We start from the raw sequence: 72,089 nt of genomic DNA on the forward strand, positions 1-72,089 counted from the left end.
CATTGTAGCAAAGTGTCATTTCTTTAGTGTTGTCACATAAAAAGATATAATAAAATTCTTACAAAAATGTGAGGGGCGTTCTCACTTTTGTGGGATACTGTATATATATATATATATATATATATTTTTTTTTTTTTCTTTTTTTAATCCTGTATAATAATAATATTGTATATATAGACACACACAGATATATATACAGTATATATATATATATATATATATATATATAGTGTGTGTATATATGTGTATATATATATATATACATATATATATATACACATATATACACACACTATGTGCTTTTATGTGTAATTTTGAAAACTCTCTTAATTTCTGTGCAAATGGATGTAAACCACAGTACTACACAGAGCTGTGTTTTAACCATATACAAGCAAAGGCTTGATGTCCCAGGGGAACAGCCTGTATTTGCTTTGCGGTGGAACAAGCAGGCATCCTGACTCCATTTATTCACATTGTTCAAGTGCTTATGAAAGCTTCTGAACAAGCTGATCTGTAAATGATTGAAATGACAATTCTCTGGAGCTCTCGGTACAAATTACTATTTCAGGCTCAATGCTTCATAAACACAGAATCCTAAGAACACTACCAGCCAAAAAAAAAAGCAATGTTGTTTTTATTCCTAATAGTGGTGCATGATTTTAAGGACTCTGTGCTGTCTTTCAAGATTGATACATAATAAATATATGCATTACGTGGTATATTCAGATTTTAAGCAGTTGTCAGGATTTTTGGGCTATAACAAAACTGTATAAACATAAAAATACACATTTAATAGTTTTACCAGAAAAACAGTATGTTTTCTTTATATTGAATCATCAGTGCCAAATGTGATGATAGTGACCCAAACTATGTGGAGAGAATGGAGGCGTAGTATTGAACACAGTGGAGATCATGTTTTTGCCTCTAGCTCTGAGGAAGGGAGTGCATGCATCAAAACATGTAAGCTTGCCAATCAAGTGATGCATTGGACCAGGTGACACTTCACCAACACTAGGTCTGGTTGTGGTGCGGTACAATGCTTGCTTTCTTTGGATTTGGCTCTTGTATCTAATAATAAATCCTTTGGTAATACACCAAGCGTTTGTGTCCTTCTGTTTGTTTTTTTCTTCAGTTATCTGCTAATATTCCCCTATCTGAGGAAGACTGCATCAGTGAAGCGTTCCAGTTGAAAATTTACTATTACCGCTTACCACCTCCAGTGGACCTCAATTTAAAATATTCATAAACACTTCCAAACCCAATAGGAAACTCCACCACACATTTGCCTCGTTTCCACTGAGCGAAATGGTTCGGGTTGGTACAGTTTGGAAGAGTTAGAATGGTCCGGCCTTTTCAGGTGAGCGTTTCCACTGCAAGTTGGACCGCCAGGGGCCATGTGGCGTTTACACCAAATGCCTTTTGACGTAAGCATTGAGGTTTTCCTGTCCGCCAATCAGTGGAATGTATAATGTGACGCCAGTAGCTCCGCCCTAACCGTACCGTTCCATTTCCTATGGCCCTACATCTAAATGAAGGAGGACCAGGAATGGTGTGGTTTGGTTTGGTTGTATCGGCCATTTTCATAATAGAAAAAAAAAAGACAGCGTACCATACCGAACCGAACCAAACCGATCCACTCAGTGGAAACGAGGCATAAGTGTGTCCATGTGTCTTCCTTTAGTCTTGGCCTCCCTCTTTCTATTGTGAATACAAAATATAAAATATAAAATATAAAAAATAACTAGTGCTTTCTGTGTATTGGGAGATGATAGATGACCAAATCTATTCAATTCACATTTTATTATCAAACGTTGGCAGCCCACAACTTCTAATAAATAATATTTGGATGTGTCCTAGCTGCTTACCTCCTCAAATGGAACCCGATATACTGTATAAGGTCTAATACATTTTTGGAGTTCAATCCATGTCCCCTGCAATTCTTTTCCCCTTCTTTTCCTCTTTAACTCAACTCAACTCTTTTCCTTCTCAACTTGACATCCATTTGTCCAGCCACATGCAGATAGAAATGGGACCCATTAGTGCATACCACTCAAAATACTTTATTAACAATTTAAAAAATCCCCTCACATTAAAAAAGCACAAACCAGTGCTATCTTATGCGCATTTACAGAACTTCACATTAAGGCCAAAACTTCTTATAGACACTCAGGATAGGTCATTCTTTCAGCTCCTTCCAGCGTAGCCCTGCCTCTATATGCATTACGCCCAAAGGGCTTCCTCAGTAGGTTAATCATATCCATGGACAGTAAAAGCTGTTGTGCTTCGAAGCTTCATATGCTGTCCTGAATCAAAGAGCAGGTAAACACCACTTAAGTATTACTTCACTGCCACAAAAGAACAAAATAGAGAAGTGGCCCCTTCAGATTGTCACCCCTATCCCCCATTTGTTTTTTAAATAAATTGCATTCTTAATTGAGGGCTATGATGATTGTTAAGTACATGTCTCTTTGTGGCTGCTTTGTTGGTTCTTTCTATTTTGTGTTTAAGGTGACCATCTACCTGCTGTTGCTATGAAGATTTACCTCCCTTGCTCAGCACTGGATTGGTGACAAATATTTTGATTGGAAACACTTAGCCAATGAGTGTAACCATTCACTTGTATATGCTCTCCTGTCACTGGGAGAACCCAGAATTTACATCAGATCTCTCAGCTGGACTCACCTCTGGATTATCTTCTGCCTTCCTTTTGGATCTTTTGACCTGCTCCCCCATCAGCCCTCACATTTGTTATTTTCCATTATCACGCCCCACCTTTAATGTGGGGTAGTATTGCCCACTTTGTGGGTGGACAATGGTTGGTTAGCGGTTACTTAAAAAAAGGTTGGGTGGTAATGGCGCTCAAAGGTAGTGCTATGGGGGGTAACAGCTGCAAATGGGGGTAAGTGTCAGAGATTGTATTCGGGGTGTGTAACCAAAATCCAGTTGGGCATCATACAATGAGCAATAAATAGTAAATCATAGGCACAAGGGGGGGATGGAGAGTCCGTGTGCAAGTCCCTGGAAAGGAAAATAATAAATTAACCTGAAATCCAATGGGGGATGAGCAGATCCAGGGTGAATTCAAGGATGGATGGATGGATGAGCACTCAGGGCTGCTGACCGGAGGAGTGAAGCCAACTCTAGTAGAAAAGTAAAGGGAGGGGAAAGCGCCTCTTGAGTGTGATAAAAGTTTTATTACAATAAATTACAGTACCAACTTACATTAAAGTAACTGGATTTGCATGTCCAGCGCGTCCTGCTCTGGGGGCAGATGTGGGTATGCGCAGCATCCAGGTGGTGTCCGGCAGCTCTGGAGGACTCGAGAGGTCCCCCTCTGTAGTCTTCCGGGGCGCGGTGGACAGGATGGAGAAGCCGGTGCGGCGGCCGGCGGGAGCGTCTGACGTCACTGTGGTAGGAGAGGGCAGTGTGGGCAGTCTGGGCTCACAACGCGTTTAGCGCATGCTCAGTCAGGACACAAGCTGAAGTCAGCAACTGGAGATCAGGATACAATGGAATCATGAGTGAAGCCATGTCCAGCACAGAGCAGCAAAACATAAAAGAAACATAAAACAAAAAAGCCAGGTCTCTACAGCTGATGCCTTCACCACAGTGTGTTGTTGTTTCAATAGAGAGACTGACTCCAATGCCAGTTGGACATGCACACTTGTTCACACTAATGTGTATTAGAGTGAGCGTGTACATTTTTTGCTCACATGTAACTGAAACCCAGTGTTCTGCAGCACATTTTGTCCTATGTGCACATGCAGATCCTGGACAGGGCCATGCACTCAATCCTCCTGACAGGTTCTTCAACAAACATTCTTTTCAGATGCCTATGCCCAACAAATATTTTCTAAAAGTGACAATCAGTTCACTTAAAATCTCTAAGGATATTCTGGTTACACAAAGGCTGGTTGATCTTTCACTAGTGTGTATTGGTGTCAACTTATAAAGGCAAAATTTTAAAGTGGTTGTAAATACTGAGGCTGGGTCCACACTAATGCGAATTGGAGGAGGGTTTTCCCGCATCCAATTCACATGACAGGAAATGGAGCCGGTTCACACAGCTTTGTGTTGGCCGTGGTCCGATTTGCACAAGGTTCCTGTGCATCTCTGGCTCCCTTTCAGGTCCGAAATCAGGCAAAAATTTGGACCTGATTCACCTCTGAAACAGAGAACGGGGACGCACCAGACCCTTTGCTGTTAGCCGCTCCGCAGCATGTGTGAACCCAGCTTCAAGGTTTTTTGTTTTCATGCATTCTATGCATGAAGGTAAAACACCTTCTGTGTGCAGCATCCCCCCAGACCCCCCCCCCCCACCCCACCCTGATATTTAATCACAGACAGTAAGGAGGGAGCAGGGCCGAGCCGTGCTCTGTGTGTCTTCTGAACACACAGAGGCAGCTCAGGAGTAAGCACCAAGGGTGTTCCCCCAAAGCAAGCAGCTTGCTATGGGTCACTCGTAAAGGGGGAGGTCCCAGGAGTGCTGGCGGGGGACCTAAGAAGAGGAGGATTGGGGCAGCTCAGTGCAAAACCATTGCACAGAGCAGGTAAGTATAACATGTTTATTTAAAAAGACGAAAACATGAGCATTTAATATCACTTTAAGGACAGATGGGGGTTGATTTTCTAAAACTGGAGAGTGCATAATTTAGTGCAGTTGTGCATTGTAGCCAATCAGCTTCTAATTTCAGCTTGTTGAATGCTTTCAAAAGGAACATTTGTTAATATTGTAATTACTTTGAGACAGTCAAAATGTCATCTCTCTATAGTTTTCTGTTTTGCAAATGAGACAATGCCTAATGAATGTTGTATATAGATAGCCCCATAGATTGACACTACTGACAGATATTGTTATGCTCATGGCAGCATCAGTTGCATGACCAATCTTTGAAATGAACACTCTGTTGACAGATATCCACTTATGGTTGAATTTCTTTGCTTTCTTTAGGAAATTAATTTTGTATTCAATTTCATTATAGCCTCTTATAATAATTCCACAGAAACTAACACCTTATATTTTCCACATGTGTTCCCTGTATCATTCATATTTGTAGGTATAATATATGAAAGGAGTATCTGATTGCATTTTTTTTTGTTTTTAAAAATAAAAAAACATGTCATACTTTCCGGCTTTGTGTAGTTGGTTTTGCACAGAGTGGCCCGGATCCTCCTCTTCTCGGGTCCCTCCTCAGCTTTTCTTGCCCGTCCCTCCTGGGGCATTCGAATTATAGAAAATCAATAAAAAACATGTAAATACTCGCGCTATGTGTATGTTATTCCAAAATATTTGCAGCTGCTTTCCACCCACCTAAAAAATACAATTATAATAATACAGCGCTTGCAAATCAAAACATATAATCATACAACATAATGTGCTCGATGCTCCAAAAACCCCAAAAAGTGCTGAAGTGCTTCATGTAAACATGCTGTGAAGTGTGCCACACTCCCCGCTCATTTCCCCGCTTACCAGAGAGAACAGACCCACAGCTTTTCAGTCTGGGGGTCAACCAAGGTTGTATCTGGTGTTGTGGATATCAGGCCTATGGACGCCTAAATCAGGTTTCACCAATATTACTCTTGGGGCAGCTTTAGTGTCCTCAAGGCTTAATAAAAAAAAATGGTACTCATAGTACTGTTAAATTATATTTATTTTCACAAATGCAAAACAACTTAAAAAATTGTAGATAAAAACGGACATATAACAAGCATGAGACTCTTCCGGGGTCGCTGCTGCTTGGCGTGCATTCCATGGAGGACAGAAGTGACGTCGTTGGTTAGCGAATTGTCCTTGATGATGCCCTGGAGGGGTGAAACCTGTTGACGTATTTCTGGTTCCGCTAACCAACAATGTAACTTCCGTCCTCCGTGGAACACATGGTGAGCACAGACACAGAGTCATGACCCGGCCCTGCCCTCTCTCTCTCCTGATTGGCTGACTGACTTTAATTGACAGCAGTGAGAGCCAATGGCGCTGCACTGTTGTCTCAGCCAATGAGGAGGGGAGTCCCGGGCAGCTGAGACACTTCTACAACATTGCTGAATAGAGAAGGGCTCAGGTAAGTATTAGGGGGGCTACATCACACAGGAGGATTTTTTATCTTAATGCATCCTTCTGCCTTTACAATCCCTTTAATTTCATAAAGTATTTATCTTTCTTTGCTCATACTTTGTTTTTTTCATCTACCAAAACAGTGTTTTACATTAAATTCAATCTTCAATTCAATTTGCCTTTTTTCCTTCTATTTTTTTCATATCATTGCCTGAAACTAAAAAGGAAGGACAGAAATGGAATAATGTTGGAATTAAATTGAAAACACAAAAAAAGGGCAAAGGCTAAAAACATAACAAAAACAATCATGTGGACTTGCACTAAATAGGACTTCATTGTTCTGCAGTTTTCATCCTGATTTGGAAAGAAATTATTAAAGCATAACTCCACTTTTGTTAAGAAAAAAACATTCCCCTCTGGGTGATCTCTTTACATTGCAAGGATTTTAACAAACATTGTTGCAGATTCCTATCTTTTGTTATTCTGAAGAAATCATGTTTGTTCCTCTGTGCCGAGTAAGACTAATGGGAGTGGTTTTATAATTATCAACCAGCTGTAGCAGCTGCAGGGCACTAATGAGAAAAGCTGCTGGGTCTGCATCCCTTTAGACTTGCTCCTATTGGGAGTATCTCATCAAAAATGAAATCTTTGTTGCATGGGATGCCTGAAATCTGACTTGTATCCTAGTGCCGACTTCTGGGAAAATTGGTGAGCCAATCACACAAGCACTCTTGAACGACTGTGTGATGCCTCAATTCCCCTCCTGCATGCAATCTCTTTAAACTACAGTTTGCTCAATTCTCCTTCAATGGACTCCAAGTTGCCTTATATTTCAAAGTGAGAATGAGACCTTTGGATTCCCCTCTTGCCAGAACAAACTAACAGAATCATCCTCTTCACATACAAAACCGTATTATACCCCACTAAGATAAGACTACATAAAATGTTCCCACAGCATTCAGAATTATTTTGGAGATGTGGTGAGACCATGGGGGACTTACTCCCCTTCTGTTCCTGCAAAAAACTTCATACATTCTGGTCTGAAGTATGCCAGTATGCTCAGAAATTCACAGATCATGGGATCCCATTAGATCTTGCCTTATTTTTGTTGTACTATTATATCTTATCTAGTTTCTCTTATCACTTGTCAGTATTGCCACTTCTAGTTAACACAGCACAAAGTGGCATACTGGACTTTTGGAAACAATGGCAGATTCCTTCCATTGCCAAGTGGTTGGTGAAAATCAACTATATTTATGAGAGGGAAGATCGCTACTGAAAACAGCTCTTGTGAAAAATTCTGGACTAAATGATTCTATTGGCATGAATTTCTTTATACCTCTGAATATCAAAACCTGTTAAAGGCCTCTTAATATTTTCTGCTTCAGGTGGATTTTGATTTGGGCGCCTTGACTCTGAGTCATCTTGGCTTGGAGAGTAGTGGCTTAATTTCTTTATTTTCTCTTTCTCCCCTTCTTCTTGTTCTTCTTCCTTTTTTCAATTTTCCCCTCTACTAATTTCATAGTCTTCTTTGCTACCTGCTAGTCATGTTGACTTTATAATCCTCCTTATGCCCTTATCTTCTCCAATTATTTACTCAGTAACCTAAGTGATATTACCGGAAGTGTCTGTCAGTTTATTTGGATTACTGGTTTTTCTGGATGTTGTAATATCTTATCATGGAGGTTATTATACAGGTGATATCCTGTTGTTTATCAGCTCTACTTTTTGGTTATGGGACCCTATAGACTCCAGTTATTACCTGGTTTATGTATATCTAAATAAAGACAAAATAAATTAACCACTTTACCACTAGAGCATTTTGCTGTCTTACGTCTGAGCCACTTTTTGCGATTCAGCGCTGTGTGAATTTAACTGACAATTGCGCGGTCGTGCGACGCCATACCCAAACGAAATTTACATCCTTTTTTTCCCACAAACAGAGCTTTCTTTTGGTGGTATTTGATCACCTGTGCGATTTTTACTTTTTGCGCTATAAACAAAAAAGAGCATAAATTTTGAAAAAACAACAATATTTTTCACATTTTTTTATATGAAATTCCCCCCAAAAAAATGTAAAAATCAAAATTTTTTTAAATTTTTGGCCAATTTGTTTTCTGCTACATATGTTTGGTAAAAAAATTCACAATAAGCGTATTTTGATTGGTTTGCGCAAAAGTTATTGCGTTTACTAACAAAGGGAAAGATTTCTGTCATTTTTGGTGTTTTTTTTTTTAACGGGTAATGGCGGCAATCTGCGATTTTTTTTGCGGGACTGTGACATTGCGGCAGACAGATCGGACCCTTGACTGACATTTTTGACACTTTTGGGGGTACCAGTGACATTACTGCAGTAATCAGTGCTATATATATGCACTGTTACTGTAAAAATGACACTGGCAGGGAAGGGGTTAATTTTATTGGAGAGGGAGGGGTTAATGTATGCCTGGTGCTTACTGACGTGTGGGGGGGGAGGTGACTGTGTGAGCCAGGGACAGATTGGAGTGTTCAGCTATGCTGAACACTCCGATCTGTCACTCCCTGTCACTTGGGAGATCCGCCCGCTTGTGTTTACACAGGCGGGCGGATCTCCACACTAGATCCCCGACGATCGGGGCAGAGCAGCGGCGATCGCCGCTGCTCCTCCCCTGGCCCGACTCCCGCTGTGACTGAATACAGCAGGAGCGAGCCTCTGGCGGCACGCGAGCGCCGCCCACAAGGGGGAGTGTCTGACGACGTAGGTCTACGTCGTCAGACGATAACGAGCCACTTTGCCGCAGTAGTACTACGGTACTCAGTGGCAAAGTGGTTAAATAAAGAATTTGTAAAAAAAAATAAAATAAAAGGGCATGTTTATACCTACCAAAAGCACAAGGCACAGCCAAGGGTGTAGTTTTTTTTATTAATTTATATCCTTACAACAAAACAAGAAAAAATGGGTAAATTTACCATCAACCGCACACAGAAAGAAAAGCTGGTATACTTAGGGAGAGCATCAATGTTACACAGGTCTCACCACTTTCAGATCCTAACAGTGGGCATCGCAGCAGTAAAAGAACAGCAAGGAAATTACAGACTGCTAATCTTTTGCTGAAGTAAGAAGCATTGTCATAACATTTTTTAATAGAAATAGTTTACCAATGTTTGCTACACATTTACGCCACATTTGCACGGGGGGTTGTTTGCTGTCATTCACCACAGTTATAAACCACATTTACTACTCACTGTAAGATTGGATCACATTCACACAGTCTAGTTTTCCCATTTTCTAATTAAAAACATAGTTTTCAGTAAAATTCACCATACCAATGATGCAGTCAGTGTTACCTTTGGAATGCCTTATCTTCATTGTGATTTTCATCACTTGAGAAGCATTGCTTTAATCAGACCCCACATCCTTACATGTCCATTTACCCACTACATACAATCATTATACCTTAGATGACCTGCAAAGGAGGAATTTAGGCCTAAAGTACTCATTTACATTCGCCTCCTGGAGCTGCAGCAGATTTTTGTTTTAAATTAAATAAATACATCCCCCAGTAATAATCCAGTTTACCAAGAAGACATTTTCTTAGAAATAATATTGATTACAACTTTTATAATTCAACTGCATCTCATCACAAATGTTGACCCTTTTTAAAAGGTTTTCTGTGCTGAATAAGTTCTAGAGATAACAGTATTATTTTTATTTCTCAACAGCACAAATTAGGATTACAATTTTTATGTGTCATTAAGAATCCCAACTTTGTTATATGTCTTCTACACTGAATGATCAGGTCACTGCAAACTCAAACCTATCAGTGATCTTCTATCAGTTACTGTCACAAAACTGTCATTTTTCTTTAGGTACCATGGAAATTATATACATAACATGGGACAGAGAGCCAGTGTATTTGAGAATACCAAACAGGTCACAAACAACTAGCATTATTACTTTAGAGCTTTCTGTCTCATGTAGATGAGTCACATGGCATCATGCATTTCACACCACGCATGCACCATACAAGATTAAACTAATATTTAAAAAAAAAACAACTTTTTTTTAAAATCTCTCAGTTAGGAATAGGATCTCCCTAAAGACACGGGTGACATTGCCTTTCAGGGGACATCTGTGCAGCTGGGGCTATGTCACCTTTGACTTCAGGGAAACCAGGAAGTGGACTCAAAAAATGCATGTAAAAGCAAAAAAAATAAAACATGGTTTTAAAGAAAGGGAAAGGTTAGATGATTTCCAGCATGTGGAAGTGTATGCTATTGTAAATGTTTCAAAGAGAGGAAAGGTCCACTGTAAGTTGTAATATGCCGTTTCAGGTGCACAAGGTATAATTATAAAAAATTATAGTGCTATCATCAGTTATGGTACTGTTCAAAGCAAGTGAAACAAACAAGGATGAATAAAACAAATAAAAATGCATAAAAAAAAAAACATCCTGAGTGATAAATACAAAAATGTAATGCAAAATATGTAAAGGAATAAGAAGACACGTAAGGAGAAAGAGTCTTGATTTTACATGTTTACGGTCTTGAGCAGATGTCTCCAAACTTTCTAAAGAAAGGGCCAGTTTACTGTCCTTCAGATTTTAGGGGGAGGACTGGGTCCAGTGGGAGTAAACAGTGCCTGATCTTTGGTATTAAGGGGAGAAATAGTTAGTTGGCAGAAATACTGCCCCATTTTTGTTGTCAGTGGAAGGAAATATGCCTCATCGTTGGTGTCAATGGAAGGAATAGTGCCCCATTGTTGGTGGCAGTGGCAGGAATTATGCCCTATTGTTGGTGTTAGTGGCAGAAATAATGCCTCAAGGGCCGAATAAAGGCAAACAAAGGGCTGCATCCTGCCCCAGTGTAGTCTAGAGGATTATACCTATACGGATACACAGAGCTCTAAACTCGATTTTCCCCTTTTTTATTTTTAACCACTTGCCGCCCGCCCGCCGTCAAATGACGGCGGGACGGTGCGGCCATTGTTCTGGGAAGACGTCATATGACGTGATCCCATTCAGCAGGGCAGGCGCGCGATCGTGTGCGCGCCGCCCTGCACTGCCGGTGTCGGCGTGTCCCCGGGACACCCCCCGTCACCGGCAGGGGGGAAACAGCCAATGGGCATGGCTGTTTCCCACGTGATCGGCTGTGTTCCAATGACACAGCCGATCACAATACAGGAGCCCGGAAGATGACCGCACATGCACGATCGGGAGCGCGCAGCGCGGTCATGTCGGTGGCGCTTTGTTCCGCAGGAACACAGCTAGTCACCGGCAGTAGTAAACAGTCACTGACAGTGACTGTTTACTAAGGGATCGGCTGTGAATCCATTCACAGCCGATTACAAAATGTAAACAAAGAGCAGTAACTCACTGTTACTAGCTCTTCTCCCCTCACACAGTTTCCAGTGTGAGGAGAGCAGAGCTAGAAACAGTGAGTTACTGCTCTGTACACATGTCACAAAGTAAAATCACACAAATAAATGTCCCCACACAGTCCTCAGCCCCCCCCAATTGCACCTGTCACCCAACAGTCACCTCATCAGTGCCCAGAAATTGACACCCATAAGGCTACGTTCACATGTGAGCGTAGCGATTGCGGGCAGAATCACTGCGATTCTGCCCGCGATCCGGAAATCATTGCAAATTGCGGGACGCCTGTGCGTTGCCCGTAATTTGCAATAGCACCCAAACGCTGTGCGATGCCGTGATTTCCGCCTGCCGAATCGCGGTAACATCGCGCGCAAACATTGCATGACGCCCAAAAAAGAGCTTCTTTGGGGCATCATGCATTGTTTGCGTGATGTTACCTCGATTCAGCAGGCGGAAATCACTGCAACATCGCACAGCGTTTGGGGTGCTATTGCAAATCACTGGCAACGCACAGGCGTCCCACGATTTGCAATGATTTCTGGATCGCGGGCAGAATCGCAGTGCCCGCTACGCTCACATGTGGACATAGCCTAAAGTTCACCGGTCACCAGAGACTGCCATCAGTACCGCCGTGCACCATCGCCCGTCACCTGTCACCCATCAGTGACCATCGCCCGTCACCTGTCACCCCATCAATCACCGTCACCTGTCACCCCATCAGTCATCGTCATCTGTCACCCTATCAATCATCGTCACTTGTCACCCCATCAGTGATCGTCACTTGTCACCCCATCAATCATCGTCACTTGTCACCCCGTCAGTGATTGTCAGCTGTCACCCCATCAATCATCGTCACTTGTCACCTCATCAATCATCGTCATCTGTCACCTCATCAATCATCGTCACCTGTCACCCCATCAGTCATTGTCACCTGTCACCCCACCAGTCATCGTCACCTGTCACCCCATCAGTCATTGTCACCTGTCACCCCATCAGTCATCGTCACCTGTCACCCCATCAGTCATCGTCACCTGTCACCCCATCAGTCATCGTCACCTGTTTGCCATATACATGCAACCACTTACCGACCGCCTAATGACTATATGTGTCGGCCATTAAAAGCTAAATACTGGGGTTATGGCAGCAGATAGTTGCCATAACCCCGGTATTTTTTTAAACGGCGGGCAGCCGGCTTTCAGATAAGGGTGGTCCCAGTGGCAGATTTGCCGTGGAATTACCCTTACGGTGCAGGGGAAGAGGTGCTCCCCCCCCTCCCGCCGCGTCCCAGACGTTTTCCCAGCTTACCGGACCCGCCGGCAGCAGGGAAAACTATCCGGTCCCGGATCCTCAGAGACAGGAAGTCGAGTGAGGGTAAGATGGCCCTCACTCGACTCTATGGTCTTGGAGGACCGGAGCTACGTCAAAAGTCGTTGCCTAGCAACCGGTTTAAAGGGCCGTTTTTTTTTTTTCCTTTTTCAACAATTTTTTTTTTCCTTTTTAGTGTATTTGTGAGGTGTGAGGTCTTTTTGACCCCAGATCTCACAATAAAGAGGACCTGTCATGCCTATTTCTATTACAAGGGATGTTTACATTCCTTGTAATAGGAATAAAAATGATCAAAACATGTTTTTTTTTTTAAACTGTGTAAAAATAAATAAATAATAAATAAAATAAATAGGAAAAAAAAAAAGCGCCCTGTCCCCGTTAGCTCACGCACAGAAGCAAACGCATACGCAAGTCCCGCCACATATGTAAACGGTGTTCAAACCATACATGTGAGGTATCTCCACGATCGTTAGAGCGAGAGCAATAATTTGAGCCCTAGACCTCCTCTGTAACTCTAAGCTGGTAACCTGCAGAAATTTTAAAAATGTTGCCTATGGGGATTTTTAAGTACCAATGTTTGGCGCCAGTCTGTGATCATGCGCAATTTTGAAGCATGACATGTTGGGTATATAATTACTCGGCGTAACATTATCTTTCACATTATGGAAAAAAATTGGGCTAAATTTACTGTTTTCTTATTTTTTAGTTCAAAGAAGTGAATTTTTTTTCAAAAAAATTGCATTTGGAAGACTGCTGCGCAAATATGGTGTGATAAAAAATATTGCAACGATCTCCATTTTATTTTCTAGGGTCTCTGCCACAAAAAAATATATAATGTTTGGGGGTTCTAAGTAGTTTTCTAGCAAAAAAAATGATTTTAGCTTGTAAACACCAAGTGTCAAAAATAGGCCCAGTCTTAAAGTGGATAAATGGACAACTTTGTGAAAAGTGCTACTTGGATGTTAGGCCTCTGTATGTGGCTAGGCTGTGTAAAAGTGTTACACATGTGGTATCGTCATACTCAGGAGGAATAGCAGAATGTATTTTGGGGTGCAATTTTTGCTATGTACATGCTATGTGTTAGAAATATTGCATAAATGGACAGCTTTGTGTAAAAAAAATGCGTTTTCATTTTCTTTCCACATTTTCCAAAAACTTGTGGAAAAAAATGACATATTCAAAAGACTCATTATGCCTCAAAAATTATACGTTGGGCTGTTTGCTTTCCAAAATGGGGTCATTTTATGGGGGTTTCCATTGTCCTGGTGCTCCAGGGCCTTCAAAAGTGCGATAGGTTGTCAGGAAATTATATGTGTAATTTGTGCTCCTAGAATGCCGGACGGTGCTACTTGGATGTTAGGCCTCTGTATGTGGCCAGGCTGTGAAAAAGTCTCACACATGTGGTATCGCAATACTCAGGAGGAGTAGTAGAATGTGCTTTGGGGTGTAGTAGCAAGTATACATATGCTGTGTGAGAGAAATAACCTGTTAATACGTCAATTTGTAAAAAAAAAAAAAAAAAATCTTCATTTGCAAAGAGTTGTGGGAAAAAATTACAACTTAAAAAAAACTCACCATGCCCCTTATTAAATACCTTGGAATGTCTACTTTCCAAAAAGGGGTCATTTGGGGGGTATTTGTACTTTCCTGACTTTTTAGTGTCTCAAGAAATGAGATAGGCCTTCAGTACATCAGATGTGGTCAAGTGTGATCAATTTTCAATGATTAGCACCATAACTTGTGGACTCTATAACTTTCACAAAGACCAAATAATATACACTTATTTGGGTTATTTTTACCAAAGATAAGTAGCAGTATACATTTTGGCCAAAATTTGTGAAGAAAAATTACTCATTTGCTAAATTTTATGACAGAAACAAGTCTTTTTTTATTTATAGCACAAAAAATAAAAAACCCAGTAGTGATTAAATACCATCAAAAGAAAGCTCTATTTGTGTGAAAAAAAGGACACAAATTTTTTATGGGTACAGTGTTGCATGACTGAGTAATTGTCATTCAAAGTGTGAGAGCGCTGAAAGCTGAAAATCAGTCTGGGCAGGAAGGGGGTGAAAGGGCACTGTAGGCAAGTGGTTAAAAGAGTAAGGAAGGAATAACACTTCTGTAAGTTCAATGCTGTTCTCTTGAATTCACTTGGGTAGATTTCCACTCACTAGGTTTCCTGGTGACCACATAGGAGTTCACCCAACTATGACGCAAATAATTAAAAGCTTGTACCACTTAGTCTAAAAATTCTATAACTGCTTTCTGAATTCCTGTTAGATAGACTTCCAACCTGTCCAGACAGGAAGATCATATAGGAAATAAGAAGAAATCTCCCCTTTGGTCTAAGAAATCTGTATAAGGTTGACCATGGTTTTAAAACTTGCCAAACTTTTTACTAAAAAACTAAAAACACGGTCATGGATGAAGTTGGTGCTTCTAAATATGCATATCTGAAGCATGATTAGAATCTGTAAATGTTTTATACATTTAGATCCCATAAATTGTCTATAATGCCAGTGCTGATTTGCAGATTTGCAGACAAATGAAACAGTAAAAGAATAGGAATGGTCCCCACATCAATTTTATAGGATGTAACAAATCACAAGTGGTGAGTCTTTGTTACAAAAAAAATTAGAAACTACTATGCTAAATACAGTTATTATACAAAATACACAAATTAATAAAATTCACTTTCACACTTTAGAAAAAAAAATAAAAAATTCACACAGAATGCAAGGGAAGTCGTTTCTCTAACTGGGGAAGATAATCATTATTGTCATTCATTTGATGTGCTTCATTGTTTCACAGGTTATGTAAACTAAATGGTGATTTCAATTAACCTTTGGAAAAGCGATAAAACCCTTTGTATTGAAAGAAATGGTTACACTACGAACCCAAAGTGTCAGGAAGCTCCAACAGAGAAGCCTGTATTCAAACTAAACACCTGGGAGCTCAAATGAGTTTTGACATATTCATTTCTGCAGGGAAGCAATCAAATTGCCCTGTTAAATAATCTTACACAGACCTAAAATTAGATATCATTAATCTCATGTTTTGCAGAGATGATCAAAATAATTTCACTTAAGCAATATGACAAATAAGCGGCACATCATCACTAATGAGCACACACAGGTGCATGAATCTAAATTGTTCTCTTCTGTACTCTACTTTGAAAGCATCCCCTTTATGGAACATTTAATTACCGATGAAAGAAATTTCTTATTAGAAACATCTGCTTGTATCTTTGCATTAAGTGTAAAGTATGACTAGGGTTTTTGGTTCTACTGGTAAGGACTCCTGTTTAGGGTAGATAAGAATATTATTTCAAGGTATACTCCAAACAGAAATTGAAAAGTGAGCCTTTCAGTGCTTACAAAGCCTCCCTGCCCAATGCTTCCATGTATTTCACCCGAGCATAGCTAGAAAGGCAGCAGGCCATTTTATTGCTTAAAGTGTTACTAAACCCAGGACCCAGCCTTGATTCACTCTATTTGTTCTCCCACAGTACACAGAACATGGAAATGCAATTATTTTAGTAAATATAAACTGCTAAAAACCTTTTCTCATCAGCAGTGTAAAGCAGTCTTGTGACTTCTATCAGTGTCTGGTAAAGTTTGTAGGAAGAGTTTTCATTCTCCTTTGACTGTCCTGTGAGGATGCAGGACCCCTTACCCTCTGTCTTGCCCCTCGGGGAGGGTCAAAGGACGGTGAGGGCACCTGGACCCTTAGGAAGAGAAAGTAGTCAGCGGGAAGACAGCGGTTGTGCGGCTTTGGGGGAATTTGAATACACAATTGCCTGATTTAGTCTTGTGCGCTATGTAAGTATGTGAGTACTTAATTTTGGGTATGTTTTAGTAAGTTAATGTCTAAACCAGGGATCCTCAAACTATGGCCCTCCAGCTGTTGCGGAACTACACATCCCATGAGGCATTGTAAAACTCTGTGAAATCAATATTAAAACAGCGCTAGCATAAAAACAAGATTAAATGTTAAAATTAAACATTAGAATAAATATATAATGTGCATAATGTGAAAAAAATCATACAGATACATAAAAGGCAATTTAAGTGAAAAAAAAGTCATTTCATGAGATGTGGTCAATAAAATCCAAAGTGATCCAGTGCAAAACAGAAGATAAAGTGCTCCAGGTGACGGTGACCCCTCCAGGTTCCCCACTCAGCAGAACAGCAGATAGAAACGGCCTGTTTCTATGGGGAACCTGGAGGGGTCACCGTCACCTGGGGCACTTTATCTTCTGTTTTGCACTGGAGCACTTTGGATTTTATTGACCACATCTCATGAAAGGACTTTTTTTTCACTTAAATTGCCTTTTATGTATCTGTATGATTTTTTTCACATTATGCACATTATATATTTATTCTAATGTTTAATTTATAACATTTAATCTTGTTTTTATGCTAGCGCTGTTTTAATATTGATTTCACATTTTATCTAAGTCTTTACTTAGTGCAACAGCAGCTGCATCACAATTCATTTATTTATTCATTCACGTTCTTATATATTTTGGTAAAGAGCACGGGTTTAAATTATTATTTTTTATTGTAAAACTCTGACATTCACAGACATGACTAGACATGAGGGGAATTGTAGTTCCTGAACAACTGGAGGGCCATAGTTTGAAGAACACTGGTCTAAACAGCATAAACACTAGTGGAGCTTTTTTCACCCATATCCCCCTTGATGCTATCCACTGATAGGGAGATTGCTATATGGAAGAGCATAGAAGCTGGGACATCTAGACCTATCTGATTGAGCCCTATAGAGGCTCACAAGTGCTGTTTGACCTAACTTAAATGTAGGGTCACATACCTTGAGGTGAGGATACACTCAAAAGGGGTGAGGGGGTGAACATTGCCTTCATTGGAGGACTTATGAATGGAGTAATTGGATCAAGGAGTTTTTCATGGAATGTGATTTGTGAAGGGTTCACGTCACATGGGAAATGTATGAACTGCACATCAGAGGACTTTATCTAAGCACTATGAACTGTTTAACACTGTGATATTATTTTGTTATCATAAGAGTTGACACGCAATTTGTTAGCACAAATTCATTATATATGTCTGGATAGGTAGGTAGACACACCACGGCACATATATTGATTTGATGGATACCTACAAATTTTGCCCCTTTTCTGATAAACCCACCAGATTTGCTATGTGTATGGCTAGCTTTACTACTCTGTGTAGGCTACTTTAAAGTTATAAGAACTGAACCTGCAGATCCATCCAGCAGCACAAGTAAGGATTAATCATAATTAAAGGGTAACTTCACTTTCTTCCGAAAAAAAAAATAGCAAATAAAAAAAAATTATAATATAGTATATCATTGGAGTTGCACTGATTTTGAAAGTAGTTCCTGCACTACTTTCTGCAAGTTCAGGTGCGACTTGCATAGACATCTGTGCATGAAGTCACTGACATGCAACTTGAAAATTGTGCAGCTTCAGTTGAAGTTGCACAAAGTCGTATTCAGTGTGACCAAAGACGAAAAGGGCTGTTACAAATTCAACTTGACAACTTTTTTAAAAATTGCTACTGTACTGACCCAAACAGTTACTGTTGAAGTAATTCTAGGCAAGGCAACATTCTAGTCTGCAAAAGGGCTTCCAAGCCAACTTGTGACAATGAAAAACATTGTATACTAATTATTAGTATAATATCCTTTTCATTGATGGTTGGTAACAAGTCATAGTGTAAATTTATATTGTCTCCGCTGCAATACCTAGTATAACAGTATGACGAGTATGCAAGCCCAATGCCAAGTATACACAACAACTGTAATAATGCTTATTATTATTGAGTCACCGGTGGCTTGTAAGAAAACATATGCAGTAATAACTTAAAGTGCAGGTATCTAGAGGTGCATGCACATACCACTGACAGCTTAAGGTTGTGGGCAGTACAATGGTTTAGTGGTTAGTACTTCTGTATTGCACCACTAGGGTTTCTTGCTTGAATCCTGGTCAAAACACTATCTGCAATTAATGTGTTTGTGTTTGTTTTCTCCCACATTCTAAAGATGTGTGAATCCTGTCTTCAGGGTGTCTTTAGCACTATTGTGCATATGAGATAGGGATCCTAGATTGTAAGCTCCCTAACCACTTCTGGACCAAAAGGATTTGCCCCTTAATGACCAGGCCATTTTTTTGTGATTCAGCACTGCATTACTTTAACGGACAATTGAACGGTCGTGCGATGCTGCACCTAAATAAAGTTGATGTCCTTTTTTTCCCCATAAATCGAGCTTTCTTTTGGTGGTATGTGATCACCTGTGTGAGTTTTATTTTTTGCACTATAAACAAAAAAAAGTGACAATTCGAAAAAAAAGCTATTTTTCACTTTCTGCTATATAACATTCCCCCTCCCAAAAAAAAAAAAAAATTAAAATCAATTTTTTTTTCATCCTTTTAGGCCTTTTTGTATTCTACTACATATTTTTGGTAAAAAAAAATTGCAATAAGTGTATTTTGATCAGTTTGCGCAAACGTTATTGAGTCACATGACACCAGGAAGGGAAAATGGCAAATTGGACCCAATTTATTCAAAGATAACGCCCATAATAGGCGGGCAAAACGCGTCAACTCACTTCCGGGCAGAGAAACATCACACGATGTCACTTCCTGAAACCACCATGGAACGCACGCCGGCAGCGTACGCGGAAGTGGGATGACTTGCTGTGACTGCTTATTTCAATGCTGATTACAATTATACTTTTGTGAGTAGTTTTTTTTTATATTTTATGAAATAAAACACCTACGGGCTTCACTATGTTTGCCTCCTTCCCCTTATTTTAAATATATGGCTGTGGAGAAAGCGGAGAGGAGCTGATACAGAGATATTTTGGAGGCTGTGCTGGATCCATCCATCCAGGGGATATTGTCTCAGTTTAAGGCTTGTCTTTATCCTAGATCTGGTGAGTGCATCACCATAGGGGTTTCTTTCCTGAGAGCACTTTGGCACCTATGTGGATTATTTTGAGCACTTTTCCAGCACCTTAGTTCCAGTCAAGGGAACCATTCATTTTGCACTGCACTTTATTCAAAAAATTTTTTGCACTATTGCAATTTTTGGACTATGGACATTATATGATTGCACTCTATTATATGCCCTTTATTATATATGAATTTTGTATTTATTGATCATACTATGCACTTTATTATATATGAATTTTGTATCTATTGATCATACTATGCACGGATTTATTTAATAATATTCACCAATATTTTTTATACCTGTTAGCGCTGCTTTTTGATTGATTTTAGTAATTCTTAGTATTTACCTAAGTGAGTAGCAGCTTCAGGACACATACACTTATTTATATCTATATATGTTCACTTAGGGCGGGTTTTAATAATTGTTAGTTTTACACGAAAAGGGACATTACTACACGGATTAGCCCCCAAACACTTGAAATAGAAGCATATAATATATAAAATCAATATGGAACAATGCCTTAATAATGGCAATGCCGAAATTGCTAACTGCTTACCAGAAGCAAGGCAGCATTAATAAATCGGGCAAAGCCATTCGCTTTATTTAAAATAAATAAAAATAAGGCTCATAAAATTAACCGGAGTATGACGTATACCGCAGCACTCCGAATCACATCTATACTAAAAGCACAATACCTCAATTCATTTACATAATCATGTAAAAACATGAAAAAAACATAATAACAAAGGAAAACACATTATTTAAAGAAAAACACATATAATAACATAAAACCCAAAACAAAAGCAAGAAGGGGAGGGAAAAACTGAAATTACCTACTGGAAATAAAACAATTTAAATCAAAATCTACATTCAATCCCCCTGGTGCTAAAATCTTTGTGCGATAAATCCAGAAAGATTCTCTGCGACTTAACTGTCACACAAAGTTGCCACCCCTCCAATGTTGTGCTGTTTTTTCCAGACCCCAGAATCTTAATCCTGTGGGATCACGATGATGGTGTTTCTTAAAATGTCTGGGAACACTATGATTATCCTTCCCCTGCCTGATCTTACTGATATGCTCTCTCACACGCACATGTAATGCTCTAAGGGTTCCCCCAACGTACTGTAACCCGCACTCAAGCATATATACTACGCCCCGTGTGGAGCAGGGAATAAAGTCTTTAATCGGGTGAACCTCTTGTGTGGCAGTAGCAATAAAATCTTTCCTCTTTTTACTATTGAACTGAGAGCTCTTGCAAGCAGCACACTTACCACAAGCATAGAACCACTTCAAAAAGGGGAATAATCTATTGTCCACTGCTGCAGGTGGGTCTACTACCCCTGGGGCCAGATGGTCCCTTAGGGTCGGGCCCTTCCATTAAATTAATTTAGGCTGTTCGGGAAGGGCCGGGCCCAGGATCCGGTCATGTTTTAGGATCAGCCAATATTTAGCAATAATGCCCTCAAATTTTCTGTATTGGATTTCCTTACTCTGAAAAGTTTGTTCCTTATGCTATGGACACTAGTACAGTATTTGTACATTGATATCATATCCCCTCTCAAGCGTCTCAAGAGAATAAGTTCAGTGCTTGTAGTCTTTCCTCATAGCTGATGCCCTCCGTTCCCCTAATTATTTTTGTTGCCCTTCTCTGGACTCTCTCCGGTTCCAGCACATGCTTTCTGAGGACCGGTGTCCAGAACTAGACAGCATATTCAAGATGTGACTGGACCAGAGTCTTGTAAATTGGGAGAATAATCTCTTTATTTCTGGAGTCAATCCCCTTTTTTATTCATGCCAGTATTCTGTTGACTTTGCTTGCAGTGGCTTGGCATTGCATGCCACTGCCAAGCCTGTTGTCCACTAGGACCCCTAGGTCCTTTTCCATCTTAGATTCCCTCAGAGGTTCCCCCCCTAGCGAGTATCTTGCGCTCATATTTCTGACACCCAAGTGCATTACCTTACATTTTTTAACATTAAACATCATCTGCCATGTAGTGGCCCACCTCATTATTTTGTTCAGGTCTGCTTGTAAGATTATCACATCCTGCATAGAAGATATTGGCCTGCTTAGCTTGGTATCGTCCTCAAATACCGAGATTGTACTGGATATCCCATACTCGAGGTTGTTTAGGAATAAGTTAAACAGGATTGGTCCCAGGACAGATACTTGGGGGACCCCACAATTTCCACACCTGCCCAATCCAAGTACTCCCCATTTATCACCACCCTCTGGACTCGCCCCTGGAGCCAGTTCTTTATCCAGATACTCACCCTATGGTCCATACCTACGTACCTTAGTTTGTACAGTAAGCGTTTGTGGGGAACTGTGTCAAATGCATTTGCAAAGTCCAGGTACACCACATCCACAGGCCGTTCTTTATCTAGATGGCAACTCACTTCATCATAGAAGGTTAATAGATTGGTCTGGCAAGAACGATTTTTCATAAATCCATGCTGATTACTACTAATAATACCGTTTTTATTACTAAAGTCTTGTATATAATCCCTTAACATCCCCTCCGAAATTTTGCAGACTACTGATGTTAGGCTAACCGGCCTATAGTTCCCCGGGATATATCTCAGTCCTTTTTTAATATTGGTACCACGTTGGCTTTTTTCCAATCAGCTGGCACCATACCCATCTGTAGCCTATCCATAAAGATCAAGAACAATGGTCTGGCTATCACCTGGCTGAGTTCTTTCAGAACCCTCAGGTGCAAGCCATCCGGTCCCGGTGATTTATTTATGTTAAGTTTTTCAAGTTTAGTTCTAAGTCTAGCTTCTGATAACCATGGGGGTGCTTCCTGAGGTGTATTATTTATTTTAACATTACAAGTTGGGTTAGTGTAGCCCCCCAATTCTTTTGTGAAAACTGAAGAGAAGAATTTGTTTAGCACTTTCGCCTTCTCTCTGTCCACTGTGGCCAGATTCCCTTCATCGTCTCTTAAGGGGTCAATGTGTTTTGGTCTCGCTTTCTTACTATTTATATACTTAAAGAATTTCTTGGGTTTTTTTTTTTACTCTCTTCCGCTATGTCTCTCATGTTCTATTTTAGCCGCCTTAATTTTGCCTTTACATTTCTTATCTCTTTGTAATGTTGGAATGCTGCCAATGGTCCCTCAGTCTTGTATTATTTGAAGGCCCTTTCTTTAGTTTTAATATGCATTTTTATGTTGGAGTTTAGCCACCCAGGGTTTATTTTTGCTCTTTTAAACGTATTCCCTTTTGGGATGCACTGGCCAATCCCTATATTTAGTAAGTTCTTGAAGCACTCCCATTTTTTCTCCGCTTTCTTTGTTCCTAGGGTTCTATCCTATTTTATATTGTCTAGCAAGGAGCACAGTTTAGGGAAGTTTTGCTCTTTTGAAATTCAGTATTCTTATATTACCCTTGTGTTTCCTACTTCTATGATTTATACTGAAACTGATTGACCTATGGTCACTGTTTCCTAAGTTGCCCTGTATTTCTATGTCCGTGATCAGGTCAGTATTGTTGGTAATCAGTAGATCTAGTAACGCATTGTTTCTTGTCGTTGCATTCACCCCTTGAAATTATCTTGCAAAACATTTAGTAACTGCCGAGCCTTAGACGAATGCGTCGTCCCTTCTGCCCAGTCTATATCTGGATAATTAGTCCCCCATTATAATGACATTTCCCATCCTTGCTGCCATTCCAAGCTGTGATAGGAGGTCTGCCCCCCCCCTCCTCCCTCTGGTTTGGGGGCCTAAAGCATATGCCCAATATTACTTTCCCCATAGTGCCTTCCTTTTGAAGTTCTACCCATAGGGATTCTACCTCCTCCTTAGCTTCATTTGTGATGTCATCCCTCATATTTACCTGGAAACTGTTCTTAAAATACAGACATACCCCTCTCCATTTTCTACCTTCTCTATTTCTGCAATATAGGAAATACCCCAGAATGGTCACCAGCCAATCATGAGAGCTGTCAAACCAAGTCTCTGAAATCCCCAAAAAATCAAAATCCTCCTCATACATTAGCAGCTCCAGCTCTCCTATCTTGTTGGCCAAGCTTCTAGTACTGGTATACAAATATCGTAATTTTGTCCGGTTGCATACTATATCCTCATTTGATGTTTTTAGGCTCCACTTGCGATTATTAACGACAAATGCACAGTTAAAAAACGCGCAATCTTAAACACACCAAAATGCCCCACTGGCTTTTTGCTTTGCTTGTCACATTTAGGGAAGCCTATTGAAATCAATGGGCTGCCTTATGCATGTCGAGGGAAAAAGGCACTAAAAAATGTGAGCTCTCACTACGCTAGGTGTGAATGGAGCCTGAACGTGAGATTGGTGTGTTTACACCCTACTCCTCCCCTCCCTGGAGATGGATTACCAGAACATTGACAGCTGAATGCCTCCCTCCAATGTACTTGTATACAGCTGGCCATACACTATGCAATCTGATTGTACAAGAAGTGTAGGAAAGTACACAATGGAATATGAGGTTTCCTGGAGGGTCACATGATGCTACAGGTAGTCAGGTTTAAGAAAGCATTTTTTAAAACTTTGAGCGTTAAGAGGGGAAAATTTTCATTGACTAGGTAAGTGCGAGATAAGAATGCAAGGGTAGGGGGGTCAGTAATGCCTTCCATGTTTCCCTCCTCGACCCTCGCCAAGCAAGGATCACATGAGAGCCCTACCCCAGGATAAGTTCTTATGGGCTAAGTTCTACAGGGTCACTTTATTACACATGGGGTATCTTTCCTTTGTGCCGCCTTCTACAATGCCCTGGGACAAGGCTGAGGTTGCCGTTGGAGAGTACCTCTACACTTAGAGATGAACGTACACCATTTACACTGCACTGCAATCGTTCTGCTGTTAACTGTTGGTACCTCAAGACAATGTACACCTTCTCTGTATTGGACATTTAGGAGGGACACCCTGAGCCTCTGCGCAGGCTCCACACATGCACTCAACTTAACTCTTGAACTTCAGTACCTCTGTACAGGATGGGGAATCTCTGCAGTGCAATCCACTCCACTCCTGTTGTTATGGAAGACAGACTGCCAACGGAAGGAGTGCCAACAACATCTTCCTCGCTGCCAGAGGCCATGCTATCTATAACAGGTACATGCTATTGACAGGCTGCTCGTTACACTTCTGTCACTCTTGGCAAATACTTATGCCTTCACACTACTTCATTCCACATGAATACCTTTGTACCCCTATGTGTTAAGACCTACTGGTTAACTGTATGTGTGCCGATTACTTTAATTCCGTAACTATAACTGCAGACTAAGTGTTTTGCCCCGGCATACCTGCTAAGATGTTGTCCAGAAATCCATAATCCTCATGCAAGTGCAAGACCTTCAGGGGCCTGTTTCAGTGCTGGTGTCTTCAAGGTGAACCCCAAGTTAAATGTTTGCACATGTGGGCAACAGTCCACAGTATCCTTCTGCTACCCTGGTTCTCATCTTCCGTCTCTATCCCTTACAGGTCTCACAACCCACAGCTGTGCTAGAACTCTTGGGACTTGCTTCTCTCCACTCTCTCTTCATACCCCCGAGCAGGACCACTGACCTAATTTATGTCACACAGGACAAGTGTGCTGGACTCAGACAGGAACCCGACAAAAAGTCCAAGAAACTGGGTAGACATTAACCCTTACCCTCCCAGCCAGGACAGCACCTAACTAACTAGTTCAACCTGCCCACAAGCACATTGGGATGGCTTGGGCAGAAAAGGCTTCTATTTAATATGAAAAGTGAAATTATATCAGAAAAGGTTACCCTTTAAAAAAAAAAAAAGAAATTAACAAAAAATGAAAACATATTTTAAAATATAATATGTAAGTATGTAACGCAATTTATGGTCATTTTAAAACATACAAAAAATTATCATAAGATCACAAGATGTTCACACATGCATGCAAATGATATAGCATACTTAGGAAGAAATTATAGCTGGCAATATTCTGAATAAATTAATACCAAATGATACCCTCTTTAAAGAACATCACCATAGCATGTTATTTAAAGCCTGGGTGATTTATGCCCTATAGTAAATATAGTCCCAGATGTCTTCTATCATTTAGTTGTATCTATATAGATGACAATTTGCATAAAATCTGCTATGCATGTTTGCACTGCCTGGAATGCATTATAAGGCTATATAACATACTGCTCATTATGTGTTCTTTCATGCAAGCCTACTATCAGTTATTTACATTCACATTAGAATTTTAACTGCTGTTTTGAAGCTATATAACATACATGGTTTCCTAAAGCAACATGTTGGTAAAACAAAAAAAGTAATGCTAAATAAGAGATAAACATTATACTGTATAAAATGAATTTTTAAAATTAGAATTACACACAGTACACATTTACAAATTGAACAGGAGAATGCAATTGAAAAAGGATCATTTTTGTTTATATAATCATTTTTTAATATACAGTACTTTTTTGGCCTTTAATGTATTGCCCCATCAAGGGCATGGCAGCTCTTGTGGCTTCATTTCTGGTATGCCCAACCACTACAGCACCATGGTGCATGTAAATGTGTAATTACATGGCTAACTCATGTCTTAATATTGTGACCACACTGAATCTTCGAGCTCACAGTGTGTCAGCATGTTACCTTATTCTGCACATTCTAGGCTAAACTTGCATAGACGTACCCTAAGGCTAGACATGGAGTTTCTCAGAATAATTAACAGGACACTAGCAGGATCAACAGGTCCAAGGAGAAGAAAAAGAAGCCTACAGAGAAAAAGGAGGAGAAGCAAAAGAGTTTACATGGGGTACACAATTATTTATTTTTATTTTATTTTTTAAGAAATTGCATACACTTTAATGGTGGTAATTCCTTTGTAAAATAAATAAAAAGCTATTCTGACAGCTTTCTGCTATTTCACCTCTCTAATATTTTTTTCTTTCTTTGCACTATTTGATCTATCTAAAGTAAATCTACAGCAAGTAAATGGACATCAGGTAATGGATGCACAGTTTTAGAGGCATCTGCATGTACCTTAATATAATTTCCAAAGTACCCAGTAGTCAGGAAAACTGGGCACTTTTTAACTTAATTTTAACTTCCTCATTTGAACTGTAACTCACAAATACCCCCTCCACCTCTAATGCCCTCTTATTGGTCTGTGAGGCCATTCGTCATAGTTTGTAGTTGTATTTTTCCTTGCTGTGAACATAAAACATTACACTTTAACCTCCCTGACGGTATGATTATTTCAGATTTTAGGTACTGAAAGCGGTACCCTTATTTTGCATGTAATTCTTAAGGATGAGCAGCCCAAACCAACTTTTTACATATGGTTTTTTTTTACTGTGCGTTCTTCTTTATAACATCTTGGGTATGATAAAGTTTGAAACACAAAATCATAAATTATAATATAATAAATAACTATAAATAATAACAAATAATAATATAATAATAATGATAATAATACTTTTTATTCAAAAAATTATAGTAAATAGCGTAATCAAAAACACTGAAATTTTTTTGGGCCAAACAAGGAGGCAATATTAAAGGCCTTTAATAACGTCTTATGTGATGAGGAAACACGTCAGATACGCCGGCCCGCATGCAGACACGCCCCTAGCCGCGGCCATCTTGGAACTTTTGTCTGTTGTCATATACCAACATGTGAGTAGTTCATATTGTCTTTGTTAATTTTAATAAACCAAACGTACTTCACCATCTGAGTTCCATCTGTTTTTTGGAGGGGCAACCTAACCATATATATAAGGAACTCATGAGACGTGAATTAATTTGGGATTAACACCTTTAAGGACCGAATGTGATTGATCTGGTGCCAATTACCTTTGGAGATACTGCGTACTCTGGGCTTCCAGCTCTTCTGATCCATGCCTGTTTGACCTCTTGACCGGGGGTCAAACATTCCGGTAAGGAGACATCTATCACTAGAACACGTGGTTTCTCCAAGGTCTTTTGAGATCTAAGCTGTATGGTGTTGGATTTCCTCTTTCCACTCATCACTGACTTTGTGCACCTGTTTTATGGACTTTATGGACTCTGGTCTTTGAGTTTTTAATATATAATTTATTAATATATAATTTATCAATATATGTTATCAATTTTTATTTGTCGCTGTACACCTTTTAGCTACTTTTATATTTTCTGCCCAGTGGAATGCACTGAACTGGAAAATGCCATTGTTTACTATGTCACTGAAGCACTCCCTTTTTTCAGTGTTTTTTGTTGCAAGAATGTGATCCAATTTAGTAACATGTAGTATTGAGCACAGCTTTGTAAAGTTGGCTTTTTGAAATTCCTATATTTTATGGCAAACAATTACTGCGATTGCTATTATCTAAATGACCCCCTACCTCCCAGCCTGCAATCCACTCTATGTTGTTTGAAATTAGGAGGTCCAGCAGAGCATTATTTCCAGTTGGGGTTTCTACCCATTGACTCATGAAATTGTCCTGTATTAATGTACATTCAAGAAATGGCAAGCCTTAGTTGTGTGTGCAGATCCATCTGCCCAATCAATATCAGCATAGATGAAGCCCCACCACAATGATAAGATTGCCCCGCCTTCCTGCCATTTCTAACTATGAAATGGGATGGGCTCCTCCACATCCTTAAAGGCTAAGTTCACCTTTTTGAACAAGTTACATGTTACACCTATATTTAGTGTATAACATTCAACATGTTCAGCATCCTCTCTCTCTCCTTAATCATAAGGGATCTTCTCCCTGCAGCCGCTGTCATAATAAAAAAATATTGCGTCCTTGTGGGGATTCATCCACACGGCCGCATCATTCATTTACAGTTTCCTGTAAATGAATAGACTACCATCATCCATTACGGCTGATGGCTTGTAGTTCTCAATAAACTGCGGGGACACTGGTGAGTGTTCTTGTAGTTCAATTATCTTCCTGCTCTCAAGTAACTGCCTGCTTATATTGGAGGTATGAGCAGACAGTTATCCTGAGAGTCTGCAGGAGTCTGAAATTGCACCTGCTATCTGTTAATCAGGCTCCTTAGAAAAAAAAAATATATATATTTAATTTTAATGCCTAAAAAAAGTGCATTTATTTTTATTTTGTTTTCTTCAAATGGTGAACTCATCCTTTAAGTTTAGGAAGCCTAAAGCTTACACCCACTTTTAATTTACCATTTGTTTTGTCCCTTTGAAGTTCCAGCCACAAAGACCCCACTTCATCACTAGCCCCATTAGCCATGTCAGTCCTCATATTCAATAACTTCACTCTTGACATATAGGCAATACTCCCTCCTCTACCTACCCTGTTTCCCCGATGCAGTAGTGCCCTTGGAGAGTCGCAAGCCAGTCATATAAGCTGTCAAACCAGGATTCTGATATTCTCATAAAGTCAAAGTCCTCTTCAAGTTTTAGAAGTTCTAGTTCCTTTATTTTACTAATCAGACTTCTAGCATTTGTGTACATATTTTTAAATTTTGTACAAGTGTATATTATCTTCTCTTTACTCACTCTCAGATTACAATTAGGTTCAACGAACCAACTAGCATTGGTTTTGTACACTTTAGTTCCATTAGTTACTATCTGGTTTAAGGTGCCCTTCCCCTCAAACTTTCCCACATCTGACTTCAGTGTACACTTTGACACTTGTTCACTGCATGGTAAAAACTGTAACTGATCCTTCTGGCCATTTTATCCCTCGACAGAGTTGTACTCTTCCCATGTAGGTGCAGTGTGTCTTTGCTATAGTGCCAGTAACCAGTTTCTCAGCCACTTGTTTAGCTCTTGAAGCTCCTGCTGCCTCTCTGATGTGGCTCATGGTACAGAAAGTGTTTCTGAGAATATTCATTTGGAAGTCGTTTTTTTTAATATAGCACCTAAGTCCCTGAAATCATTTTTAAGGAAACTCCATCTTTCTCTAACTTTGTTATTTTGCACCAATATGTACCATAGAAGCTGGGTCTATCCCAGCCCCACCCAAGAATCTCTCCATCCAATCGGTATGTACAGAACCCAAGCACCCGGTAAACAAAATACTGTTCGGCAATGACGGTCTATGTGACAAATTGCCCTATCTGTTCTTCTAAAGACTGAGTCTCCTACCACCAGCATCTGTTTATTTTTTACTTCTACCCCTGTTTCCATCCTTACTGGAGTAGTCATTTCCCTGGCAGGTAGGGAAGGTATTCTGGATCAGCAAAGCTACTCCTGGGCTGATATCGCCAACATCATGCAACTGGGCATATTTAGTGGGATATATCACCTCAGTACTAGCCTCTCAAACACTTTCCCTCTAACCCATCTTTAGCCAGGTAAATTCATAGAGTTTTCAGTTTTAATATCAATGCACTGAAAAGATGCTATATAAATATGCTTCACTATGTCTACAGGCAATGCGTTCAGGTTCTGTTATTTTTTTTGTTCTGATTTTGGCACAGTTGACACTTCAGATGCACACACAGGAAAGAGTCTTATTCTAGTCATTTATACCATTGAATGTAGCTTAATGTTAGACCCATGGCTGCAGTAAAATATACTAATGCAAGAAAGGTAGGATGCCCATCTGTTAGCTAATGAAAGCATGCTGAGCATATAATCACTATAGTTACAGAGAGATGGAAGGAAGAGGTATTGCTGCACATTCATCAATAACTCACAATCAATAGGCACACTTCTTCTGATTAATATACACAGCTTAAATTCCCACAACAGATTACAATAGGTTATTTATTAGTGCTATTTTTCTTATATAATCAATACCTCAATTTATTTCCTAAAATTCCTATGGGAAGTATAATCACTTCAGTGTTACATTGCCCTTTGAGCTCCTTACACAGTTCTGCATAGACTCTAGTCTTTAAAGAATAAGAGCCTCACAAAGCTGGAGAAGGCTATAAGAAGATAGCAAAGCGTTTTCAGATGTCAGTATCCTCTGTTCGGAATGTCATCAGGAACAGTGGAAGTTAAAGCAAGATCTGGAAGACCAAGAAAAATATCAGACAGAACAGCTCGCAGGATTGTGAGAAAAACAATTCAAAACCCATGTTTGAGTGCACGATCCCTCCAGAAAGATCTGGCAGACACTGGAGTTGTGGTACACTATTCCACTATAAAGAGATACTTGTACAAATATGGTCTTCATGGAAGAGTCATCAGAAGAAAACCTCTGCTACGTCCTCACCACAAAAAATCAGCGTTTGAACTTTGCAAATGAACATATAGACAAGCCTGATGCATTTTGGAAACAAGTTCTGTGGACCGATGAGGTTAAAATGGAACTTTTTGGCAGGAATGAGCAAAGGTACGTTTGGAGAAGAAGGAACACAGAATTTAATGAAAAGATCCTCTGTCCAACTGTTAAGCATGGGGGTGGATCAATCATGCTTTGGGGTTGTATTGCAGCCAGTGGCACAGGGAACATCTCACGAGTAGAAGGAAAAATGGATTCAATGGAGCAAATTTTGGATGGTAACTTGATCCCATCTGTGAAAAAGCTGAAGTTAAAGAGAGGATGGCTTCTACAAATGGATAATGATCCTAAACACACCTCGAAATCCACAGGGGATTACATCAAGAGGCGTAAACTGAAGGTTTTGCCATGGCCTTCACAATCTCCTGACCTCAACATAATTGAAAATCTATGGATAGACCTTAAAAGAGCAGTGCGTGACAGACAGCCCAGAAATATCAAAGAACTGGAAGACTTTTGTAAGGAAGAATGGGCAAAGATACCTCAAACAAGAATTGAAGGACTCTTGGCTGGCTACAAAAAGCATTTACAAGCTGTGATACTTGCCAGCAGGGGGCAGTACAAGATATTAACTCTGCAGGGTGCCCATACTTTTGCAGACGCCATTTTTTTTGTTTTCTGTAATTTTGAAAGTGTCAGTGATGGAAATAAAATCTAACTTTTGTTGACATATTATAAGAATGTCTAATCTGTAATTTGATGCCTTTTGGAGATTTTTCCATCTTTCCTTGGCTTCTTTATGCACATTAATAAAAAATTTTACCTGGGGTGCCCAAACTTTCGATCCCCACTGTACTACCAAGTAATATAACTGCTAGACGTTTCTCTCCAACAATGTTTGTCTATTAGATGCTGAGTTTGTTAGGACGATACAACAATAGTTACAAAAAATTTGACAAAAGTAAATTGTACTAAATGTATATACCCTTAATTATTTTAAATTATCAATAAATACCTGCATACATGAATTCTTCTATTCAACATCAAAAAATCCATCCTGCAGATGTAGCAGTTAGAGGGTTGAGACAAAACAATTTAACACTGACAGGGGTGCTTACAATGGTTAGCTTTTATTTATTTATGTAAATCCTTTATCCCAAAGGGAACAGAACTGTTGCTATAAATCCTTAAAGCGGAGTTCCGGCCACAAAAATGTTTTTTCAATAAAAATACCCCCGGGACAGTCAGGGTTAGTACATTCCACAATGGATAGCCTCTGTACTGTCCCGGTTCGCACTTACCTTTTAGAAGAAATACTTACCTTGAAAATTTCTTCTCCAGCGCTGCCATCTCGGATATGGGCAGCTGAAGCCAGCGCGTCCTCTTCTGCGTCCTCTTCTGCGTCCTCTTCTCCCAGAATGCGCCTGCACCGGCCCCGCTCGTCTCTTCCGGTGCGGGCACATCATCCCTCCACAGCTTCTGGGCATGCCCAGAAGCTGTTTAGCAGGGAATGAGCGCCCGCACTGGAAGTGACGAGCGGGGCCGGTGCAGGCGCATTGATTCCTGGGAGCGATGACGTTCAGCTCCCAGGAATCAATGCAAAGAGGAAGTGACGGCGCGGGCCACGGAGGCAGAGGGAGGAAGTGAAAGAAAGGTGAGTATATTTTTCTTCATAAATAAGGTAAGTAAACAAAAAAAAAAACAACTTAACTATCCATTTCTTTTTCAGATGACCAAAAGCAAGCGGATGGCCCAAAATCGATTATGTTGATTTTGTGGCCGGAACTCCGCTTTAAAGAATGTTAGCTGGAGTTTGGCTTCAGTTTGGTAGTGTGTTTAAATCTGCTAGTGCATCTAACAATCCCTTCCCCCAAAATAAAAATGCTGTCCAAAGGGGTCTCCGTTGCTCCTTATACTCTAAAACAGGAGGTGTGTGCTGGCTTGATCACCAGGTGAAAACAGAGAGTAAATGAAGCCACCACCTCTAAAGATTGATAAATTGCAATATATCACATGTGTGGGTTTGGTTTTGGATTTAACACCACTTTAAGGCAGGGTCACTATATATATATATATATATATATACCTAATTGAATGATCAAATGATCATTCAATTAAAAAACAACAACTTTTAAGCACTAAAATAAACACATATACATGTACAATCCTCAACATAGAGTCAGGCCCAAGGGTAACTATAAGATTACAAAAAAGATCATTGGGCTCCATTGAAGAAGCAGTATCTAGTGCTTTAAGAAATGCGGTAAAATACGGCATAGCGTTTTGTTTTCTTTAAATGTTTGGCATTCACTAAAAGACACTTTAAAATACAGTATGCAATATTTTTCCTGAGCTATGCGGTATTTATCTCATGAAACCATGTGGTATTTTATCTCATGTGATATCCAGTGGGATGGATACAGTGGGGAAGAATTAGAACCCCCGGCAGTTTTTTTTTTGCTAATAAAGAGGTAAAAATGGTTTAAATCATAGAAATATGCCATCTCACTAAGTCAGTGGAGTCCCTGCAGCAAATGTATTAATACAAAAGGTGACTACCTTTTTGCCTTTGTATTAATACATATGCTGCAGGGAATCTGCTTTCCCAGGACACATGTGGTGTATCAAAAACAAGTTAAATTAAGTAAATACAAAATATCTTTATAAATATCAAATATTAAAGTGGTTGTTAAGCCACTAATATAAAATCATGCCATCCCCTCTGTAATAATACAATAAGTGTTCCTGTGTCTGTGTTAAAGAAAAAATATGCCGATCTGTACCTAAATCAGAGCGGCTCCCGGCACTCAGCTGACTCCTCGGCTTTCTCCTCTGCCTGGCTGACAGCTCCAGCTAGGGGGGCCGAGCACTGTCAGGGAGGAGGGGAAGAGCGGGGAGGGAGCTGAGAAGTTACGTGATCGCCGGGAGCTGCTCTGATATAGGTACTGTTCGGGAATATTATTTATATAACAAAACTACAGGGACACTTATTGTTATATTACAGAGGGGATGGGATGATTTTATATTAGATATGAGAGCAGCAGGAGGGGAGGGGGAGAGGAGGACAGAGAGGACAGAACAGGGCTGCAGATGACGGAGGCACGTACACTGACCACGGTGTCAGGGCTCAGCAGCCATGATATACCATGGTCAGTTTACAGAGGGGATCGGATGATTTTTATATTAGATATGAGAGCAGCAGGAGGGGGAGGAGGACAGAGAGGACAGAGCAGGGCTGCAGATGATGGAGGTACGTACACTGACCACAGTGTCTGGGCTCAGCAGCCATGATATACCATGGTCAGTTTAGAGAGGAAAGGATAGAAACTGGCAGGATCAGCCAGTTTTTTTAGGTGATACAGGGAGCCAAATGACACAGCACAAGCACTGTGCTGTATAACATGCTTTAAGGGAACAGGATCTGTTTTTATTTTTATTTTTTTTTAGGGTAACAATCGCTTTAAATGAAAATAGTATCAAAAAATCACACATGTATATAAATACCCTTCTTCTACCAATAAAAATTACAACGTTGTCTTTTCAATATTTGACATTTATGAAGATATTTTTTGTTTACTTAAAGTATAACTAAAGAAAAACTTTTTCACTTTTGGATAGGGTGGAGAGGTATTAGCATACCTATTAGGTTTTTACCGCTGTATGTGCCAGTATTAGGGAGATTCACCCTCTCTTTGTGTCCTCTTTATCATTATCATTGAAAATTAAATGAAAAGAACATCCCAAATTTTGGGCTGTCCCCAGAAAATAATAGAAGGGACATTTTCCAAAGGGGACATTGGTTCAGGTGACCTGGGGGACCCCTAGGGGTTCCCTCAATTTGCAGGGATTTCTTCTCACTTCCTGTTTTGGCAATGAGACAGGAAGTGAAGGTAAATCTCCCCAATGCGACACAGATGGCAAGAAAAAAACTGACAGGGGTTCTAACACTCCAACTCTCTCTCCAAAATTAAAAAGAACATTTTGCCTTTAGGTACACTTTCATGCAGCCTTTCTCAACCTTTTCAACAAAGAGAAACCCTTGAAATATTTTTCCAGTCTCAAGAAACTCCTGCTAAAAATGACCTACAACTCATGAGTGTGTGATTGTGTGATGGTCAGTGGGAAGAATACTCCTTACACTTGTGGTCACTGGAAATAATTATCCTAAGATAGCTTAAGAGATCAATCTTGTCAGTGGGTAGATATCTCTAAAAATAATTGTGAAAAAGTAAAGTCTTCCGACACCACATATGACATGTTCTAACAAGTGATTAGACCATTGTGATATGCATGTACATTGTATTATGTTTTGGAGTGATTGGGAGGTTTTTTGCTGAAAATGATGTACATTCTTGTATATTCATAAAGGAAGTTTCTAAAAATCTGGTGAAATGACAGGAGAAGGTAAGTGTATTTTACTTCATGTAATGGGGCAGATTTACTAAAGGCACATAGACTGATCACTTTGCAAGTGAAGTTGCTCCAGAGTAGGGCTGCAACTAATGGTTATTTTCATAATCGATTAATTGGCCGATTGTTGTTTCAGTTAATTGGCTATACTTACCTGCTCTGTGTAATGATTTTGCACAGATCAGACCTGATTCTCCTCTTCTGGGGTCCCTCACCGACGCTTCTGGCTCCTTCTGCCTTCAGAGTGCCCCAATAGAAAGCTGCAAAGTATAGTATAGAGCGCCCCTATAGCAAGGTAAAAAAAAAACTTCTGCCTTTTGAACCACTCACTTTCTGCCCAGGACTACATATCCCATGAGGTATTGCTCCTCACACATTCACATGTTCTCAGGCACTTACTAACATGTATGGATGGTGTACTGAGCTGTATGTGTGCTGCACTGTGTCTTCTGACATGTATGGACGGTGTACTGAGCTGTATGTGTGCTGCACTGTGTCTTCTGACATGTATGGACGGTGTACTGAGCTGTATGTGTGCTGCACTGTCTTCTGACATGTATGGACGATGTACTGAGCTGTATGTGTGCTGCACTGTGTCTTCTGACATGTATGGACGGTGTACTGAGCTGTATGTGTGCTGCACTGTGTCTTCTGACATGTATGGACGGTGTACTGAGCTGTATGTGCGCTGCACTGTGTCTTCTGACATGTATGGACGGTGTACTGAGCTGTATGTGTGCTGCACTGTGTCTTCTGACATGTATGGACGGTGTACTGAGCTGTATGTGTGCTGCACTGTGTCTTCTGACATGTATGGACGGTGTACTGAGCTGTATGTGTGCTGCACTGTCTTCTGACATGTATGGACGATGTACTGAGCTGTATGTGTGCTGCACTGTGTCTTCTGACATGTATGGACGGTGTACTGAGCTGTATGTGTGCTGCACTGTGTCTTCTGACATGTATGGACGGTGTACTGAGCTGTATGTGTGCTGCACTGTGTCTTCTGACATGTATGGACGGTGTACTGAGCTGTATGTGTGCTACACTGTGTCTTCTGACATGTATGGACGGTGCACTGAGCTGTATGTGCGCTGCACTGTGTCTTCTGACATGTATGGACGATGTACTGAGCTGTATGTGTGCTGCACTGTGTCTTCTGACATGTATGGACGGTGTACTGAGCTGTATGTGTGCTACACTGTGTCTTCTGACATGTATGGACGGTGCACTGAGCTGTATGTGCGCTGCACTGTGTCTTCTGACATGTATGGACGGTGCACTGAGCTGTATGTGTGCTGCACTGTGTCTTCTGACATGTATGGACGGTGTACTGAGCTGTATGTGTGCTGCACTGTGTCTTCTGACATGTATGGACGGTGTACTGAGCTGTATGTGTGCTGCACTGTGTCTTCTGACATGTATGGACGGTGTACTGAGCTGTATGTGTGCTGCACTGTGTCTTCTGACATGTATGGACGGTGTACTGAGCTGTATGTGTGCTGCACTGTGTCTTCTGACATGTATGGACGGTGTACTGAGCTGTATGTGTGCTGCACTGTCTTCTGACATGTATGGACGATGTACTGAGCTGTATGTGTGCTGCACTGTGTCTTCTGACATGTATGGACGGTGTACTGAGCTGTATGTGTGCTGCACTGTGTCTTCTGACATGTATGGACGGTGTACTGAGCTGTATGTGCGCTGCACTGTGTCTTCTGACATGTATGGACGGTGTACTGAGCTGTATGTGTGCTGCACTGTGTCTTCTGACATGTATGGACGGTGTACTGAGCTGTATGTGTGCTGCACTGTGTCTTCTGACATGTATGGACGGTGTACTGAGCTGTATGTGTGCTGCACTGTCTTCTGACATGTATGGACGATGTACTGAGCTGTATGTGTGCTGCACTGTGTCTTCTGACATGTATGGACGGTGTACTGAGCTGTATGTGTGCTGCACTGTGTCTTCTGACATGTATGGACGGTGTACTGAGCTGTATGTGTGCTGCACTGTGTCTTCTGACATGTATGGACGGTGCACTGAGCTGTATGTGCGCTGCACTGTGTCTTCTGACATGTATGGACGATGTACTGAGCTGTATGTGTGCTGCACTGTGTCTTCTGACATGTATGGACGGTGTACTGAGCTGTATGTGTGCTACACTGTGTCTTCTGACATGTATGGACGGTGCACTGAGCTGTATGTGCGCTGCACTGTGTCTTCTGACATGTATGGACGGTGTACTGAGCTGTATGTGTGCTGCACTGTGTCTTCTGACATGTATGGACGGTGTACTGAGCTGTATGTGTGCTGCACTGTGTCTTCTGACATGTATGGACGGTGTACTGAGCTGTATGTGTGCTGCACTGTGTCTTCTGACATGTATGGACGGTGTACTGAGCTGTATGTGTGCTGCACTGTGTCTTCTGACATGTATGGACGGTGTACTGAGCTGTATGTGTGCTGCACTGTGTCTTCTGACATGTATGGACGATGTACTGAGCTGTATGTGTGCTGCACTGTGTCTTCTGACATGTATGGACGGTGTACTGAGCTGTATGTGTGCTGCACTGTGTCTTCTGACATATGTGGATTGTGTACTGAGCTGTATGTGTGCTGCACTGTGTCTTCTGACATGTATGGACGGTGTACTGAGCTGTGAGCTGCATGAACACAGAGTCCTGCATTCCTAAATAAGAGGAACACAGGATCCCTGTGTTTATTACTGAAAGAACAGCGGTCTGCTGTGTTTACAACAGCAGACCGCTGTTCTGTCGCCACGGGGAGCAATCGCGGGTGCCCAGTGGCAATCGCGGCCGCTGGACCTGCAGATCAGCTTCCCCTGTGGCGAATGGGCACGCGCCCCCACTAGAAGTCCCGCGAAGCAACGTCCAGGTTTCCTGTTTCGTTGGACAGAGCCAACCTGCCGCAGTATATCTACCGCTGATGATCGGCTAGTGATTAATAAAATCAACCCTACTGATTTCCATATTCAGGTTTCTATGCATTACTGCTCAGAGAACTGGTCCAAAAAGGCAGAGACCACTCAAAACTGCCTATTATATTTTTATATTCCTTAATTATCACGTGCCTGGACCACTACTTAATTACCGCATGCATTTGATTATTTATTTACTTCTGTGAATTGAGTTTAACGCCTTTTCATGCGGTATTTACCAAGCGTTTTTAATGTTTTGCGGTAGATACCGCAAAAAGGCTCAGCGAATTGACAGTTTTAGGATCCCATACGATATTTTGGGAAAAATGTGTGTTACTTAAAGGCTGTGTTGTGAGTTCAGATCTGTTGATTACCATGCCTAACAAATCCTCTATCATTCCTTGACTGGGGAGGAGAGCAGGTGGTCAAAGAGATTCATGAGATAAGAAAAGAGAGCCCATATGCTGCTATCTCTAAAAAATACAATTACATTCAGAGCTTGACACAGCAAGAAATGTGTAATAAATTATGCAGGAACTCTTTAGCTGTCACTATAAAATTAGAGAAGCAATAAAGGGACTACTTTAAAAGAACTGCTTGATATTCAGTGCACTTTCCTGACAACAACGCTAAGGAAGGCTTGAGTGCTTTCTTGGAAAATTGTTGGAAACAAACCAGAGAGTCAATTTGTTTTAGCAATTAGGAGCAAGACTATAAACATTAAACTATACCGTGTTTATCCGCTGGTTTAGAATAAACCTTAAAAATAACTTTAAGGGTAACTCCACTTTTGTGAGAAAAAAGAATAGAAAAAAAATAATACAGCGCATACAATTGCAACACAAGTCATATTGTAATTTAATGTTATTGAAAATTACCTTTCCCTTTCAATCTGCAGTGCTGTCATTTTCTGTAAAATGCAATATGGCTACCTGGAGGTTTTCTGTACACAGAATGTATACAGAACACCCCCCAGGTATGTTATTTCCTGCTTGTGTGATTGGCTCACTGATTTTCCCAGAAGTCTGCACTAAGATACAAGTTATATTTTCTGCATCCTCCGCAACAAAAATGACATTTTTGGTGAGATACTCCTAAGGGCTCTTTCACACGGGCGGTCCGATCAGATCCGCCTGTCAGTTTTTTAGGCGGATCTGATCGGATCCTCCATGCAGCTCTATGGGGCAGCGGGTGTCAGCGGAGGTCACCTCCGCTGACACCCGCTGCCATCCGCATCCGATCCTGTGCTGAAATCTGGACGGATGGAAACCCTATTTTTCCATCCGTTCAGTAATCGGAGCGGAGCGGATCTGATGAGAGCGGACAAGCGGTCCGCTCTCATCCGATCCCCCATAGAGGGCAGCGGGGGCTGAGACACCTCCCTCTCCGCTCTGCAAGCGGAGACGGAGCTGTCATCCGCCCGGCTCAGCGGGGATCGCGGATCGATCCCCGCTGAGCAACACGGATCCGCCTGCGGAGGCGGACCGTGTGAAAGAGCCCTAATGGGAAATCATGTCTAAAGGGATGCGGACCCTGCAAATTTCCTCATTAGAGCCCTGCAATTGCAGCATCTGATTGATAATTTTGAAACCACTCCCATTAGGTTTACTTACCACAGGCAAAGTCACGATGACTCCTTCAGAATAACAAAAGGTAGGAATATGCGACAAAGTTTTTTAAAATCCTTGTAATGTGCATAGATCACCCAGAGGCGAATGTTTTATTCTCAACAAAAGCGGAGTTACTCTTTAAAGTAAAAATGTTAAGGAAGAAAACAAATGCTTGTGAGGTAATGTGGATGAATCTATCCCCTTTTGTTATAGCACTTTTTGTTAATTAACTAATATATATATAAAAGGTGAAATACACCAGGTTTACTTTTCATTTTATAATCTGTCAGGGACGCTTCACAACCCATGCAGGTGTACCCACTGGCTTTCTAAAACTATTTTTTACAAGTCATGTGCTTCCTTTTCTAGTGCCTGTGACCACAGGATCGCCTTTTTCAGGAACACTTTCCACATATGAGGCTCACTTTCTAGGAAAGCCAATGCTTCTGTTTTGTCTTTTGTGTAATTCTATGGTATCCTTGAAGTGTAACTGTGACCAGGAAATGAACATTCAAGTCCATAATTTATACCAATGGAAATTCAAGTAAATTAAACCCTCACTGACCTACAGTGCCTTGCGAAAGTATTCGGCCCCCTTGAACTCGACATTTTGCCACATTTCAGGCTTCAAACATAAAGATTTAAAACTGTAATTTTTTGTGAACAATCAACAACAAGTAGGACACAATCATGAAGTGGAACGAAATTTATTGGATATTTCAAACTTTGTTAACAAATAAAAAACTGAAAAATTGGGCGTGCAAAATTATTCAGCCCCTTTACTTTCAGTGCAGCAAACTCTCTCCAGAAGTTCAGTGAGGATCTCTAAATGATCCAATGTTGACCTAAATGACTAATGATGATAAATAGAATCCACCTGTGTGTAATCAAGTCTCCGTATAAATGCACCTGCACTGTGATAGTCTCAGAAGTCCGTTTAAAGCGCAGAGAGCATCATGAAGAACAAGGAACACACCAGGCAGGTCCGAGATACTGTTGTGGAGAAGTTTAAAGCTGGATTTCAATACAAAAAGATTTCCCAAGCTTTAAACATCCCAAGGAGCACTGTGCAAGCGATAATATTGAAATGGAAGGAGTATCAGACCACTGCACATCTACGAAGATCTGGCCGTCCCTCTAAACTTTCCGCTCATACAAGGAGAAGACTGATCAGAGATGCAGCCAAGAGGCCCATGATCACTCTGGATGAAGTGCAGAGATCTACAGCTGAGGTGGGAGATTCTGTCCATAGGACAACAATCAGTCGTATACTGCACAAATCTGGCCTTTATGGAAGAGTGGCAAGAAGAAAGCCATTTCTTAAAGATATCCTTAAAAAGTGTTGTTTAAAGTTTGCCACAAGCCACCTGGGAGACACACCAAACATGTGGAAGAAGGTGCTCTGGTCAGATGAAACCAAAATCAAACTTTTTGGCAACAATGCAAAACGTTATGTTTGGCGTAAAAGCAACACAGCTCATCACCCTGAACACACCATCCCTCCTGTCAAACATGGTGGTGGCAGCATCATGGTTTGGGCCTGCTTTTCTTCAGCAGGGACAGGAAAGATGGTTAAAATTAATGGGAAGATGGATGGAGCCAAATACAGGACCATTCTGGAAGAAAACCTGATGGAGTCTGCAAAAGACCTGAGACTGGGACGGAGATTTGTCTTCCAACAAGACAATGATTCAAAACATAAAGCAAAATCTACAATGGAATGGTTCACAAATAAACATATCCAGGTGTTAGAATGGCCAAGTCAAAGTCCAGACCTGAATCCAATCGAGAATCTGTGGAAAGAACTGAAAACTGCTGTTCACAAACGCTCTCCATCCAACCTCACTGAGCTCGAGCTGTTTTGCAAGGAGGAATGGGCAAAAATTTCAGTCTCTCAATGTGAAAAACTGATAGAGACATACCCCAAGCGACTTACAGCTGTAATGCACGCCAAATTTTTTAGTTTTTTATTTGTTAACAAAGTTTGAAATATCCAATAAATTTCGTTCCACTTCATGATTGTGTCCCACTTGTTGTTGATTGTTCACAAAAAAATTACAGTTTTATATCTTTATGTTTGAAGCATGAAATGTGGCAAAAGGTCGAAAAGTTCAAGGGGGCCGAATACTTTCGCAAGGCACTGTATGTAACTGCAGGTACTGAGGTGATATTACTCTTTAAATTTCAATATACAGGCACTAACAAAGCACTGAAGTTATTTAGATCTCCTGGCTCCCCTCCTGCTAGTGACTTAGCTCTACCAGCAGTGACTTTGCAGTCCTCCGAATTCTATTGAAAACAGAGAGAAGATGCATTGAGAGTGCTAAACAGGGTGAGATGAACTGCTAGGAGAGCTAATTTGAATAGCTACTGTGCATTTTTAGTACATGTGCTGTGAAATTCGAGGATAATCTCTCCCACAGTGCCTGCAGCTACTGAGGTCAGTCAGGGCTTGTATTAACCACTTGCCAACTGCCTAACGACTATTTACTTCGGCAGTCAGCCCCTCACAGGCAAAGCGACGTAGTACTACGTCGCTAGCCTGAGAGGCTCTAGGTAGCGAGCGTGCTGCTGGAGGCGCGCTCCCGCTCGCTCACGGACCCCCCCGTGCGAGTAACCGGCGGACCCGACAAAGACAAAGCCGCCTGTCTTTCTCCCCTGTGTAACAGCACAGATCATACGGTCCTTCTATGTAGGACCGTAGATCTGTGCTGTTACACACACAACCACATCCAATCACAGTAAGAATCATGCCCCTAGGGACACACTTAACCCCTCCTTCTCAAATAATGTTAACCCCTTCCCTGCTGGTGTCATTTTTACAGTAACAGTGCATATGTATAGCACTGATTACTGTAGTAATGTCACTGGTACCCCCAAAAGTGTCAAAAATGTCAGTCAAGGGTCCAATCTGTCCGCCGCATTGTCGCAGTCCCGCAAAAAAAATCGCAGATCGCCACCATTACTCGTTAAAAAAAAAACAATAAAAACCACAAAAATCTTTCCCTTAGTTAGTAAACGCAATAACTTTTGCGATTTTTTTTACCAAACATATGTAGCAGAAAACAAATTGGCCTAAAATGTAAAAGAATGTTGATTTTTACATTTTTATTTGAAAAATATTGTTATTTTTGCAAAATTGTCGCTCTTTTTTTGTTTATAGCGCATGATTAAAAAATTGCACAGGTGATCAAATACCACCAAAAGAAAGCTCTGTTTGTGGGAAAAAAAGGACGTCAAATTCGTTTGGGTACAGCATTGCATGACCGCGCAATTGTCCGTTAAAGTCACGCAGTGCCGAATCGCAAAATAGGCCCTGGTCAGGAGGGGGGTAAAATCTTCTGGGGCTTAAGTGGTTAAAGCTCATTTACTAGTTGTTAAGAATAAATAAATATTTACATGTCTATATCCTGGTTACAAGTTCATGTTAAAATTAATTAAAAGGAAAATAAATTAAATTTTCTTTTAGCAATGATTTAATAATCTGCATTTTTTTTAACAATGATCTAGTTCTCGGAAATAATTTTAGTAGTAGACCTAACTATTAACCATTTTCTATGATACAAAAATAGAATATTGATTAAAAAACACACACATACACACACACACACACACACACTGTGTTTATATCAGATCTAATTGTTTCCTGTTTGTTCTAGACTATACTGCATACTTAAGGGACTACATATGGGAATTATAAGTACATAGAATTAATGTATATCTAATAAAACTATATACTTAGTTTGAAGTTTGAAAAGAAACGTAATTAAATAGAATACATTATTAAAAAGAGAGTATTGTTTTTAGCATTTTCCTTTAAGGCCTCTTTCAAACGGATGTACTTAAAGTGGTTGTAGACCTCAGATATGAAATATGAACAAAGCATATCGCTCTGTAGTGTGTGCTTGTCTCAATTAAGAAGGGGGGGGGGGGGAGTCCCGTCCCTCCAATTAGCTCTCATAGCTCTCCTTCCTGATGTAACTGCAGCTACCCAGGCACAGCTTTTCGTTGCTGAGAGGTCCTGTATAAATTCTGCACTTTCAATGGATGTAATGGAAATTTGCTTAGATAAACAGGTACAACTTATGTAGAAGAATTTGTTTCATATCTGTGTATCACCTCATTCCAGTCACCTCACAACCACTTACAATTCACAGTCACATACAACCTCTTTAACCACTTCTGGACCGGAAGGTTTTACCCTCTAGTGACCAGACTATTTTGTGCAATTTGCCACTGTGTGAATTTAACTCGTAATTGCGCAGTCATGCAATGCTGTACCCAAACAAAATGTATGTCCTTTTTTCCCCACAAATAGTGCTTTCTTTTGGTGGTATTTGATCACCTCTGTGATTTTTATTTTTTGCGATATAAATGAAAAAAGACTGAAATGTTGAGAAAAAATTAAATTTTTGACTTTTTCTTATAAAAAAAATGTCCAATAAACTAAATTTTTGTCATACATTTAGGCCAAAATGTATTTAGGTACATGTCTTTGATAAAACAAATCTCAATAACCATATATTTATTGGTTTGTGCAAAAGTTATAGCGTTTATAAACTATGGTGTACATATTGGAATTCATGCAGCTTTTACTTTCTGACTGCCTATCTCATTTCTTGAAGTGCTAAAATGGCAGGGCAGTACAAACCCCCCCAAATTACCCCTTTTTGGAAAGTACACACCCCAAGATATTTCCTGAGACCATGTTGAGCCCATTGAATGTTTAATTTTTTTGTCACAGGTGTTTGAAAAATGACAAAAAAAACACACAAAGTTGTCATTGAAATAATTATTGCTCATGCATGCCATGGGTATATGTGAAATTACACCCCAAAATACATTATGCTGCTTCTCCTGAGAACGGGGATACCCCATGTGTGAGACTTTTTGGCAATGTAGCCATGTACAGGACCCCGAAAAACCAATCACCGCCTTCAAGCTTTCCAAGGGCCTAAATTGTTGATTTCACTTCTCACTACCTATCACAGTTTCGGAGGCCATGAAATGCTAAGGCAGCACAAACCCCCCCCCCCCCCACCCACCCCAAATTACCCCTTTTCGGAAAGGAGACACCCTAAGCTATTTGCTGAGAGTCATTGTGAGTATTTTGCAGATCTCTCTTTTTGTCACAAAGTTTTGACAATGGAAAAAAGAAAAAAAAATCCCTTTTCTTTCTTCATTTTTAAAAACAAATGAAAGCTGCAAAATACTCACCATGCCTCTTAGCAAATACCTCGGGGTGTCTACTTACCAAAAAGGGGTAATTTAGGGGGTTATGCTATCTTGACATTTCATGGCTTCAGAAAATTTTATAGGGAGTGAGGAGTGAATTGGTTCAGCCCATGGGCTGACCGAAAAAAAGAGCCTAGCAGATTCCTCCATTCACATTGAACGATGTGGATGAAGAAATCTCTGCCAAGAAAAGTGTTAAAAAAATATATGGCTAAGCATAGGGGACTAACTACCACTAACTGCCTCTTAAACTAACTGAAGTCACAAGTGACACTAATACAGGGATTAGTAAATTATCTGTATACTGTATATAGTGACACTGTGACAGGGTGGAAGGGTTAACTGGGAGGTGATCAAGGGGTTAAATATGTGCCTATGTGTATTGGTGTCAGTGTAGTGCTTGTGTACTCATTGTCTGGTGCTTTCTTCTCTCACGCTGGAACTGAAAATGGCTCCAGGAGAGAAGATTACTTCCTGTGCCTGTGTAATGTAAACACAGGCACAGAATGCTCTGCAATTGGTCAGAACTGATCACCAGGTCCAGGCCAAAAATCATTGATCTGATGATTGATCGGTTCTGAACCGAATCAGCGCATCCCGGGGACGGCGGGTGTATGCGCTCTTTAGCCCTGCGTTTGAAAGACGTACAGTTCCGTCAGTTCTCGCAGCCGAGCCACCTTGCCGCAGCAAAACTGTGGCGGGTGGTCAGCAACTGGTTAAGCTTATGCCCATGCGAGGGCTTTGTTTGTCTGCACGGGGATGCGCAGGTGTTCAGTGCATCCTTGTGCAAGGAGTGCCATTCATGTCAATTGGGATGCAGTGGCTGTACAGACACAGCCACTTATCCATATCTGACAGCCGTGTGGGTGCCAGTGCATGCAGATGCATGCAGGTTAGGTATAAATTATTCAGATCTTGTTTGCAAGGAAAGGTTCCTTCTTTGAAACCCAATCCCTCTATCCCTCTTTCCTCCCCAACGATCGCATGTTTACAATTCATGAACAGATCTGTATAAATAAACTTTAAATTTGCTGTTAATTTCATGTTATAGTTTTTTATGAAGCAGTAATATAAAATAAAAATTGTGGTGTTGCCCATTACACTTGGTAAGATGTTTCCTTATGTATCTAATAAAAAACGAAATGGGAAAAGGTTTAAAGCTTTTTTTTATAATTCTGTGAGTTTCCTTTACTTTCTATCCAGCAGCCGCAACAACAAAAAAATAAATTAAATCTCTCTAAAGAGAGGGAGAAATACCCCTCATAACTGCCACCAGCCAGGTGTCCACACTGGAAGATTCTCCTTCACTTATTACTCATAGACAACTGTAAAATTTTAAATGTCCCAACACTTTCTCCAATAAGGACACTGACAACAATAAAAGTGTGACATGGGTTCTAACCTCTCCCTACTCCAACCAAAATTTAAAAAAAGTTTTTTTTTTTTGTTCTTTTTATACTGACAGATGTAGGCACCTTGAAATCTGGGAAATGTGTCTTTGAATAATAAGAGATGACAAATATGAATGTATTCTTTTTTTTTTATTTACAAATTATGAAATATTGGGAACATGGCATAAATTGTCTACAAATGTTGGAATTAAAGTATGTTTCTTTTTTCATTTTAGAGAATTTGGAGGTAAAAAAAATATACATTGTAAATAAAGTTGCTATCGTGAAAATGATGACATAAGAGTAACTAGAAAAATGATACGCATTTCTAGTGCTGCTTTTATGTTCACCCATGCAAAATTACAGAATGGGGAACAAGTACATATAGGTATTAGGGGAGCAAGACCAACAGCTATAGCACTAAAAACAGCATATAGCAGATGAACATTAGCAGAAAAAGGTAAACCTAATTCAAATGTTCAGACTAATGTGCATAAAATGTGGCTATTCCTAATAAGCAGTTCTCACTTCACCCAGTTTTTTTTGCAATTTCCTTTTATGTGTTGTACGAAGTTGGCATATAAATTAAAACTTTTTAGGTTTATATTCATCCATGATATACCAATACCAAATTCTTACACTTCAATTGTAGAATGTACAGTTAAGCTACATGAGGTCTTCCTATCCTTCTTATTCTATCCTATTTTTCCTATATTCATATCCTTTTCCTATATAAAAAATGGTAATGATGTACAGCCTATTGGAACATGTGATGAGAGTAAAAATAATTCTCAGTTTAAATCTAAAGAAAAGGAAGAAGTTCTAGGTCAAACAGTTTTTATTCTGAGCTTTAATTAAAAGTCATTTATCTTTAAGAACGTGATTGAAAATGTATTGTGTGTCCGAAACAAAACATCTCCTATGTAAAAGAGTAGAGAAGTGAGAAGAATATTAGGAATGGCAAGAAAATTCATAGTATTCCAGGTCATTTTAATAAATATAATAGATGTAACCCTAAAAACCTTAAATGTATGGCTATACAAGGAATGAAAGCTAAGTGGGGCATCATACGCAAAGAGTGAATATATAGGCTTATCCTTAGCCACAAAGGGATAGAACACCAGTTTTAGCATGAATTATTTTAAGAATCAATTTCTTTTTTATGAATACATTTTATGAATGTTATATTATTATTATTATTATTATTATTATAATATAGGATTTATATAGCGCTGACAGTTTACGCAGTGCTTTACAACTTAAGGGTAGACATATATGTTATTTTATAAATAATCCATCATTTGTAGTGATTTTTCAAATTGATATTTTAGGGTCTTTGCATAACATGGGTTAGTGGTTAATGTGTGGTTAAGTTACCTCCTCCCGATAAAGAACCATTCTAGGTTTGAAACACGTTATGTGCTGTTTATTGACGACTCCACAGTGGGGGATTAGTGTGTGTGATATTCAAAGCCATCTGTTTATGGATAGGATATCAGGCACACTGCTCTTACGCTTGTGCTCTTCCTGATACTTAAAAGTAGGTTTTCATGTTTTAATACAATTGTTTTAAAAATTTACTTGAGCTACTGAAACAGGTGCTAGGCCAGTTAAGGTTAATTTCTGCTCCTTGGGTACCAGGCAATAGGTCTATCATTTATTCTGTCAATGTAATGGCATATATAATGACAGGTGGGTGGCGCTAGGTAGGGTTGGAGGGCAACTGGCAGAGTGTGAATTTGGGTTTATCTGGTCTTGATGGGCTGAAAATAATCTTGCTCTTGAGTATCTACATGGAAAACATTACACTTTAAAATGGGTGACAAAGGCAGGAAAATCCAGCTCTTTTTTGGGAACTGAATGAGCACCAAAATACCTGAAGGAAAAATTGTATCGAAGAGGAAATGCTTTTGTTCAATTACCCTAATGTTCTTTGTCACTTTTTTGGAGTAAAGATTGAGTTTTATTTAACCAAACTAAACTGGACATTTATTATGTTGTGATGGTAAGTTGAAGAAAGAGAGATGCTCTGCTAAAGGGACAGGACAACTCCACTGCATCAAAGGGATGATGGATGGACCATGTACCATCAAATCTTGGGTGAGAACCTCCTTCCCTCAGCCAGGGCATTGAAAATGGTTCGTGGATGGGTATTCCAGCATGCCAATGGCCCAAAAACACACGGCCAAGGCAACAAAGAAGTGGCTTAAGAAGAGGCACATTAAGGTCCTGGAGTGGCCTAGCCAGTTTTTAGGCCTTAATCCCAAATGAAAATATGTGGAGGGAGATAAAGATTCAAATTACCAAACGTCAGCCTCAAAACCTTAATGACTTGGAGAGGATCTTGCAAAAAGGAGTGGGAAAAAATCCCTCCTGAGATGGGTGCAAACCTGGTGGCCAACTGCAAGAAACATCTGACCTCTGTGATTGCCAACAAGGTTTTTGCCACCAAGTACTAAGTCAAAGGGGTCAAATAATTATTTCACCCATTAAAATGCAAATCAATTTCTAACTTTTTTTAAATGCTTTTTTTTTTTTTTTCTCTGTCTCTTGATATTAAAATAAATCTTCCATTAAAATTATAGACCGATCATTTCTTTGTCAGTGGGCAAATGTACAAAATCAACAGAGGATCAAATACTTTTTTTCCCTCACGGTAAAGGATAAACTTTGTGGCTGCTGATTCCACTTCAAAGGCAATTACCAGATGTCACTCTTAGGAGGAAAGAGGAAAAAGATGAAAAAGATGAAGGTTTCATAGTGTAAAATCATCTAAAAAGTTGCTTTATTTTAAAAGGATTTAAAACACATTTTGAGATGTCTCCGCCGACATTGGGATTATTAGGATTTCATGATGTATCAAAATTAGGACAAAATTAGGCTCTCCTTTTTATTAATTTGTTCTACACAGTTGGTATTATTTTTATTTTATTTATTTTTGTTATAATCAGGTCTGTGGTGCAGTTATCTTGGAAGTTGTGCTTTACAAGTGAATTAGTCCTAGAGCTTAGTGAATGAGGTGCAGTTCTGATGACTTTCACCATCAAATCATGTGCAAGTAAAAATTCAGGTTTTTTTACTTTGCAAGTAATTGGGTAGTTTTTTGCAACATGAAACTTCACCACATTGACTACGCTCTGGGACAAATTTCCTTTACAAAGTGCAACTTCCCTTGAAAATTGAATGGCCTGTTTGTCTGTAGTAAATAAACCCCATAGGTTCTGCCTGGGTTGTTGGGAAAAGGGATCCCAGAAATATGGGTGGGGAGAATTGTCAGAAACCAGCCTCTTACCAATGCTTTGTACAGGAACAAAATCATGTCTCTGTATTAAAGAGGCATGGAATCTTTTGGAGTCTATGCCTATTTAAATACAAGAAGGTATTTTTCTTGCTTTAGAAACCAAAGCTTAGCATTGCATGCTACTATTTGGTATATGATCTACCAGAACAGCCAGATCCATCTCCACTCTTGACTCCTGTAGTTGTACCCCTCGTAGAATGTATGCATTCATGTTTTTAGCTCCAAGTGCATAACTTTATATATATCAACATTAAACCTAATTTTTCATATAGTTTCCCAATCAAAAAAAAAAAAAAAAGTGTTGTTGTCTGCTTGAAATTTAGAGACACCCTTCAAGGATGTTTTTCCACTATATAGCCTGGTGTCATCTGCAAACAGAAATTGAACTTTTTTAATCCCAATCTCTATATAATTAATAAGTACATTAAAAAGTAAGGGACATTCAATTAAGTCATGTTACCCAGATGTACTTTTAATGAATTTTAGTAACAAGCTCTAAATTGTTTGAGATTAACAGTTCCATCATCATGCCCCTCCCAGTTATTTGTCCAGGTGGTTCACTATATGCAAAACCCTAGTACCAGTGGGGCAGCAAACTTTTCAGTTGAGGTGATCCTTTCAATAAATTATTCTATCAGTCCCCCTGATTAGGGATGAGCTGAACTGCCCTTATTTCAGTTCGAACATGGTTCAGCAAACTTCAAAGAAGATTGGATGCTAAACCTGAACCCCAAATAAATCAACTGAAGCCAAATCTGTCATCTGGGGGTTTTAAAAAACAGCATGAGGATCTGGTTACTGCTCAGTGGTCAAAACAAGGCCTCTTCCAAGGTTGTCAACTCCCCTCAGTGTTGCAATTCATTCCTGCAGATTTAAAATTTGGACTTCCAGAAGGGAAGTCTGCTCACATCTTTCACAGTGATAATCAACCTGGAAGGGTTGTTCCATTACTGTATACTGGCACACTTTGCATTAAAAAAAAAAAAACCTTCAACCTTGTCGGTACTCAATATGCCAGTTACAATATTAATATTACTTACAAGAAGTTAAAATGATACTTATAGGTTAGAAGAATCCTCTTGTCTTTAAACTCACTTTTCAAATCCCACTTTGTTCACAATGTTAAATATTTATTTAACAAATGTGGACAGATAAGCACTTCCTTAAATATGCGGACAGAAGGTAGGAAAAAGAAAAAAATGCAGTTTAAAATGTGAGAGAAAAGAAGAGAAAAAAACTGTTTTGAAAGCTGATAGTGAACTTTCCAAAAAAGAGAAAACACTGCTACCACATTTACCAAGCAGTCAGAATTTCAACAGAAGCACAACCTTTTCAAATCTCACTTTGTTTGCAATCCCAAATCTTTTAGATCAACTTTGATGTAAGGTGAAAATACAATATTATATTTTAAAATAACTATTTATGGTTTCAAAATAGCCATCTAGTTTTACTTACATTGTATGAGATTGCTATTATTTCAAATAAGTCCTTAAATTACATTGACATTGTTATATTTAGCGTTTCATGTAAAATGTCAAAAAAATCAAGATATTGTAATTATACCACCAAAATATTAATATGTAGGAAAGGTCCACACAATAATTTGAATGCCACTGCATGTGCTAGACCAAATAATCTTCTTTATAAGTATTAGGGTCATTAATCAAACGTGAAAGGTTGTAATCACTGGAAATATTACTCAGCCTGAAAGATTTTAATTACTATGTATTCAAGGAACTTGCTCCAAGGATAGAATCAAGTCACAATGTTTTCCTGTTTAAATTAGTTCATAGTTTACCATATGATGCATATACTTTCATAAATATTTCAAGCACATGATATTACTAGGGTTCTACATTGCTCACTAATTGACTTATCAGGGAAAGTAAAGGCAACATAATTAAAGAATAGCCTAGAGAACATTCTATTTTTTTTCTTTAGAAAATATATGTGTATATTTGTATACATTTTCAAAATGTAAAATAACTAAACATTAATTAAGGGTCTTTTTCCTCACTTTGAACAACATTTTCAAGGTTATAGAAAGTCATATAATACAAAGTATTGACAAACAAACAAAGTACAACTTATTTTATAACAAGTGGCTTCTAACCGTAAGAGAGCACCTACATTGGCTATGGCAGAACTAAAACATACTTGTTTTAATTGCATTTAAAATCTCTATAAATCAGAAAAATGAAAATTACGGGTCTTTCAAGTAGTTGGGTCTCGGAATCAGAGAGGTGGGGTATCCCACTATTTGAAAGAAATTCTGTAATGGTGTTCATCTTGTCATGAGTGATGTGGGGGGGGGGGGGTCTATGCTGTGTTGGTAGATTGTAAAGCTTAGTGTAGTAATCGTGAAAAACGTCCACGATGGATCGAGTGTCGTGTACTACTTCATCCTTTTCATTTTTAATGCCAAAAATGTTCTCCACTAGTTTAGCCTCTTTCAGCGCCTTGGCAAGTAATTTGCCGCTTTTGTCACCCTTCTCGTAATAAACCTTTTTTCTAAAGAAGAGGGCCCGTTTATAGTCAGCATCAAGAAGGTCACGAAGCTTCCTCCTTGCATCATTCAGTTTTGATATGTTTATTGAAGCAAGCGATTGCTTATGTGCGGTTTCAAGGCTGTCTATAGTGGAGGACAATTCGGCGATCCTTTTCAGTTTTTCCCTTTTTTTCCTGGCTCCCCATTTGATCAGTTCTCCCCTAACCACACATTTGTGTGCTTCCCAGGTTAAGATATGTGAGGTTGACTCTGGCGGGTTTGCCTCAAAGAACGTTTTAATTGTGTTTGAGATGTCTGTGAAAATCTCTGAGTCCAAAAGTAAGGCGGGGTTGAGCCTCCAATTGAAGATTTTTTCCTGCCTCTCCTCCAAATTCATGTGTAGTGAGATGGGTGTGTGGTCAGAAAGGGATTGAATGCCTATGTGTGCTTCTGTTGCAACTGGGAGGTCTTTTTGGGTGATGAAAATATAGTCAATATGCGAGTATTTGTTATGTGGGGGAGAAAAGCAAGTAAAGTCCCTACCTGAAGGATGTAGGATTCTCCAGACAAGAAAAAGTGCAGCGCTATAAATGAAGAAAATATATAAATAAAAAAGTCAGAGAGTCTCTTGTGTTCAAATTGCAGACATAGGTGCACATACAGCAGTCGATCAGGCAGACATGTAGATGAAACCACCACCAACACCAAACACAATGCCTCTTACTGTAAAGCCACATCAAGCTGGCATAGTAAGGGTTAAAGCCTCAAACCCAGTTCATCCAGATAATGCTCCCTCCGAGTGCAATAAGTCTCCTTTTCTTTAGGGGAACTCCAGGAGTGTATCAATCTCAAAGATGCAAAGAGGAGAACCTCATGCAGAAGCTACAGCAAATGGAAATTCCCTCTGGTCTTGCGTCCCAATGACAGAAAACGAGAGCCATGACAGAGAAAAAGTAAAAATCAATTCAATCTACTGAATTATGAGCATTAGTGATAGTCAATAACCGAATCATAAAAATTACCAATAAGTAAGATGAAAAATATTTTGCTAATTAATTTTCTTACATACAGCTAAAAATACTGAGGATTATAATAAAAAATCGGAAACTCTTAAAAAGAATTAGAGAAGGAGGAGAGCGAACAAAAAATAAAAAAAAACGGAAAAGTGGCTTGAAGTTTGCACCCCTAAATCCCTGAATAAGTTTGAAACTTTTATGGATTTGCAAAAATTCATACATACATTTAATATTAAACGGTATGTGGCTACGAATCCATTCCGTACTGGTAATATGGCTTCCACTGAAATTATATATACTCCTTTGTCTAACACATCCCTATTTAATCCACCAGGATGGGTCGCTCCTTCTGTTATAGTCTTTAAAGATTTGGTGGCCCAGGATATAGACAGGCTTAAGATATAAAGAAAGAGAGTAGACCTTAAGTTTAAGAAGGGTCTTTCATCCCTTAGGGCAATGGCCCTCAACCCTGGCCTACAGGGCCCACTAACAGGCCATATTTTAGATATTACCTTGGGGAGATGCAGACTAGAGTACTGCAATCACTGAGCAGCAAATGATATCACCTGGGATGTATTTCAGTTATCTTGCAAATCTGGCCTGTTAGTGGGCCCTGTAGGCCAGGGTTGAGGACCACTGCCTTAGGGAACGGAATGAAATAGTGGTGCATCCTGCTGACAAGGGGGGTGGGATAGTGATTTTAGATAGGCAGGGCTATACTGCAGGAATGCTTCGGCTTCTATCTGATAGTGACACTTATACACGCCTTACCAGCAACCCCACTATAAGCTATAAGTAATTGTTGAGGGATGTGGTGGAAGAAGGCTTTAAGGCAAAAGTTATCACAAAAAAAGAAAATGCTTTTTTAGTCCTTAGGATACCCGTTATTTACTTTCTGCCTAAAATTCATAAAAGTTTGGTTAATCCACTGGGGAGGCCAATCATCAGCGGGATTAACTCAATCACTTTCAGGGCAGGTAAATATATAGATTATTTCCTTCAGCCCCTGGTTGTCCAAACTCCTTCATATCCGAAGGATTAACATCTTACGTGAGATCGAATGGAAGGAGAGTTATCTTTTGGTCACAGCTGATGTGACCTCCTTATATACAGTGATCTCCCATAGACATGGTCGGGAGGCTGTTGAACATTTCTTGATTAAGAATGCGGCCCTCCATCCCAGGCAAGGCCAGTTTGTTCTGTCTCTGCTAGATTTTTGTATGTCACACAACTATTTTTGGTTTGGTTACAGATACTACTTGCAGAGCAGGGGGGTCGCCATGGGGGCCAAATTTGCACCCAGCATGGCGAATCTCTTTTTGACCAAGTGGGAGGAGGACGTCATCTATGGGTGCCCCAGACCAGAGTTGCGCCTGTGGAGGAGGTACATAGATGACGTCCTCCTCCTTTGGGATGGCAGTGTGTAGGCCCTGGATGATTACATCCTCAAGCTTAACGCTAATGATAGGGGTATCTCTCTGCAATATGAATTTAGCAGAGAGGAGATACATTACCTTGATTTGCGAATTAAGGTCGAAGCAGGGAGAATTTCTACTGCCACCTTTTTCAAGGAGACAGATAGAAATGGGTTAATTGATATGTGTAGCTGCCATCATTGATCTTGGCTCAAATCAGTACCAAGAAGTCAATTATTGCGCCTCAGGAGAAACTGTACGGAACATAGGGACTTCTTAAGGGAGTCAGATGTGTTAAGATCTAGGTTTTTGGAAAAGGGTTATAACCCTGAGGATGTAAACCAAGCTTTCTTGTTTGCTGAGAATAAAAATCGGGAGGAGTTGTTGGTACCAAAATCTAAGGTGATTAATAAATCTTTTGATTTTGCATTTCTGACATCATAGACCAATCAGCACTATGCGATAAATAAGATCATACGAAAGCATTGGAATGTATTGCAAAAGGACCCAGTATTGGAGCCCTTGCTTCCAGAAAATCCCCCAGTGATTTATAGAGAAGTTACTACTTTGAGGTTGCAGGTGGCTCCCAATATTATTGACCCTCCAAAGAAGACTTCTTTCTTCCATAATATGACTGGCTATTTCCCATGCAGGAAGTGTCCCATTTGTGTGATAAATGCTAATAGACCAAGGAATTAGTTTCTTTTGAATCCTATGCTACTCATGTAAATTTCCCAATTAAGCAATTTATCACTTGTACCTCTAAGAATGTAGTGTATATAATATGCTGTCCATGCGGCTTGCAATATATTGGTCGCACTAAACGAATGTTGGTGACTAGATTAAATGAACATGTGGCCAATATTAGGAAAGGCTTTCCTGGGCATAGCCTGTCTAAGTACCATGCACTTTACCATGATAAAAATCCTAAGGGAACTGTTTTTATTGGCATTGATCATTTTGTAGGTAATTGGCGGGGCAGTAATATAGTTAGGGAGATCTCCAAATTAGAAACTTGCCACTGCCAAAACCTACACACCACATGGTACGAATGTGGAATGGGATGTTAATGCCTTTATTGCCAATAGTTTATTATCTGTTGTTATTTTGACCCATAGACCTCTGCTTGAAATATTTATTGTAAAATTTACTGTCTGTTTAATTTTTAATAGATTTTTTTAAAAGACATTTTTAAGAATTTTTTAATATATTTAAAAAAGTTTTTGGTTTAATTTAATTCATGTATGTTATATGTTTTCTAAGCACTAGATGGCAATACATCCTGGTGTGCTTTTTTGTTAACATGTAAGAAATAAGTTACATAAGTTGTATGTAAAAAATGAATTAGCAAAATATTTTTCATCTAAAGCCTCGTACACACGCACCGATTGTTGGCCGTAAATTTTTGGCCAACGTCCGATCGGCCGATTGTCGGGCTTGTTAGTATGATGCTTTCGACAACCGACTGCGACTTTTTGGCCGAACAAAATCTGGTGTGCACGCTATAAAATTTTTGTTGGCCGTCAACAGAACGGCCGATTGTTCGTCAGTCAGTACAGATTTCGGCAGACAAAAATCAGATGAGCAAGACTGGGCATGCTCAGAGAAGAAAAAACACACGGAAAGTTAACCAGCACATTACATCACTTCTGAAGTTGGTTGTTGTTGGCCGAAAAAATTTGTGTGCAGTCTAGAGCACATTTCAACCAACACAACAACACTGGACAAAAGTCGGCCGATCGGTCGGCCAACAATCGGTGCGTGTGTACGAGGCTTTACTTTCCACATCCAATTTGCATAGGTGTGAACCCAGCCTAATATTTTACTTTTCAGGGTCTCCATGGCCATGTATATCTCTCTTCACTTTCTAATCTTTGCTGATACTTTGTAACTTTTTTTCTTTTAAACAAACCAGTGATAGTGAGAAGAGGTTTGTTAGTTTTCCTTTCCCCCTTGCTTTCTATTCTGGTGATGGAGGGAAGGGGGTCAAAGAGATGGCAGTTAAAATGTCTTCAGTAGGGGCAGAGACAATAACAAAAACACTTTATAGTAGCTTGGGCGAAAATGTGGAGGTTCCCTATTATTTTTATTGCTTTCTATGCCTTTCTAATCCAGTGACCCCCTTCATTTCATGTACCAGTGTCACAATGATAAAAAAGGGTAGTTTAATTTCTCCAATAGAGTCTCAGACAGCAATAAAAGCCTGAAAGAAGGTCTAACTTTTTTACAATTATTAAAATATATTGTAGCTGGAAATGTGGTATAACATTTGTAGCTGATTATAAAGGGATTGCATAAGCCTTTACTGATTCAGGATTGCAGTCTGTAGAATAAAGTTTTTTCAGAACAATGCTCCATATTGAGGGAATGGTAATATATACTCTGTTATGAAACTAGGAACTAGTCCTGAGACCTTTGCCTTTACTGAAAGAGCTTGTCTCATGCTAATAATTAGGGACCACTCCGATCATGGGATCGCTATGACAGCCCATTATTGTGATCACGTGGGTTTGTTTACAAAACAAATCTGACATCTCAACTGTCTGTACCTCTCTTCTAAATTTTGTCTGGACATCTAAATTTCAGTTGCCTGTGGTAATGAAATGGTAATGATGGATGGAATTTGATAGTTAAAATCAATTTATATTTTAGTCTTTTTTCTTTCTTTTCCTTTGAAAAAATACTTTGTCAGTTGACATATTATTGAACATATTGTCTGGTAATAACTTTTGGGTGAATGTAGCTGCTCATAAAGCTGCCATATATCAGAATTGATTTTTCATTACTGCTTTGAAAAGGTCAACATTTTTTCCAAATATTCTATTGAAACAATCTCTAGTCAATCTATTTAACTAAATGGATGGAACTGTAAACAAGCATCCATATGACCTTTTGTCACATATTAGTCACTTACTTGCAAATCATTATTGCATATAAACTCCAATATAAATGTAATAAACTTTATTTTGTCTATACTATGTTCATGATGTATTTCATGGTATACTGTTCTTTCTGCTATCCCTTGGAAAAAAAGTGGTCATTGTTGTTTATTTGTGAGTTTTTATGGTTCCAATTCCTTCTCTATATACTGCTAAAATTTTTCTAAATCTCTCACATCAGTCAACACTCATGTATTTACTCTGAATAATTCACACAAGCATTCATTCCAAAGACATTGTCCCTAGAATCACTAGGTTGCTTTTCTTTTATAAATATTCAGTAAAATATGAAACACAGTTGCAAATAGTGAAAATATGGTGTAAACCTGTTTGGCCAATGATGTCCCTGGTTTTTGACATTTAGCAACAGTAATGTGTTGGGGAAACATTGTCATGTGGCAGGGCAAAATTGTCTGGTCGTGGGTCATTGCAGTGGAATGGGAAACATCATCAGGTAGTGGGTTGTAACAATTGACACTGATTTTGGTGGATGTAAGGAGAAATGCACATGACTAACAATGGATTTACATTAGGGATGTAAGGCGGTATTTTAGGAAAAGCACACGTCATTTTCTCCTTTTTATAAATGGGTACTGACTCTTTAAAAATGGGGAAAATAATGGCATTCCCTTTAGAATTCGAACTAGAATTCAAACCAGACCTATATCCAGGCATCCAGCCAGGATGGAAGGACGTACTCCCTCCTGTTCTGAACCCTATTAAACCACATGCTTTTCAATATTGGCAGGGTAGCTCTGTGTAGATCTAACATAAATTACAATGGTCTGCCATCACAATGACCAACCACACCAGCTATTGATTTATTTTCAAACAACAGCCAGTCGACTGGTGATCTGTCATTGTGTGCCACTAATGTGGCAGGTCAACATCATTGGGCAGTGGGTTGTCATGGTGGCAGGCCATTGTGATTCAAAAAAATACGCTTGACAGTGTACGTACCTTTTTACCTATTTTCTTTGATGATCCTGATCTTCCATTCACCCTCCCTGCTGGTTATTAACTAATTTCTTTACCTACATCGTCTGCTTACTGATCATATACAGAACATTGATCCATTAGCTCCTAGAGGAAGCTTAAGGCGAAACATGTCGAGCATTATGGCTCAACGGAACTCTATGATCTACTGTTAAAACACATCGCCCGATCTTCCTGGGAAGACAGCATATCTTCCTGTCACCTGCGGTTAGGATTGTTTCGATGTGAAGTATTATTTAATATATTGTTACTATTGTTGTACATTTGTCCACCATCTATCAACAATGTAATTACCCATGTACTGTTTTTGCATTAATATGTTTTCCCTCTATACTTGGGATATACTACTGCTATGTGTCTTCTGTGACCTTTGTTGATGATTTTAGATGTATTATTTAATAAAATGTTATATTTTTATGTATCCAGTGCCTGCAAAGTCCACGTTTCTTCCTTTTTCCATTTTTTGATTTTCATTTCTCATATAACTCTCTGTGATACAAACCCCATACCGTTTTATCCACAGAAATGATCAGATGATAAAGAATTAATTAAATGTTTAATCTGATACATCTCAAGGGCATCTTTGTTGTTTATCTCTATAGGGATGTTGGATAGAGATTAGTAGCCTTCATCAAGCCATGATTTAACCGACAGATTCGGTATTAGATATTCAAAAGTTTGGAGTGGGATATTATAAACCGAGATTGACACCCATTAATTTTGTACTGCTAGGAGGTTCCTCCACGCCCCTATGGAAGCAGATATGAATGGATGATTCTCCAGAAACAATTGTTTCTTGGTCGCTACTTCCAATAGTAAAGCCCAAAGGTCCCTACCATTGGTCATAGTTTGCTCCAGGAACGCTCATTGTTTGGCCAGAGTTGGGGTAATCCAGGCTTTTAATTGGTCTAAAAGTGCTGTATTATGGTTGTTTTTAATTATTGGTACCCCTACTCCCCATTTAGTTTTATGTTTGGAAAGTATCTGAAGAGATAACCTTGATTTGGCACCTTTTTAAATAAAGGTTCTAAGAGCGATGTCAAAGTTTCTTGAAGAAGTGACTTGGCAAAGAAATTGGTAGCATTCTAAAAAGATAAAGTATTTTCGACAGTATGATCATTTTAAAGGTTGCTATTTGGCCCAGCCAGGATATCTGGAATTTGCTAAGTAGAGAAAGTTCAGTTTGAACTGAGTGTAATAAACATTTAAAGTTGGCTTCGTAAAGCAGATTAGCATTTGCAGTTAGTTGGTTTCCTAGGTATTGAATTTAATCCAAATTTAGTCAGTTGCATGGAAATAAGTTTTTCAGTTTAGAACATCTACTGTAGTTAATATTTAATGTAAGTACGTGACATTTTGCTATGTAAGTTTTATAGTAGGAGATTGCTCCAAAACTTTCTATCACCTTATTCACCCCAGTCAAGGAAGCCTCATCCCCTTTAATGTTAATATCACATCATCGGCAAAAATGCAGATTTTGTGCGATTTGCCATCAATTTGAATGCCTAAAATGGATGTTGTAGACCTGATGGTTTTTGCAAAGGGTTCCATGATCAGTGAAAACATGGGAGTGGGAAAAGAGGACATCCCTGTCCGGTGCCATTTGTGATTTCAAATGTGTCTGACAGGACCGCAGATGTATAGATTTTTGCGGAAGGTTTGATATATATTGCTAAGATAGCTGACAAAATAAAGCCTCCAAATCCGCATGTGAGAAGTGTAGCATGAAGAAAACCCCAGTGGACCCTATTGAAGGCATTTTCTGTGTCTAATGCTTGAAAAACCGTAGGGAGCTTTCAATTTTCAGCCAAGCGAAGCAGATTTAGAATTCTGCGAGTACCATTTGGGGCTTGCCTTCCCTTTACAAAACCCACTTGGTCTGGGGCTATCAAATCTGGAGTAATGTCAGCAAACCAGTTGGCAATAATTTTTGCATACATTTTGAGGTCTGTATTCAACAGAGAAATTGGTCTTATTTTTCGTGGAACAGTTGGTTCTTCTTACCTGGTTTGGGCAATGTCACTATTAAAGCTTTGAGCATTTCTGTTGGAAATAAACCAGAGGATGCGGCCCTATTGAAGACCTCCTTCAGTTGAGGCGTAAGTATATCTTGGAAGGTTCTGTAATATTCTGCTGATAAACCATCAAGACCTGGCAATTTATTCAAAGCTAGTGTCTTTATAACTTTGCTTATTTCCTCAGAGGTAAAGGTGATGTTTAACCATACCAGTGTTGAGGGATATATAGCAGGGAGTTTAACTGAGTCTAGAAAGGTGGTTATGCCTTCTTCCGATGGCTGTGGGGTAGAGGGATCTAAGTTTATATTATATAAGGCCATGTAGTAATCTTTGAAGGAATTAGCAATTTATTTAGGATGATATACTTTCACACCCGTTGTAGGGTTTATCAAGTGGGCTATTTTGAATTTTGCTTATCGTGCTTGTATTTGATGAGCTAGTAGATCCTAAGCTACCTACTATATAGGTAGTGATGTTTTCAGATGTTTTAGGCATTTTTCATGTTCGAATACTAAGAGTTGTTTAAACTCCATTCTATATTTCTGTAGCTCTGCTGTTAGCGAAGGGGTGACTAGCTGTTTGTTTTGAGATTCAAGACGCTTAATTGTGTCAAGAAGGGTTTTAGTTGCTAACATCTTCAGTTTCTTTTCTCTCTAGGCCATCTGCCAAAGGAGGCCCCTGATGTAGGCCTTATGGGTACACCAGATCATGGATGCCTGGGAGTCTGGGGTCATAATAAAGTGAAAAAAATTCCTCCAAAATTTTTTGATTTTTTTCTCAATTAGATGGGGAATTTAATAGTTGTGTATTATTTTGGCTACAAGAGCGTGGGAGGTCCATTATACTGTTCATTCATTTCTACTATAAGTGGGGCATGGTGGGACCATGTAATATTGCCTATGTGTATTTTGGCAACTTTGCACATGGAGGGAAGGTCTGCAAGTATTAGATTGAATCTTGAGTATGATCAATGAGGGGCCAAAAAGAATTTAAAGTCCTTTTCGCCTGGATGTAAACATCTCCAAACATCGTTTAGAGAAGAGATTCATTATGTAAAGTAGTATTAAGTGTTGTCCAGTGTCTAGAAGTTGGGGAAGTGCTGTCAATTTTAGGGTTTACTACTATATTAAAATCTCCTAGCAGGAGGAGGGTACCTTTGCTTACCGATTTGATCTTACTTAAAAGTTTCTTTAAAAAGGATAGTTGACCTTGGTTGGGAGCATAAACCGACACTAAAGTACATATCACAATGTTCAATGTACAAACCAATAAAATATAACGACCGTTCACATCAGTGAAAATCTCATGCAGGGTAAGGGTGATTGTGTTCTTGATTGCAATGAGAACACCATTGTGTTTGGCCTATGCATTTGCAAAAAAAAAAATATATGGATACAATCTATGTGAGCATTTAGGGGCTTTTGCAGCATGGAAATGAGTTTCTAGTATACACAGTATATCCCCCTGTAGTCTCTGAGCTTTGGACCACATGGTTTTATGCTTGAAAAGGCTATTTAGGCCCTTAACATTAAGAGATACTTTTTTGATCATCATGGGGGAGGACGGGTGCTTGAAATGAGCAGTTTACTGTTGCAAGGTCCAAGTGACCCAAATTAGTCAACTTCTGGAGCTTTAAGGGACGAAAAGTGGGTCTGAGTACAGGGAAGATATTCTTTTCTCCAGTAATATGATGAAGAATTGATAGTAGTACTATATGCACACAGGAAGTAGGACCAGAGGCGTTCAGGTAGATATTATAATGATGTAAAAACACCTGTTAAGTGAGTACCACCCAGAAACAAAAGAACAAACCTTGGAATTAAGAAAAGATCTAGGGCAGATCCCGAATCCCAGAAGCAGTCTAAGCTGCACATTTTCTGAGGGCAAAGACTAGGAATTTCAGAAGGTGAGTTAGAAAGTAGGTAACAATTGTGGGGACATCTGCAGCTCCTTCTACTGCACTAAGAAAAAGGAAAAAAAAAAAAAAAAGAAATGGGGTTCCTTTGTAGAGGAACTAGGATTTTGATACCTCAGGTTTAGGTATGCCTCAGTTTAGATGGGTCACGTTTTTCCTGAATGGATACCTCTGCAAGCAGGATACACCACTCCTTCTGGTATTTAAGGCCAACTTCTTGTGAGTGGATGTGTACATCTTTACCTTGATAAGTCATGATCAATTTAGATGGAGTTCCCCAGCGGTACACCACACCATGATTCTGAAGGTGGTGGTGGACAGAAGATTCTTTCTGTGTTGTATGGTGGCTTGGGACAGGTCTGTGAATAGCGTAATGCCTGAAAATTTTAGTTTGGGCAACCTATGTGCTCTGCCGATAATCAATTCTATATCTCTGGCACCTGGGATCAGTGTGCATAGTAGTTGTTGCAGGAACTCCTTTAGGCCTGTTGCTGGGATAGATTCAGGCACCCCCACAGAACTAAATATTATTCCTGTGGGACCTGCCTGCTATTTTTGAATTGATCTTTTGGATATCATTTTGATGGTTTTTGCAAACATCTACACGAGTATTGTGAGCAGAGAATATATCCTTCATTTTATTTTTTATGTGAGATACTTTCTGCTGCAGTTCTGGCACTGAAGCATTCACAGGGGCCATCATTTTCATCATATCTACATGTAATAAATCTCTCAAGGATATTAGCATGTCTTTCAGGTCAGCTACCGAGACTGTTTAGGATGAGGAAGGAAATTGTTGCAGAGTAGGTTACAGGCAGTGACCCTGTTCATTGGTTTCAGTGTCATTATTATCTCTCTGCAGCTCTCCTTGTTTGGCTTCTTTAAATTTAGTTGGACTACATATCGAGGGACTTTCAGGTGGAGAAGGTGCATTGACCTCCTGTGTGGCTCGGTAGATGGATGTACATACCGATGATGTGGAGCCGTCGGTCTCCTAGGAGGAGTCCTCATTGTTTGTGATGCACATGGTGCCATCTTGGTGCTCCCGAGCTCTGGCCAGAGCAAAGAAGTCAGCTTTTGCGGTGCGGACCTCAAGGAATCCATTTTAGGCATGCCGCTGGAAAGGTGTGCAATTTGTGCACTCATGCAGGGTGTATAACAGGTACCCCAGTCACTTGTGTCCATCGCTGTGCGGTATACGTAGCTGGAGATTTCCTAGTGAGCAGCCGTCCTCATTGCCACCAGGACACGCTCCCACATATACGTCCTTTTAGGTGTTTAGAGGTAAAAGTCTGAATACACTGTGTAAACACACCTAAACACATTTTATTTTGATGATAAAAATAACAACTCAGGAAATCCTTTGTAGACAGGAAGCTGTGCTGTTTTTCTGTTTTTTAATCTGAACTGGCAAGGCATGTGACCCAACCACAGCTCATCACAGCTATTTAAATGCATCCAGAGATAAGGGACAAGTCTCACCCCAAGTATGTGGACTGCATCTCAAAATAAAATAGTTGGAATATTTGGAATGATGTTGCGCACAACCTGAATGGGGACTGTGTTTTAGTTGTAGCCAGATGTAGGATTGATCTAAGTGCATAAGTCTGCATTATTTTAATGTGTATGTACAAGTATATATATTTTTAGAAACGTATGCCTATTTACCTTTTTTTTTTGCTGTTGAGATTCTTGAGATGTGGCGGAAGTTACTACGTAACTATGTGCGCAGGGAGCTGACGAAACAGCAGATCACAGAGCCTCATTGACATTGAGGCCACATCCCTTATCTGCAATGCTTGCATTTCTAATACTGTCCATGACATCTAGAGAGTAAATACATTGTTTTTTGTAAGGGAAGGGGGTTGGGGCAGGGTTTATATGCATTCTTTTTTTATTGTTATCTACTTTTGACAAAAAAATCTTTATTTAGATCTTTTAATTTTTTGTATTTTTTATTAAAACCATTTTCAATATGGTATTTTTTAAAATTGTTTATGTTTTTTTAATTTTTTTTAATTGTATTATTTTTTTTCTTTATTTTTTTATCTAATTTATAAAGTTTACTCTCCACCACAGCATAGTGAACAGCACATCAGATAGAGGAGGAGCAGAATGCGGAAGAGGTGACTGGTTCCTCCAACCCTGCCTCAACAGTTATCACATCAACATTACTACTTTCCACTCCACTGGATTCAAAAGTTGAAAGCACTGATATGCCACTTCATTGGGTATCTTTCTTTTTTTCATTGTATCTATGCATATCTATCTATCTATCTATCTATCTATCTATCTATCTCAATATCTATCTATCTATCTATCTATCTATCTATCTATCTATCTATCTATCTATCTCAATATCTATCTATCTATCTATCTATCTATCTATCTCAATATCTATCTATCTCAATATCTATCTATCTATCTATCTATCTATCTATCTATCTATCTATCTATCTATCTATCTATCTATCTATCTATCTATCTATCTATCTATCTATCTATCTATCTATCTATCTATCTATCTATCTATCTATCTATCTATCTATCTATATATCTATCTCAATATCTATCTATCTATCTATCTATCTATCTATCTATCTATCTATCTATCTATCTATCTATCTATCTATCTATCTATCTATCTATCTATCTATCTATCTATCTATCTATCTATCTATCTATCTATCTATCTATCTATCTATCTATCTATCTATCTATCTATCTATCTATCTATCTATCTATCTATCTATCTATCTATCTATCTATCTATCTATCTATTTATCTATCTATCTATTTCAATTTATCTCTCTATCACTATCTCTCTATTTCTCTCTTTCGATATATGTACTGTATACATATCTATCTCCCTTATCTATCATACATTGTCTGCATTCTTTCTCCATAGCCTACTCAACTTCAACCTACACCATCTTCTTCCATTGAAGGCTGTGGACATGGTTGTCATTGTGAGTGAGGGCCACAGATGACTGCACAAGCAGAGGAGCAGATTGTTGAATTACTAGGGGATTTGAAGCAGGTAAAAAGGGAACCTGATGTTTTCATGGACCACAATAATCCACGAATGACCTTTTGTCTCAGCTTCTACAACATGGATTCTCAAACTACAGCCCTCCAGCTGTTGCGGAACTACACGTCCCATGAGGCATTGTAAAAATTTCGACATTCACAGACATGACTAGGCATGATGGGAACTGTAGTTCCTGAACTACTGGAGGGCCATAGTTTTAAGACCCCCTGCTCTACATGCTGCTTGGGGGACCTTGAAGTGAATCATGAGAAGTAGTGCATTGAAATCATCTATGCATGCATTTGGCCTGTAGGACAGCTCAAATAAGTGGTATGCCACCACCACTCTTTCCACCTGCTCCAGGATGAACCTTTCCATGCACTTCTTCTCTTGGTCCACCCATGAACCATTTTTACACCCCTCACAATTTTATAAATATTTTGTTATATCTTTTCATGTGACAACAGAAATTATTATTTGCTACAATGTAAAGTAGTGACTGTACAGCGTGTATAACAGTGTACATTTGCTGTCCCCTCAAAATAACACACAGCCATTAATGTCTAAACCGCTAGTAACAAAAATGAGTACACTCCTGAAAATGTCCAGATTGTCCAGATTGGGCCCAATTAGCCATTTTCCCTCCCCGGTGTCATGTGACCTAGTTAGTGTTAAAATGTCTCAGGTGTGAATGGGGAGCAGGTGTGTTAATTTTGGTGTTATCGCACGCACTCTCTCATACTGGTCACTGAAAGTTCAACATGGCACCTCATGGCAAGGAACTCTGAGGATTTGAAAAAAAGAATTGTTGCTCCACATAAAGACGGCCTAGGCTATAAGGAAGATTGCCAAGACCCTGAAACTGAGCTGCAGCACGGTGATCAAGACCATACAGCAGTTTACCAGAACAGGCCTCGCCATGGTCAACCAAAAGAAGTTGAGTGCACATGCTCAGCGTCATATCTAGAGGTTGTCTTTGGGAAATAGACGTATGAGTGCTGCCAGCATTGCTGCAGAGGTTGAAGGGGTGGGGGTCAGTCTGTCAGTGCTAAGACCATACGCCACACACTGCATCAAATTGGTCTGCATTTCTGTCATCCCAGAAGGAAGCCTCTTCTAAAGGTGATGCACAAGAAAGCCCGCAAACAGTTTGCAGAAGACAAGCAGACTAAGGACATGGATTACTGGAACCATGTCCTGTGGTCTCATCAGAGTGTCATGGTCTGGGGCTGCATGAGTGCTGCCGGCACTGGGGAGCTACAGTTCATTGAGGGAACCATGAATACTAACATGTACTATGACATACTGAAGCAGAGCATGATCCCCTCCCTTCAGAGACTGGGCCGCAGGGCAGTATTCCAACATGATAATGACCCCAAGCATACCTCCAAGATGACCACTGCCTGGTAAAGATCCTGAGGGTAAAGGTGATGGACAGTCCAAGCATGTCTCCAGATCTAAACCCTATTGAGCATCTGTGGGGCATCCTCAAATGGGAGGTGGAGGAGCATCAACCAGCTCCGTGATGTCATCTTGGAGGAGTGGAAGAGGACTCCAGTGACAACCTGTGAAGCTCTGGTGAACTCCATGCTCAAGTGGGTTAAGTCAGTGCTGGAAAATAATGGTGGCCACACAAAATGTTGACACTTTAGGCTCAAATTTAGACATTTCCACTTAGGGGTGTACTCACTTTTGTTGCCAGGGGTTTAGACATTATTGGCTGTGTGTTGAGTTATTTTGAGGGGACAGCAAATTTACACTGTTATACAAGCTGTACACTTACTACTTTACATTGTAGCAAAGTGTAATTTCTTCAGTGTTGTCACATGAAAAGGTATAATAAAAAATTTACAAACATGTGAGGGGTGTACTAACGTTTGTGAGATACTGTATATTTTTTGCACCACATAACAAAATGAATTTGCAAATTACCCTTTAAAAAGGCCAAACAAATTTGCAAGATTCTCCTTCTGTAGACTTTAATAGGGTTTGGTGCAATGTTAAGGAGTTGCAGACCTCCTCTGGATTCCCAAATGTCCAGTGAACAGGACCTTGCCAGATAAAATCCTACTATAACATATAGGTAACATGGCTAATGAGTTCTTTCAATCCCAAATTCAGCCATTCATACCTTAGTGTATTTCCACTTTTTCAGTCAAACTTTAGAATACCCCACTTTATTTTTTTTATGTGTTCCCATTCACACAACATACCTAAAACAATCAAGAACAACAATTGTCCTTACTTTTAGGGCTTTTAGAGATTTTTGGGGCATGCTTCTGTGCAGACTGCAAGCCACTCTCAACAATTTACAAAGATCTGTCCCCAGACATACAATGCAGAAATCAGTCTATTCATTTCTTTACCCTTTTGTGGTTAACGCTAGTTTACAACTGATAATGAGATTTGCCAGCTCAGTTCAGGCAGGGTTATTTATGATAAACATTACCTCCCCAGCCCCCTCCTTAAAATGTTACTAAACCCAGGACTCTGCATTCATTATATCTGGTCTCCCACAGTACACAGGACATGGAAATGCAATTACTTTAGTAAATATAAACTGCTAAATACCTTTGGTCATCTGCAGTATATAGCAGTCTTGTGACTTCTATCAGTATCCAGCCAATCACTGTTTAAAGCTTGAACGAGGAGTTTCCATTCTACTATGAGGCTGCAGGACCCTTCACTCTCTGTCTGGACAGTACTGATTGGCCCTGTGCTGATCACATGCACCTCCCAAAAAACAAAATAGCAAAAACTTCCTAGCAATACACATCACACTGAGCATCTGCAAAGCGCCTCCAAGATTCTGTATTACCAATAGATGGATTAGGGACAGTGGAAGAAGGGGAGGATCAGAAAAGACCGGACCAGACAGTCTTTTTATATAATGTGAAGGATTAACCCCTTAGATTCCACGGTGAGTATAACAAGCATGATTTACTGCATATACAGACTGATTTTACTGTTGTGGGTTTAGTAACACTTTAACCACTTGCCGACTGCCGCACGACTATTTATGTCGGCAGTCAGCCTCTCACAGGCAGAGCGACTTAGGGCTACGTCGCTAGCCTGTAAGGGTTTTGGGAGCGAGCGCTCCCACTTGGTCACGGACCCCCCCGCGCGTGTGCCTGGCGGACCCGATGTCCGCCGGGCACTTGCGATCGTCCGTGACAGCGGGAGAAAGGCAGGCGGCTAGTGTAAACAAAGCCGCCTGTCAGTTCTCCCTGTGTAAGAATGGTGATCAAACGGTTCTACTATGTAGGACCGTTGATCATTGTTCTTACACATCAAGCCACAGCCAATCACAGTTAGAAACACGCCCCTAGGACACACTTAACCCCTCCCTCTCCAATACAGTTAACTCCTTCACTGCCAGTGTAATTTTTACAGTAACAGTGCATATGTATAGCAATGATTACTGTAGTAATGTCACTGGTAACCCCAAAAATGTCAGTTAAGTGTCCGATCTGTCCGCCCCAATGTCGCAGTCCCGCAAACAAAATCGCAGATCGCCGCCATTATGCGTTAAAAAAAAAAACAACAAAAATGACAAAAATCTTTCCCTTTGTTAGTAAACGCAATAACTTTTGCGCAAACCAATCAAAATACGCTTTTTGCGATTTTTTTTACCAAACATATGGTAAAAAAAAATTGGCCAAAAATGTTAAAAAATTTAGATTTTTACATTTTTTGGGTAGGAATTTCATATAAAAAAATGTGAAAAATATTGTTATTTTTTCAAAATTGACGCTCTTTTTTTGTTTATGGCGCATGATCAAAAAATCACACAGGTGATCAAATACCACCAAAAGAAAGCTCTGTTTGTGGGAAAAAAAAGGACGCTAAATTAGTTTAGGTACAGCGTTGCACGACCGCGCAATTGTCCGTTAAATTCACGCAGTGCCGAATCGGAAAATAGGCCCTGGTCAGGAAGGGGGTAAAATCTTCCGGGGCTTAAGTGGTTAACATTTCATTGTTGAGAACAAAATCAGTTTTGCAGTTTACGGACAAGTCAAATGTAAGTACACATTTTTATATATTTTTTAAGTTCTGTTATGTGAATGGGAACATGCAACAAATATAAACTAGATGTTATCTCAGTTTGGCTGCTAAAGTGAAAAACACTTTAAATGTCTTCACTTGTTTAGACCATTACTTTAAATGCAGTCATTAACAAAATGACCAAAACAGAATAGAAGCCTGGCATTAGTGAGATTTTTTTTTTCCAGACAACCAGTTTTTGACTTTTTTCAAGACTGATGTTGAGAACAATGCATTTCCTACCAGAGCTCCAATACATCTGCATGTCAACATCACAAAGCAAAAGATAAATTGCATCCTTTTTAGTGGCTTTTTAAGGTTTTAAAAGCTACAATTGCAGTGGCCAAGACAAGTGTGAGAGCTCTCATTTGATCAACAATTGCTGATGGATTAGGAAGTAGTTAATGAGGCTAAAAGAGATAAAGGTAAAAGCAAGGCAAGTGTATGGTAATGATTCAAATGTGATTTCTGGCATGTCCTGGCCAAACAGTAAATGAGGGATCAACTGCTCAATTCCTGTCATGCTCAGGAGTCAGGCTCAGAGGCCAGTAGCAGTTGAAAGGGTCATGCAGAAACCAGCAGGATCAATGCACAAACAGGTGGATGACCCGGGCTCACCCAAGGTGTGGGGTCTAAGCATTCTGTTCACCAGAGCTCCTGTTGGTGGTGATGGGTTTCACTGAGTGCTAGTACAAATTCATGGTCCTCAGGATTGCCCCACCAGGAGGTGAGCAAGCCGGGGTGAGGTAGCAGATATGGCAGGTAGGGATCAAGCAGAGGAATACTCAATCAACCAGCCAAAGGTTTGTAACAAGTGGTTTCAGGTTGGGGGTCAAGTGAAAGCATAGTCAAAAAATAAGTCATTGGGGTTGATTTACTAAAACGAGTGTGAAAAATCTGGTGCAGCTCTGCACAGAAACCAATCAGCTTCCAGGTTTTTTTTTTTTTTTGTCAAAGCTTAATTGCACAAACTGAAGTTAGAAGCTGGTTGGCTACCTTGCATTATTGCACCAGATTTTGCACTCTCCAGTTTTAGTAAATCAACCCCATAGATCAGTAACAAGTGGTAGTGAAGATACAGATGGCAGAAGCAGCACAACAAACAAGATATTGGCTGGAGAAAAGCACAATAATCTGGCAAACAGGAAATGCAAAGACATGGCTTAAATAGGAAGTTCATGAGAGGAGCAAGGAGCTCAAGTTTCACCAGAAGGTACCAGGCAGAGAGCTGTCCAGCATCTCAGGAAGGTCAGTAAGAAGAGCTACTGTCAGATGCAGCAGAGTTCCTGGGTTCAGATCTGGATACTGACAATTCTATACCATATAGGGGGGAGCTGTCAATACGCAGTGTTGGTGGCTATCTTCTGAAACGGTATGGCAATAAGTATCTGGTTCATAGTAATCACATAGAGACAGTTGAATCCAAGGGAAGATCTACTTATTTAATTGTGATAAATACATAGAGGTCCAGTTTATTTAGTTGATTAAGCTCAATTAATATAGGAATTTTGTAAACATTTACTTATTATTTGTAAATGTTTAATGTCATTTTGTGTATACCTTAGTGAAGTTTTTTTACAATATAAGGACAAAAATTTCACTCCTTTTGTGTTATGCTAACAAAAAAGGAAGAAAATGAAAAAAAAGGTTAGTATGTTTTTAAGTGTTTTCAGGAAAAAAGACTTGTTTTTCAGATACATTTGACATGTGTTTACCTTGCTGTGCAAGTGGAAGTGTGCTCCTCTGCGTGGCTGCTTCTTCTGAGTCTGGAATCCAAAAGGAAGTTGAAGCCAGGGACCCCCTCACAGGCCTGGCTGCTGCTGGCTACCCCCAGTTTACTCAACAGATGCTTACAGACATGGAGTAGGTTAGGTACCAGGTAAACAGGAACTGCAGTATCAGAGAGGTATGTTACACTAGGTGTCTGGAAACAGGTTTTGAGGTTTGAGTCTGCAGGTGTGGAGGAGGTACAGCAGAAGCATGCGGCTGCAGGTGCAGATGCAGTGCCACAGAGGCTAGAAGCTGTGGGTGCTGAGGAGGAGGAGTAGAGACCTGAAACTGTGGGTGCAGAGGAGGACCTGTAAAGGCCTGGGGCTTCAGGTACAGAGAAGGAGCAGTAGAGGTCCTAGGCTGTGGGTGCAGAGGTGGCACATCACAGGCTGAAGGCTGCTACAGACACTACAGCGACAGGTGCAGCAGACGCTAAAGCTAAGAGTGCAGTTGAGGTTTGCCCATGGGCTTCTTGGAGGCTTGGCTGTGGGTGTAGCAAAGGCCTTGCTCTGATTGCAGCAGGGGCACTGCCTTGTGTGCATAGGAAACTTGGTAGTGGGTGCAGTGAAAACTTGGAGATACCCTGTTTCCCTGAAAATAAGCCCTACCCCGAAAATAAGACCTAGCGCGATTTTCAGGGATGGCTGCAATATAAGCCCTACCCCGAAAATAAGCCCTAGTAAAATCCTTGATCTCAGCCCCTCCCTCTGCAGTATTTCGGAGAGGGAAAGTAGAGCT

This window comes from Pelophylax lessonae (genome assembly GCF_965119305.1).
Source record: "Pelophylax lessonae genome assembly, chromosome: 4".
Taxonomy (NCBI): Eukaryota; Metazoa; Chordata; class Amphibia; order Anura; family Ranidae; genus Pelophylax; species Pelophylax lessonae.